At 41.9% G+C, this 72,089-nt stretch overlaps 1 protein-coding gene across 1 annotated transcript; it reads left to right on the forward strand.

Moving 5' to 3' along the window:
• The first annotated feature begins 3,029 nt into the window (after positions 1 to 3,029).
• Positions 3,030 to 42,801, forward strand: PDXK (pyridoxal kinase). Its single transcript, XM_033147114.1, has 11 exons — positions 3,030 to 3,202; positions 21,858 to 21,912; positions 26,653 to 26,757; positions 30,022 to 30,105; positions 31,248 to 31,294; positions 32,099 to 32,184; positions 33,801 to 33,846; positions 37,838 to 37,949; positions 38,511 to 38,647; positions 39,809 to 39,875; positions 41,251 to 42,801. Exons 1-11 carry the CDS (start codon positions 3,110 to 3,112, stop codon positions 41,361 to 41,363), a joined length of 945 nt encoding a protein of 314 aa, XP_033003005.1. The 5' UTR covers positions 3,030 to 3,109; the 3' UTR covers positions 41,364 to 42,801.
• Positions 42,802 to 72,089: the final 29,288 nt, after the last annotated feature.

Here is a 72,089-nt window from a genome sequence, read left to right on the forward strand (position 1 = left end):
GTACCGTACTTAGCTTCAGCTTGTTGGGGGACTCCAGTATGACAGCCACAGTGTGGTGGTAGTGGGATGCACATCAATAACAAGAAGTCTAATGACATTATCAGCAGTGAGAGAAAAAATGGGAGGTTGGATAGTTGTACCAGGCTTAATTATGTCCACTTGAAAAGTAGTGAAAACAAAATAAAAAATAAAAAAATCATTCCAGTAGCACCTTAGAGACCAACTAAGTTTGTTCTTGGTATGAGCCTTCGTGTGCATGCACACGAAAGCTCATACCAAGAACAAACTTAGTTGGTCTCTAAGGTGCTACTGGAATGATTTTTTTTCTTTTTTACTATGGCAGACCAACACGGCTACCTGCCTGTAATTGAAAAGTAGTGGAATGCTTTTAAAGCAGCAGAATGGCATCCCATCCTACTTCAAGCACTCTTTCTCTAGTTTCCCCTCTTTATATACAGTATTTTGATTTCTCTTATCATAATAATAACACTGCAGCTAGTATAATTAATCAAATGATTTCATGCAAAGTTGCACCTCTTTGTTGACTCCAGCAAACCAAACTGTACAGTTGCAAAGCTAAAAAAACATAGCTGGGTCCAGAGGCAAGTGGTGCACATTTTCCCCCAAAACTGAATCAAAGCCAAAGGCACTGAGTTTAAACATAACAAATGAGTCACAGAGAAGAAGAAACAAACAGCGGGGGGGGGGGGGGGGGGAGTTGCACAGATTTTATTTTACAGTCAAACATAAACAAAATGCTAATCTCACAAAAAATGTATTTTAGTTTCCACCCCTACCTTGTATCAACATCTTAAAGGTTTTCCATATAAATTATTGATTTTAAATCAGAAGTTAACACTTTTTCAACAGCTAGGAAATTATAATTGTACAGTGGTACCTCAGGTTACATACGCTTCAGGTTACATATGCTTCAGGTTACATACTCCGCTAACCCAGAAATAACGCTTCAGGTTAAGAACTTTGCTTCAGGATAAGAACAGAAATCGTGCTCTGGCGGTGCAGCGGCAGTAGGAAACCCCATTAGCTAAAGTGGTGCTTCAGGTTAAGAACTGTTTCAGTTCCGAGAGCACATCGTATAGCATGCGTTGAGTTGGGATTGATAAATGGAAAGGGTACTGTGGTGCATGTATAAACGTATGTGGGTGCAGGCATTTGTCATACACATATTGTGATGTCTGGAACATATATGCTGGAGGATACAGAAGCAGTTAGGCTTTTAGTGCAATTACTGGAGCTCAGACAATAATTTGTTTCGGAGTACTGCCAATTAGTAAATCTACTATCCATGAGCAGTGGTAAGTAGGCTGTGTGGGCGTATGCTCTCATAAATCAGATTTAATAAAAATATAAGATAAAGGATACAAATCAGAGAATACCATTTATATCATAGCAAATGCTCACTTGCCATTGATGAGTAAGAACTGGCCCTATATGAGCAGGAAAAGTTTATATAAATTGGATGAAAATGTGCTCATGTTCTCTCTTGACCATCATTGCTATACAGAGGATTTTTTTTATTCTGTTGTGGTCTTTTGTAGGTGTCTTTATGGTAGCTGGTTTGAGAAAAAAAGTGGGGTATAAATTCTAAAATGCATTGAGAAATCTGTAGGGAATAAAATTAGAATGACTTTGCTGGATCATACCACAGATCCATCCTGGCCAGCCCACTGTCATCTCCAAGGAATATTGCAACAGAATAAGATAGCTATTCCCCAGTGACTGGTAATGGGAAGTGTACATACCAGGGCTAACAGACATTGACAAGTAGCAACTGCAACAAAATGTTGCAGTTTTTCTCTCTCTTTTTTATTCTATTTTTTTCTGTATTCCTGCAAACATTGCCCCTCCCCGCAGCCTATTGATACCTTTGTATTTTGCATGGGTAGTGCTGTTTTGGCCACATAACAAATCCAGAACCTGAAAAATGAATTGGCTTTCTGTGTGTTTTAGTCTATAAATTTCTCCCGTGTGCACGTCCTTTTGCGGTCACAGTAACTTTGCTGTGTACCTCTTTTGATGCCCAACTGTCATGGGCAAGCATCTCATCGTTTTCACGCGTGCCTCTCCTAACTGGGATGTGCATTTAAGTGGGAAGCGGAGCCCACTGCGAGAATTATTCCTCCTGCTGGTCGTGGCTGCTTGTGTCTCGCTGTTGGCCATTTTAGGAGTCTTTATAGCGATTATGTAGAAGCTGGAGACTTGCCTCTCTTTGCTGTCGTGCCCACGGAAAGGGTCCAGTAGGGCTTGGGGCCTCTCTACTGTACTGGGAAGAGGGAACCGCTGCTCAACGACAAATCTTAAACCACAAAAGCGCCTTGAATAACTGACAGCAGCTTTCGTTGAGCCACGGCCTTTCGTATGAGGCGGGGGCTTCAGCCCACCAGAGCTTCTGGAGGCGCCAGCAATCTGTCAGTCTTTTCAAGGTGGGGCGCGCGTGCCACAAAGCTCGCTCCCCCCCCCAAACATGTTTGCTTCTGCCCTTACGGGCAGCGCGTAGGAAGGCGGGCGGGCTGGCTGGGGTTGGGAAGCCCTTCACCGGGGGCGCATCTCGCGCGCAGCGTTCCTCCTCCTCATGCCCCTCAGGGAGGCGGGCAATCGCGCGCGGGCGCAGAAAGCGTCGCACGTGGGCGGTTCGCCCGTGGTTCCTCCTTCCTTCTCCCCCCTCTTCATCCTCGCCCACCCCGCACTAGGCTCGGCCTACGGGGGCAGGTGGCTCCTTGCACGCGCCGTCCCCCCTCCCTCCCTCTGCTCGCTGGGCGGCGTGTGCGGGTGCCTTTAAATTGCTTTCGCGGGAGCTGCCGCCTGCTCAGTCTCATCTGTGATGTAAGAAGAGACTTTTAGGTGTCTGCGCCGATCGCCTGACTTTATTTTCTTTTTTTTCTCCCCCTTCCCCCCTTCCCTCCTGCCGCCGGTTCTCCTGCTCGCTCTCCGCGCTGCTGTCCTTGGCCGCCCTGCTGCTGAGGCGGATTTGCAAAGCCGCCGCCGCCGCCGCCGCCGCCGGGTCCATCCCGCCCCGAGCTGCGCTGTCCTGGGCGCAGAGGGCGCGCGACTTCCCGGTTCCTCGCTCAGCCGCCGCGGGTGCGCAGGCATGGAGGAGCAGCCGGAGTGCAGGGTGCTCTCCATCCAGAGCCATGTCGTGCGCGGCTACGTGGGCAACAAGGCGGCCACTTTCCCCCTGCAGGTAGGTGCGCATGTGTGCGTGTGCATGTGTGCGTGCGTGTCAGAGAAGAGACAGAGGGCAAGCCTGAGGGGACACAACTGAGCAGGCGGCGGCGGCGGCGGCGGCAGGTGGCTCCTCCTGCCGTCTCCAAGGCTGCCTGAGGCGCGCAGCAAAGACCAGCGAGGTTGTGGCTCCAGCGTCCACGGAGGGCGCCTAGGACACTCGTCGGGCGGCCTGGCTGTACGCAGAGACTTGCCTTTCCCAGTCCAGAGGGAGCTGTGGGGCTTAGGCGTGTAGTGATTCTTTCCCGCCCCACCTCTGTCTCTAGGCGAGGCTCTGCCAAGGAAGCCCCTCCTGACACAAGCCTCAGCCTGTGCATCAGGAGAAGATGAGGGAGAGGTCGGAGAAAGCGCCCCTTCTTCGGGGATGGGGTGTTTTTGGGGTGGAATGTACAGTGCATATATATTTTTAAAGAGCGGCTGCCTTCAGGCAAGTTCCTAACCGCAGCAGCGCCTGCCAAGTAGGGCGAGGGTCAAAGAAATATACCGAGAGAAAAACAAAACGAAGACGCACCCCGTGTCAGATTCTAAGCTCTGGGGAACGATGGGAAGTGTCAGCGATGGCGAGGTTTCTTGGCCATGACTCGCCCTTCCCGTTAAAAATAAATAAATGTTTTCATTTGGGTATCTTCAAAGGCTTTCCAGGCTCGGTCCTGCAGCTCCCCTGAACGTAATGAAGAGCCACCACTTTAAAAATACAGAACCAAGTACAGTATGTTATAATTCCGAATCTGGCTCTTTTCCTTCAGTTGTTGTTGGCTTGTCTATGTTAACAGGCCCTTTTTTGGTGTTGCTGATTTTCATGGTATATTCATAAGGTGCTGGCCAGTGTTACTACATAGCACCAACAGGAATGCAAAGTACAGTATGTAGAAACAACAACAACTGAACTGTTAACAGTGATTGTTTAGGCGATGTTTTAATGACAGTTAGACTTCATTGAGGAACACCTTGTTTCCAGGTAGAGGTCGGGATTTTTTGCGACTTACAGTGCTGTCCAGCATGTTTTAGAATGTAGCTTCAAACCATTTTTCAAATGCTGCATAATTACATTTCCTAAAATAGCTGTGATAAAATGCAGTATTTCTGCCTGTCATGTGATTCCCAAAGAATCAGAAAAGAATGGTCACTTCATAAGAAATGTTGCACACAGCTAATTGATTTTTGCACTGCATCAAGCATATTGCACAGGCAGCAACAGAAGTAAATAATGAGTAACCTCACCATGCAATACTGTAAGATGAGTAACCTGTTCCCAAAGGAATTTGTCCAGCTGAGCACAGGTCAGTAGGTTCATCACACACAGAGAGCTCAAAGCTAAAGCAGATACTAGGGTTGGATTTTTGAATTATATAGCCTGCCATTGTCCCAGACTACTTGCGCTAACAAAGGATAAACTTCTTTTTTTGTAGTATCTCCATTTCCCATTATATGAAAAAGCCATTTAAATACATTTGCAGTACAAGTCTGTACATGTTTATTCAGAAGTAAGCCATAGTGTGTTCAATGGGGTATTCTCCCAGATAAATATGGATAGGATTGTAGCCTTAAAAAACCCATCATTTGTTTACAGCTACTGCTTCAACTGTAGCAGACATACAAAAAGAAACAAGCTACCACTGCAAATTTCAGTGGGGGGGGGGAATCCTAAGAGTTATCCCAAATCATTATCTTTTATCTTGCCTTCAGCATATATACCGGTACTTGCCTTGTCTCAGTCCACCTGTTGAATTAAGCTTCTGACTATGATAGCACAAAAACACTAGATTGCCTTTGTGGTGCTTTAAGCACCTCTCATTTTATGGCTGCAAACCCATAGAGCTGTTCTTCTGGAATTCATCCTAGGCTAGGAACCTGATGAAACATCACCAGCAGAAAGTTGCCATGGTGAAGATTAAGCATTTTATTAGCCACTGTAAGCCTATGAAGGGATTATTTTAAATTTTTAAGTACCCTAGAAATGCTGTGAAATGCAATTCAGTGTGCTGGTGTCTGTCCTCCCAAGTTGTGTCTGTATTAACTGAACAAAAAAAGAGATCTAAATGTGTATCTGCCTCTTCACTTTTAACAAAGTTTTAAAATAGCTCAGGTGTGGAAGGGAAATAATTTGCTGGGCAGGGAACCATAGCTTGATGGTATAAGACAGTTACTATATGCAGAAGGTCCCAGATTGAGTCCCTGGGATTTCCACTTGAAAGGCGATTATATAAAATATGGGTTTGGGTTTGGGTTTGTTTGGGTTAAACGTGAGTCACAGGTCTGGAAAGTAGCCGTGTTGGTCTACCGTAGTCGAAACAAAATAAAAAAATATCCTTTCAGTAGCACCTTAGAGACCAACTATGTTTATTATCGGTATGAACTTTCATGTGCATGCACACTTCTTCAGATACCAGAAGTGTGCATGCACACGAAAGCTCATACCAATAACAAACTTAGTTGGTCTCTAAGGTGCTACTGGGAGGTCTGGAAAGGTTGAAGATCACTGATGTAAGGAAGAGTCATTGTCAGAGTAGAGACAACAGTGGGCTAGGTCAGGGGTCAGCAACCTAAGGCCCATGGGCTGGAAGCAGCCTGCGGAGGTTGTTTGACCAGCCCACGAGCCGCCCATGAACCGTGTTGTCCACTTGCGTGCTGCGCTAAACCGGCAGGAACTCACTTCCGCGGTGCCAAAAATCATGCAGGTGCCGGAAATTGTGGGTGCACGCGAGCGATCCGGCCCACAGAGGGATCTCTGCGGGACTGATCCAGCCCAGGCAAGATAAACCTTGCTGACCCCTGGGCTAGGTGGACAAATCATCTGACCTACTATAAGGCAGCTTTCTATGTTCCTTGTTACTGATCATTAGTAAATAATTGCTCTGGCCCTTCTTGCAAGCATAGAACATAATGTACTTGGACTTATGATGGAAGTGCAAGGTTGGAGAGAGGGATTCACATTTTTCCAGAAACAGCAAGTTGTTTTTTTGTGACTTCTGGTTTATGCACAAGCTTCACTTTTTGCCTGGTACTCAGCATTGTCAACTCTGATTAGCAGTCAAAAGCAGCACCAACCTCCTGGTCAAAATATATCCAACACCCACTTTTGCTTTTCTCTGCCAATCACTGTAGTGCTTGAGCCTTTGAAAGACCAGTGATAATATCTCTTTCCCATGCATTCTCTGGTGTCGTTTACTGTAAGGAAATTAATTTGGGGAGGTATAGAAATACAGGCCAACTGAGGCAAATTTCAAATATGCTGCATGCTTACAAGGAAGCAACTGCTATTGAATCCTGCCGAAATGACCTTTGTAACCCAGAATTTATTTATTTTTTTCAGATTATGTTTGTGGAACCTAGCAATGCTATTGCTTGTTTCATTGCCAAAGCTAAGAGCTATTTAGGGTTGATCCACACATTGTGAAGCATCTCATTGCACATCCTCCTAGGACTGTGACTTCAAATGCAGGTGGAGGATTGCATGATGAAATGCTTCCCTCAGGCTAAAACCTCATTCTGTAGACAGCTAGCATGTCAGGGAGAAGGGTTTTGATATTTTCCGATATTGTTTCTCTGCCTGTGATTTCTGAGTATTGCCATTGTTATATCACCAAATTAATATCAGCATTTCATTAAGAATTGTGCTATTATTTGTGAACTAAAGTAAACCAGGATCAGAGAGCATGTAAAGGAAGTGCTGGGACTCTTAAGAGGCCAGGGAACTAAGGGAGCAAAGTCTACTTTCTATGTGATGAATTTCTTGCATTGTCACTACAGAGAACAACGGCCGTACTTGAGCAGTTACCAGTATTTAGAGGATGTTATAAGAATTTTAAGGTTTAAGATAGAACAAATATTTATAAATGCACACATATCTAAATATATGAACCATGTGTCTGAAATAGTATGGGAGAGCAATCCTGAAGCCATTTTGACTCTCCCAATGACCTCAAATATTCCTCTGCAGTAAGAGAGGCAAATGGGGAAAGCCTTCCCATTGTCTTTTTGCTTGCAAATCGTGTCTTTAAGGGCGCATTTGTGTATGATTAGGGTGAGCCTGTGACCTGCATTCAGGAACTAAAGTATTAACCATCACAAAATAATGGCCACACTGCCCAAGTAATGCAGACTGGCCAGGTATTGCAATCAGTGACCATTATCAGGTATCCTGGCAGACAGGATTTCTGCTGTAGACCGCCTCCTTCTGTGATGTATGTATGATGCTTTTGGGGGGGGTCTTGGGCTACAGGGTGGGCAATTTCAGAAGTCTATATAAGGGCTTGCGTACCATTGTTCAGGGTTCGCCTTCCTCCTGTGTGTGGTGGGTGGGGACCCTGTTGCAACAGTTCCTTGAATAAAGATCAGGCTTAGTAGCCGCTTTGCTTTTCAGTTTACTCTGGTTGGCCTCTGTTATTTCTCCTACCAATAGAGAACCCACTTAAGGACTCTTATAAGGGCTCTGGAATACCCCATAAGGGAAAGGGAGCAGCTTTTCTTAAAACAAGGATAAATGTGAATATCTGTCACAAATCGTTGTGTTAGTAGAAGCTGTGCTGAGACACTGTGAATAGATGGAATGTACCAAAGTATTTGGAAGAAACCTGCATGAAGCTGCACATGCAGGCAGATTAACAGCAAAAGCCCTGCAGTGTGTCCCTTGGCAGGAGGGAACACAAGACAGGGCCTTTTCAGTTGTAGCAATGACCCATAGAGTGCCTTTTGCAGAGGAGTCTGCATAGCTCCTTTGCAACTTACAACTTCACAAGCAGTGAAGACTTGACTTTTTCAATAGGCATTTGGACTGAGTTAAATTAATTCTGGATTGTTTTGTGCTCTCTATATACTGGTATATTTTGCTTCCTGCAGGTTGTTGTCTGAGTTCTGTTTTGTGGGGTTGGAGGAGGTTTTGGGGGGGTGAGGGTGATGGCTGCTTTTACTTTCTGATTGTATTTATTGTTGGTGTAGTTAGCCTCCATGAGGGTCTTTTAGCTGAAAACTGGAGCAGAAATGTTTTAATAAATACATAAAGGGTGACATTTGTTGATGTGAAAAAGGCCAAAGCTTTTCAGAGCCACTGAAAAGTAACAATAATACATAAAAATGGGGCAGAAATATGAATGAAATTAAAACACTTTATAAATAAACACATCAACTTAAAAGGTGTGACGAAATTTGTCTAGCACCAAAAAGACATCATACTGGGGGCAAGGTGAACCACTCCCCTTGGAGGAGAGTGCCATAGTTTGGGGCACCAGATCTGAAAAGACCCATCTCTTGGGTCTCCCTCCCATCTGTGTTCTGAAAGTGAGCATGGTCAAATAAAGGCCTCCAAGGAACATCTTAATGGCTGGATATATTCATTTAGCTGGATAGGTTCAGGTGGTTGTTAAGGCAGCCTGGTGCTAAGTCATTTCGTACCACAACTTCTGGTTATACCATGGCATGTATCCTGTGACTGAACTCTCAAACAGTCCCAGAAAATTTGACATCAGCGTAAAAGGTAAAGGGTTCCCTGACCATTAAGTCTAGTCACAGACGATTCTGGGGTTTGCGGTGCTCATCTCGCTTTACTGGCCGAGGGAACCGGCGTACAGCTTCTGGGTCATGTCGCCAGCATGACTAAGCTGCTTCTGGCGAACCAGAGCAGTGCACAGAAATGCCGTTTACCTTTCCACCGGAGCGGTACCTATTTATCTACTTGCACTTTGACATGCTTTCGAACTGCTAGGTTGGCAGGAGCAGGGACCGAGCAATTGGGGGGGGGGGTTTACCCTGTCACGGGGATTCAAACCGCTGACCTTCTGATCGGCAAGCCCTAGGATCTGTGGTTTAGACCACAGCGCCACCCGCGTCCCAACCTCAGCATAGCTCTGTAGTATTTTTGCAGTTCACCACTATACTGGTGCAAACATACTGTATGTTACTGGTATATGGAACAGTATTTTCACATCAGGATGTAGTGCAGACCCCTTTATTCCCCTTTGATTCTCTTCTTAGGGGAGAGGCTGTAGCCTGGTGATAGAGCACACACATTTCATGCAGAGGGTCCTAGGCCAAATCTCTGACATAATCCAGTTTTAAAAAGGAGAGTCGGAATGGACAGTACTGGGATAGATGAACTAAGGTCTGATCTTGTGTAAGACAGCTTTTAACTGGGCATAAGATGATGTATAGTAGCATCATGCTACCTCATTTTAGTTTTACTTTAAGTTTGTTTAAAAAAAACTTATAAAGTGACTCTGAATGTACCTTGGGGAAAGAATGGGCATTTTTATAGGGCACATTACAGAGTGTTTCACTTGCGGTGTCTAGTTAATCCTTACAACAGATTTGTACAATAAAGCATTGTTATCCATGTATTGCAGATAGGGATATGAAACAGACATAGGTTATTTTGACTACCTAGCCAGTTTGCATGTTGATAAAGGCTTTAGTAATAGAGAGAAAGATAAATATGTTTTTCTGATGGAGGAAGTTCTATAGTATTTTGCTTTCAGCCTTGAATATCTGTGATGCTCAGGCATCTTGCCAGCCCCTGCCATCTGGACCAATTATGAATGGAATAGAGGCAGAACCAGTGTTACCTAAATATTCTGCATATTTCATTAAGAACACGTTTCATTTGCCACTTAACTGAGTTTTGAGGACCATTCTCTTTATTGATCAGAGACCACATGGCTTTAAAATCTGCTCTGGGTAAGTGTCTCCATATTAGGAGAGAGAGATTTCTTTTCCACCAGAGGATAATCATCATGCAAGTCAGTACTGGAGCAGACGTCAGAGCATGCCAGTATATGCTCTGATGCAATGTAGAAGCTGTGAAGCTAATCTGTCCTCTCTAGTGGCAGCTGTTTCTGATGGCAGTGGTCTTTCTGAGCAGTGGAACCTCTGTAGGCTAAATTGCCCTGAATCACAAATGAAAGATGTTTCAGCATTCTGAGTCATGCTGACGTTTCACTCCTATTTATAGAAGGCATGAAAGCTGTTTTAAAAATCAAAATGAACAGTAGTAAAGAGGTAAAAAAAAAAAAATGAGTGAAACCAGCAGTGGTGATGAAGGGACAGCAGCCACTACTGATGCCACAAGACTATTTGCCCATGTTTGCAAGCAAAACCACTGGTGTGTGCAAACTATGAGGTTATTTATCAAATTACCAGCATGTTTATCTTCTTTATTGCACTGTGGCAAACAAACAAATGTGTCCATTGTAGCAAGACCCAACTTTTATTTTAAGCTAAAATATAGTTATACCGGTACTTGCTTTTTACATGAGGATACCTGGCTCAGCAGTTGTCAGGGGTTGTTTTTTTCCAGCCAGCACTCACTGGAACTCAGTTCCGGCACCTCTCAAGTGGGCGCCATTGGCATTCTAAGAGAATGAGGGATGCGTTCATGGTGAGTTATGGCATCTCTTTTTAAATAGCACTGGCAGTTGGATATGGGAATCTTTGGACCGCAGGAATTCACAAGCTGTACCATGAATCAGCAAGTGTTGTGTGGCTGCAAAGAAAGGTAGTGAGAGTTTAGGCTGTATTAACAGAACCAAATTTTCCAAGTCATGAGATGTGATAGTTCCACTTCATTCCACATTGGCTGGATCTTGTGGAATATTATGCCCAGTGCTGGGTGCAGCAGTTAAGAAAGCTACAGACAAATTAGAACAGATTCAAAAAAAGATAATGAAGATGGTCAAGGGTACGCAAAACAATTCTTATGAAGATAGCTTAAAGGAACTGGGTACGTATATCTTATCCTACAGAAAAGACAGAGATAGAGTCATGTTAGCATTCTCAAAAGTGCTGAAGGGCTGTCTCATAGAAGAGAGCAAAGGCTTGTTCTCTGCTGCTCCAGAAGCAAGAGTAGATCTAATGAACTTAATAGTGATGGATTTGGGCTGAGCATTAGGAGAAGCTTCTTAATGGTAATAACAGTTGGACTTTTAGGGCTCTCACTTGCTGGGAGCAGAGGTTGAAGAGCCACCTATCAGGGATGCTCTAACTCTCTATTTCCACATTGAGTAGAATGGTGTTGGACTAAATTGCCTACAACAAGCCCACCTCCAGCTCTGTGTCTATGACTCTCCTGGGAACTACAGATTTCATTTATTATGCAGTGGACGGTGTGCATAGTTGGGATTAAACGGGTGTGCAATCCTTGTTGAAATCACCATTCAGTCATGGAACTCTTTGGCTGAACTGTTGCCTCAGCCAATTCTGTTTCACAGAGTTGATAAAAGGATAAATAAAGATTAGAAAATGAAAAGCACTTGGGACTCTTCCAGCCATCCTCTTTACTGTGCATTCAGAATGATTTGTGCTCATGATGGTATTGGGCTGGTTATACATGACCCATTTTAAATAGCTTTTGTGCCTGTAAAACCTTTGAAACAGACATACTGCTTTGTTTCCAGTTGGTGCATGTCATAGAATCATAGAATGGTGGAGTTAGAAGGGATTTCTTGCTGCAATCCTCTAACTTCATGCCACAATGTTCTTGAGGGTTGTTGCAACAGAGATCAATGGTGCCCCTCCAGGTAGCAATAATGCAGAAGCATCATAGGACAACTAATAAACTGGAATGATGTGTGGATAGTTTAGTATAAATCCACTACTAATGAATTATTATTGAGTCACTGACAGGTTGTAGAATACACCCACAAAACACACGCTCCAGTTTGGAGGGGCCCTTTGTAGAAACTAGGTCTGTGCGCTGGATTTGGTTGAGGCCTAAACCCTGAGTCAAATTGGACTCATTTGAGTTGGGTTGTAACAACATTTGATTGCTACAGGTTAGGTTGAGTGGCCTAGAACCACCTGGGACTTTCGTCCTGGAATGTCCAGCAGGAAGTAGACATGAGCAAGAAAAAGGGGAAACCACAAAAAGGAGGGACCTACCAGGTGGCTGCCTCTTCACAGGAGAAGGTTGGAGGGGGTGCCCTTCCCTCCAGGCCTCTCCTCTTCCCTGCCCGCTGAAGCAGCAGCACCACACAAGATCTGACCCTTCCACTTAGAACCTGTTAATTGGGAAGATCTGATCCTGGGCAGTGCCAGTGCTGCTTCTTGGCAAGCAGCTTTCCTTGCTCATTATATAGCAGCAGCAGCACACAGAATTAGATCTTATGCTCCATTGTGAGTGGCTTCCCTATGAGTTCCTGGTTTGTGGGTAGGTTTCCTTGCATGTAGGGAAGCAGCTCATTAAGGAGCAGAACCACAGAGGATCAGATCCTCCCACTTAAGTAGCAGGATCTGACCCTTTGCATTGCTGGTGGGTGTTAAAATAGGATTCTGAAATCCCTTAGCACTGCCAAATTGCCTCAGGGATGAATATGAGTTGGGTGGCTGCTGTGGCAGCGCAGGCCAAAGTGGAATGATCCAGGGGCACAAATGGGGGCCACGAGACAGATAGGGTGTCCGTACAGAGCGCTAGAAGAAGAAGCAAACCCAAACTGACATAACGTGCAAAGTTCTCTGTCTCTACATCAGGGGTTCAAAGCTGCCCTTTATCGTTAGGGCACCAGACTTAATTTCACCTGATTGCTTTCTCACTCAGGTGCAACAAAGTAGTAATCAAATTCTTAAAAATCCAAGTGAAAACTTTACTTGGAGTGTGACACATTTGTTTTCTCACAGTCAGAAGCCTGTAGTAACACATTTCTAATTTCAGTTGGAGGAACATCTGCTATTTTCATAACAGCACCCTTGATCCAAATGTAGGGCTAGGAACATACCCTCAGAATTCAGAAGTACATGCTGGCTTTGCTCCTTAAACTTTAGCCTCAGGTTTCACACCTGTCAGCACAGCACAACCATGCTGTGGTCTGCAATACAGAATATTGTCTTTCAAGGGTTGTGGCCTTTTCCCATGTGCCCAACTTCCAGATACACATTTCAGGATGTTTTCTGACTGTGGATGCGACTATCTTTAATGTATATGTTGTTATAAGAAAAAACTGCTCCGTTTCCCTTATGGGGTATTCCAGAGCCCGTATAGAGTACTTAAGTGGGTTCCCTATCGGTAAGAGAAAAATAACAGAGACCAACCAGAGTATGTTGAGAAGCAAAGTGGCTAGTAAGCCTGATCTTTATTAAAGAAAATAAACTGTTGCAACAGGATCTCCACTCACCACACAGAGGAGGGAGAAGAACCCTGAACAATGGTGCGCAAGCTCTTATAAAGACTCCTGAAATTTCCCACCCTGTAGCCCCCACAAAACATCATACATACATCACAGAAGGAGGTGGTCTACAGAGAAATCCTGTCTGCCAGGATACCTGATAATGGTCACTGATTGTATTACCTGGGCAGTCTGGCTGTTCTTTTGTGATGGTGAATACCCGGTACTTTAGTTCCTGAATGCAGGTCACAGGCTCACCCTATTCATGCACAAATATGCCCTTAAGACACGATTGGCAAGCAAAAAGACAATGGGAAGGCTTTCTCCATTTGCCTCTCTTACTGCAGAGGAATATTTGAGGTCCTTGGGAGAGTCAAAATGGCTTCAGGATTGCTCTCCCATACTATTTCAGACACATGGTTCATATATTTTGATATGTGTGCATTTATGAATATTTATTCTATATTTGAGACCTTAAAATTCTTATAACATGTATATGTATTTCACACACCCCCAAAAAATCAACAGAATTTGGATTGTCAACCTTCCCCCCCCCCCCGAAGAATCACTGAGAAGGGAGGGATTGAAAGTGTTGCGCCAGACTCCATTTCCGTGCCCTGAAGCAGAGTGCCAGCAGGTCCTCTTTCACACCTCTGTGGCTTAGCAGCAAGATGAGTCAGTTGGCTCTCATCAGAGGGCTTCCTGGTCCCTTTCTCATTGCATGAATTTTGAAGCCGCACGGTTTGGTCTAGGTTCAAATACTTGTTCCTGAAGGTACAAAGGCAGGTCTCTTAGACGTAGCCTACTTTGAAAAGGGGATATAAAATATAAAATCAAAAAATCATTCCAGTAGCACCTTAGAGACCAACTAAGTTTGTTCTTGGTATGAGCTTTCGTGTGCAGATACCAGATCTTAAGAAGTGTGCATGCACATGAAAGCTCATACCAAGAACAAACTTAGTTGGTCTCTAAGGTGCTACTGGAAGGATTTTTTGATTTTATATTTTGTTTTGACTATGGCAGACCAACACGGCTACCTACCTGTATTTGAAAAGGGGGTGTGGGAATTATGCATACTTTCCCCAAGTGTTTCACTAACGTTTGCTGGACTATTGCAGCTGACAGTGCAGCTGAATGATTGACGTCTTGAGCTCCAGTGCTAAGGAGCATAAGACTGAGAACTTGGGTCCTTTGTTCTTTGAACAGCAGACACACAGGCTAAGCACAGTTTGTAAAGGTCTCTTCGTTTTAAAAGCAATTTGCCATGTATCTTGTGGGGGTGGGGGAACACACTGTTAAAGAAGAACAAGTCTGAACCCTTCCTTGGGCTCATTAAATAACTGTACAGTTTGTTGGATACTGGTCATTGACTTTATTGCTCCACATTTATACAACTACAAGAGTTTATTTTCTGTTTTCATGACAAGCCATAGATTTATACACAATAGTCATCATTTGCTGGTGGTTTTATAAATTCTCAAAGCTGCATAAAGTAAAACTGTTGAGAGTTAAATGTGGACTCCTACTTTGGACAACCATGACCTCTTCAGGGTCATAATAGAATACATGAATCAGCATTGTTTCCACTCTTACACCCTGAAATAGCTAACTCAATGCCTCTTGCCAGTGTGATGCATTATTGTTGCTTTGTTTCTTATCTTTAAGTCAATTGCCTACCCACTGTATTGCATTATTGCCCCGGGAATATATCTCCAAAATCTTAATGAGATTTTGGTACCTCACTGTATTCATTTCTTTCAAATACAGCTAAACTATGTAGTCCCATTATATAAGCTTGATGTGCTGTGCTAAATAATAAGAGAACAAGAGATACAAATTGAGTAGGACCAATTTATGATTGGTTGACCTATGCTGGCCATTATGTTCTACTCTGAGATTCCGCTGCATTTTTAAAGCAGCTTTATCTGAGGGTAACTCAGTTTTACAAAACGTAACAGGAGTCATGTTGACCCATAGGAAAAATTCATAATATTAGAGTAGTAGCAAACGGCTTCTTCTTCTTCTTCTTCTTCTTCTTCTTCTTCTTCTTCTTCTTCTTCAAGAATTCAAAAGAGGAGAATAGTAGAGATTCTGAAAGCTTGCACACTATTTTGTGATATTTTGAATGGCCTAAGATAAAGGTATTTCTCTAACATACCTTTTGAGTATTGTAAGTGTATTTCTTTTTAGCAATATTTTTAATAGTAATCCCCCCCTTTTAGGGTAGAATTTCCCAGAATGAGTCATGCCCCCCACAAATATATATATATGCTAATTAGAGACCCTCATGAACTCAATCCCAACTTTTCCCAGAACATGGCATCTGTTTTAATCTACTGCAGGGCCAGCTCAATGTTCATAGAACACTAGACACCTAAATTCAGTGGTCTAAAGTGGCCACCTCAGTCTATCTTAATAGTAGATAAGCAGATACACAAAGTGTTTTACATTTACACTGCAGCATTTAAATACAGCTTGTGCATCTTCTCTGAATGAGTTTCTCTTTGATGTCACAGCAAAAGTATTTGCTAGACAAATTCCATTGATCTTGCACAACCTCCTTGAATTTGATCCAGTTGTCTTCCTTCTTGTGTTCAGTTTATAGTTTTTTTCTTGTTTGGAGTGGAGGATCTTCGTAAAACTGCTGTGAAAATCACAATACTTTCTTTTTTAAAGGTAAAGGGACCCCTGACCTTTAAAGGTAAAGGGTCCAGTCGCAGACAACTCTGGGGTTGCGGTGCTCATCTCGCTTTAGTGGCCGAGGGAGCCGGCATACAGCTTCCGGGTCATGTGGTCAGCATGACTAAGCCGCTTCTGGTGAACCAGAGCAGCGCACAGAAACGGCGTTTACCTTCCCACCGGAGCGGTACCTATTTATCTACTTGTATTTTGACGTGCTTTCGAACTGCTAGGTGGGCAGGAGCAGGGATTGAGCGACGGGAGCTCACCCCGTCGCGGGGATTCAAACCGCCGACCTTCTGATTGGCAAGTCCTAACTTCTGTTGGACGCAACACTACTTGACTTGTACCACAATCAACTTGTACTTAAGATTGTTGTAGATTTAAAGGAAGAAACAATGGCATGCGAGTGTTTAATTTGAATGCAGCAGTGATTAGACTAGTTACAACAATGACAAAAATAACAAAGTCAGCATAGAGAATGAATTATTGGTGTTTTCATTTTGTTTTGGATTTGAATTCAAAGTGACAAGTTTTATCCTTTAAAAAGCACCATGCAAGTTTGATCTAGCCAGGTATGTTCTAGGTCAGGCATACGCAAACTCGGCTCTCCAGATGTTTTGGGACTACAACTCCCATCATCCATAGCTAACAGGACCAGTGGTCAGGGATGATGGGAATTGTAGTCTCAAAACATCTGGAGGGCTAAGTTTGCCTATGCCTGTTCTAATTCAAGATTCTTCCATTATTTCTTGCCAGTCGTGGGCCTTTAGTGAAAGAAGGTATTTATGAATGGCAAACCCCTCTTGCTGCCTTTGGCAGACAGAAGGGAAAAGCTGTTCATATGTGTGCTTTGCTGTCTTAAGGGTGACACCTGTTCAGAGTGTCCTAACTGGAATTTAATGTTGCTGTTCACATTTTTAAAAAGTTGCTAGCTCTGCTTCAGTGCTGAGGAATAAAGAGTTTCAATTTTCATACTTCTAAAAATGAGTTAGTGTGCCAATGAACAATTACAATTTCCATCCCCCTCAAGGTGGCAACCAAAACTGGGGTGGGGGGAATACAGAAGAAAAAGTTCTGGCTGAAGATATGAGACTCAGTAATCTCAGAATCCATTGTTAATCCTACTTGACAGCTGCTTAATCTGAAGAAGAAAAAAGTTCACATATTGAGATGCGCAGCTTAATAAGAAAGAAAGAAATCTCCTGTATCTGAAACCATTGTTGCTTTTAAAGCACAATAACTTTCAAATGGTTTGAGTGCTTTACTATAAAATTTTTGGCTTCTAAAGTAAAACCTTGCCTACAGGACAACACTTGGAACTCTAATGATTTGTGTAAAACTGCCTTGCACAAAGCTGTCTAATTGCATTTTGCAGTTCCTGTCTAGAAATTAACAACTAAGCTGCTATCCTGATAAACTGAAGACAGGCGTATTTGTTCAAATGCACTCTCTTAAATACTGTTCCTAATTTGGTGACGTGTATTGGAACACTTTGAGAACTTTGGAATGTTCCAGTAGAGGAGCTATGCTGTGTCACGATCCTGCAATGCAGTTGACATGCAATTAAGTGCCACTCTGCCTTGCAGCTTGCCACTTCCATCAGGGGACCAAGCAACTGAGATTAAAGCATCCTGTGGAATAAAACAAACTGTGGCATTACTTTGATTTGGAAAACAGTTTTTGATGTGGCTCTATTTTGTTTTTGTTGTTTTTTTTGCTCCATAACTTTTCAGCTGATTCTACAGAATAGTAAGCAGTAAGTGCAGTCTATCAACTTGGGATTTCAGAAGGAGTATCTTCAAAAGTTAATAATAATAAAAATATTTTTAGATGTTGCTAGTGCAGCCCCGAAAGATCAGTGCATGGATAACTTACCCATCCTTCCAAAGTTTAAGATATTCCTCTTTAACTTTTTTTGGTGAAGAGATGGAAAATTGGGAGCTTGTTTTGGGCATAGAAGTGACTAGTTTCATCTCATGATGCTGTTAAAGGTTGGTGGTACTTGGCTTGTAGTGTGCATTGTTGCTTTCAGTATTTTAATGCACTGCAGACATTGTTCATCTTGGCCCTGTGTGGTCTGCAGTCATCAGACTAGGTACTCAAATTAGCAAGTTTACTCATTGCTGAGATGGATGAACGTTTAAAAATGGGTTTGTAATTTTCTGAACAATTCTGTCAAAAGATATGTAATCTAGTCATGCGAGTCCTGTTGGGAAAACTACAACCTCCAGCTATCTGAAACAGATCACAATGAACCTATGCTTGGTACCGTGTTTCCCCGAAAATAAGACACTGTCTTTTTTTTTTTTCCCTCCAGAAAACACACTATGTCTTATTTTCGGAATATATCTTATTTTCAGGGTATGGCTTATATTGCGTAAATGCATAGAAATCCTGCTACGGCTTGTTTTATGGGTATGTCTTATTTTCAGGAAAACACGGTAGTATGATAGTGTTATCCAGTTATTACACAGGGTGGATGCCAGAATAGGTGGCTTGTAACAATAATTTTGAAATGAAGAAAATAATCCCTTTGCTGAAGGCTGCCCATCAAACGCAGATCTGACTACCTTCCCAGTCTTCAAATCAGCCATTCTCTTCTACCCTCCATACAAGTTGTACTACGGAAAAGCTGTTGCTTAGTAGAATGTTACATGTTTTGCAAGCAAAAGATCCCAGGTTCAACCCCTGACATCATCTCCAGATACGGCTGGGAGAAACTCCTGTCTGAAACCTTGGAATGCTACTCACAGTAATTGTAAACAATACTGAGCTAGATGGACTAATGCTTTGACTCTGTATAAGGTAGATCGCTGAGTTCATATGTTAAGTTATTGGAATTGGGAATATGAAGGGGGACTAGGCCGAAATGTTTTATTTATTTATTAAATTTCTATACCACCCTTCATCCAAGGATTGCAGGACACTGATGGTGGCAACGCTTCTCTGCCAGTGACCAATGCAGCAGGACACATGGCATCAAAGCAAGGAGTGTAGGCAGTGGCGGCAGCAGCAGGTATGGTGGTAGTGGCGGCGGCAGGGTGGCACTTCCGGTTTTGCCTCAGGTGGCGAAATGAGATGCATTACCCCTGTACTCATGAGATGGGTAGTGGAGATGGGTAGTGGAGATGGATCCTGGCTTGTATAGACTTGAGCTTGTGTATAGGCTTTCTCTATAGTTACAAACCTTTTGGATTGCATTCAGACACTGATATACGAGGCAATTTAAACCTGCTGTTGTACAACCAGTAAACGCTGTGGCTTACTTGTTTGGCTATCTGTATCTATTAGAAATCGCAGTAATGCATTCTTCTTGTTTCTAATGACTATTTAATCAAAGCAATAATTCATTGCAAAGTAGAGTGGTTTTTTTTTCCTTTGGTGGTGGCCAGCTTGTCTTTAAGATGGAGTTGGAATTTTAAGTAGCTACTATGGAAATGTTTTATCTTTTACAGTTCTTTACCACTTTGGCTCTGCAATTATTTCCTCAGCACTTTCTTTGTCTCCACTGTTGGTAAGTTGAAAAGATAGATAGATAGATAGATAGATAGACAGACAGACACATATTAGTTGAATTTCAAATAGTCCTTGAAGAAAGCGAGCTTGCATGGACTTATATAAAACACACACATCTTCCTATACTGCATGGAGCACATTGACTTCAAAACTGCATACAGTTTTGAGTGCATGTGTATGTGACAGGTGAAATATTCAGTGCCTGGCTAAAGGGCATTCATCACATTGCAACGGTCCATGAGGCAATCAGTGGTGATTTTGAGGTGGCCTTCACTGCATTTATCAGGCAATGACTATAGCTACTGCTTGCTTTAGTGAACCGTGACAAATGGTTACCAGCTTGAATTCTTTCTTCTTCAATTAAACTGTGTGAAATGACCATATGGATCCAGTTTCATAAGTGTTTGCTTATTCCACTCAGGCTTTTTGCTGACTTACATTATTCTAATTGCTCATAATGAGATTTCACTAGTAAAGGAGCTATACGAATGTTGATCACACAAGGAGCTTAAAAAATATTAATATCAGTAACTTTTAATACTGCATTTTAATAAACAATCAATTAGGAAAGCTGTACTGACTTGGGCCCTGATCTAGGAAAAGTCCACATATGTCACAATTAATATTAAGTGTGACTAATTTTTTCCTAGATTACAGGTGCCAGCATGTTGCACTCCAGATACTTTTGGGCTATAGCTCCCCTCGTGTTTATTTGTTTATTAAAACAAATAAACTTTAAAACTAGCCAAAATAAAATAAGGTACAATAAACCACAGAGCTCAAAAACAGCCTTTCTCCAAGTGCCATTTTGTCTCAACCTACCAGTATTTTTATTAAGTGTTGGACATTAATAAATATTATCTACCTACCTACCTACCTATTTAAAGTTTGTATGGAAATAGGTGGTCCTTCAGATATCCAGGTCCCAAGCTATAACGATCTCTTAGAGGTTATCAAATCAGCACTTTAATTTGGTCACAAACAAATAGGAAGCCAGTGGAGCTATTTTAACACTGGTGAGATGTTCCCTGTGGCTAGTACCAATTAGCTGCCTTGTTCTATACCAGTGTAGTCTTCGGACGTCAAATGCATTGCAATAGTCTCATTTTGAAGACTGTTGTGATCAGTACACAAACAAATCTCTTCCAGCTCTATGGTTCTGTGTTTTACTACAGTAATAACAGTTCACATTAGTTTTCCTTTGCTGGGAAGTGTCCAGGGGGCTATATATCCTACCATAGATGCTGTCAGGATATGTGTGCATGGGTGTCTTGGGCAGCCACATTCACACAGCTGCCCTTGTGAGAGCAGCTCTAATAAACTGCTGTTCCTATATATTAAAGCTAATGCAGCTGTGGTTGCAAAGAAGCAAGAAGCCAGCTTTATCAGTGGTTGCTGCAGATTCGTCCAATCTGTACACTTCCCTAGACCACAGAAAAAAAGATCTTGCAATCTGCTGATATTTTGTGAGTGAATCTGAGTATGAGTCTTACTTTAGTATGGCATAGCCTAGTTATGTGGCTTAAATTTACGTGAAGGGGCTACCCTATCATGCCAAGGAAGACACAATATCCCCCAGTGTACTGCGTGACTAGCAAAGCTTCAATTAAACTGCCAGCAAATTGCTTGAAAATGGATCATACACAATTATTTCTGCACTATTACTATTGTCTCCCTGTGACTCACTCTGCTGTATATAGTAGCTTTTATTTTGAAGACTATTTTATTCCTACCAAGAGAGGTTTGAGAGCAAATATATTAAATGTCAGATGTTTCCATCATATTTGCAGCCTGAGACTTAAGCAGTCGATGGAAATGTAGCATGCCTTGAAATATCAGATAAATATTTTCGGGGAGGGATTTTTTTGCATGTTGCGTCATAATTCTGTGCAATATCAAATATAGTCGCTGCAAAGGAATGCTGTTTATTAGATTTTGCACCCTTACAAAATATTAATGTTTGCTGTAAACAACCTTTCCTCATCCTCCAAGAGTTTCCCCTTTTAGGCCCTTGGGGTCCTGAGAACTGCACATTCATATTTTCTACCTTTTTCTCTTCCTGTCCTTATCATTGCTGTAATATTGTCTTTACAGGTTTTCCCTGTTTACCTTCTATTTTATTTTATTCATCAGTATCTTTCAACTGTGTGTGTTGGCAGAAGAAGGGAGACTTCCAGCAGAAGCATTTTATTATTTATGGGTTTGCTTAATTACCCAGCTTTTAGAAATCAACATACTGTACTTAAATGCATAGTGGCCACAGAAATATGTTGCTACCCTAGAATAAGGAGGAATTTTGTTTATAAGTATTATTTGGTTTTTTTGCAGGTTTTGGGCTTTGAAATAGATACTGTAAACTCTGTCCAGTTTTCAAATCATACAGGTAAGTATGTACATATATCTATTCTCTTGAGATGCTTTTATTTTACGGAAAAGGGGATGGATATTCCCAGTGAAGGGATGCAGAAAGTGGAGTCTCCCAAGGATCGGTATTGGGACCTGTGCTTTTTAACTTGATTATAAATGGTTTAGAGTTGGGGGTGAGCAGTGAGGTAGCCAAGTTTGCTGATGGTACCAAATTATTCATAGTAGTTAAAACTAAAAGTGGTTACAAAGAGCTCCAAAAGGATCTCTTTGAACTGAGTCAGTGGGTGGTAAAATGGCAAATGCAATTTAGTGGTAAGCAAGTGTAAAGAGATACACATTGTGGGGGGGGATCTTAATTTCAACATATACACACATGGAATCTGAACTTGTGGTGACTCACCAGGAATAAGAACTTTGGGTCAAAGTGAATAGCTCAGTGAAGATGTTGACCAGTGTGTGACAGCTGCTAGGAATCCATGCTAAGGGATCATTAGGACACGGAATAAAAATAAGCCAACATCATAATGCCATTATACAAATCTATGGTGCGTGTGATTGCACTTGGAATACTGTCTACAGTTCTGGTTGCCTTACCTCAAAACAGCTATTGTAGAGCTGGGAATGGTGCATTAAAAGGCAACTAAAATGATTAAGGGGTTGAACTGAAGGTTACAAAATTTGGGGCTTTTTAGTTTGGGAAAAATATGAAGGGGGCATGAGAGAGTTGTATAGAATTAGACATGGTGTGGAGAAAGTAGATAGCAAAAAGCTTTTCTCCATATCTAATAATGCTAGAACTGGAAATGTTGGAAGATTCAGGGCAGACGAAAGGAATTATTATGGAATTCTCTCTCACAAGAGGTCTTGATGGCCACTAACTTGGATGACTTGTAAAGAGGGTTCGACAAATTAATGGAGGAAAGGGCTGTGCTCTGCCTCCACTCCCGGAGGCAGCATGTCTGAATACCATTGTTGGAAATTGTAGGTGGAGAAAGTGCTGTTGGTCTCAGGGCCTGCTTCCCTATAGGGAAACTTTTGACCTGCCAGATGTTGTAAACTGCAATTCCCATCATCCTTGGAACTATTGGCCATTCTCTCTGGGGTGTAATTCTGCAACATCTGGAGGACCAAAGGTTCCCCAAACCTACCATAGGTACATATGAAATCTACTGTGAGAGGATGCTGTTGGATTAGATGGGCCTCTGACCCGGTCGGGCAGGTTCCTCTGGCATTCTTATGTATAATCCTATATAAATGTTGAGAATACAAAACACTCAGGGACCATTCCTAACTCCCCAATGTTGATGACTTGAGGAGGGATTAGAATTGGTCTCTGTGCTGGTCTCTCTCTTGCTGCTGTGGAGACCTGAATGGGTGGGTGGTTACAGCTGGTGTTCATCCCATTAACAGTAGTCAGTGTCAAGCCCCCAAACAGGGGGTAGAGCCGGACTCAAACAGGAATCCACTGACTCCTATGCTGGTCCATTGTCAGATGGATCTTCTCTGTTGTGCCAGCCTGGAATTGGTGCTGCAAAACAACATTATCCACAACAAGGAAACCGCCTCTCACCTTCCACCCAGACCAGCAAGAGCCAACCAAGGCTTCGGATGTGGTGGTGGCTCTACTGCTCTGATGGTCTCCTAGGCAAGGTTAGGATTGCTTTACCTCTCTTTATTTGTTGGTATTGAGAGGAGCAAGCGTTATGCGATATCAAGGGAGCATAAAGGACAGACTCTTGCATCAGACTTTCACCTGAGTCTGATCATTCCAGCCTTGCAAAGCAGCTTGGGACTGATGTTGCTCTGGCAGTGTTGGCAGCGAAGACTCAGCTGGTGTGCGGTGGACTCCTTTCTCCCTCCGATCCCCGCCCTCCCAGTGTGTGTGCACGCGCGCCCCAGATGCCATTAAAGCACGTTCTGCCACTGCTTCACACAGTGGGCCAAATCTTTCTTCCTCCTTTTCCAGTGGCCATTAAAAAAAAACATGTTTTAAAGGGAAACTACTTTGCTTCTAAAAGTTTTGGAAACAGCAGCCCCTTATCTCTCCAGTGATGAAGGATTTGACAATCAAACTCTTAGAGTGTTTGTTTGTGTACGTATGTACTGTATTACATTTCCTCCTTGGTTCTCCTCCAAGGAGCCTGGGCTAGCATCTGTAGAGGTAGCTTCTTCTTTTTTTTTAATCCCCACAAGAATGCTAAGAGGTACTAAGGTTGATAGTAATTTGTCTGAGGCTACCCGGTGGCAAATTGACACTGTCATCTGTCACTTATAAGCACCTGCCCATACATAGACTTCATGGTTCCTTCAAAGAAATTGACTTCCTGATATTGGCGAGGGAGGAGGAGAGAGATAAGGAGCATATATTAAAACATCTTCCGGTGGACACTTGTTTTTTTCTGAATCACTCTGTTCCTTACATTAACGAAAAGGAAGATGTTGATATGCTATTTGTGATACTCAAGAATAATCCTCCTGATATAGAGAGAGCATTTTAAGATGGAGCCCCCGAGGGAGCTCTGTTGGCTAAGTTGCCTGGCGAGGAGTATTTACTGTATGATTAGAGTGAGTGACTCACCTCCAAACGACATTGTGCTTCACGCTCGAATAAAAGGAGCTTGTCACACAGCCTACGTAGATGCTCTTTTTTAAAAAGAAGAAACGGGCGGAGGGGAAGGGGGAAACAGTTTCAGTTTGTCACGCTCTCTCTCATGTGTGTGAATATAAATGTTTTGGGGGAAGGGGGAGGAAATAGACCCTGATAGGCTTCTGGCCTGCTCTTAACAATTTGGCCGGTTTGTTATTAGCATGCATATAAAGGACTCATTTGGTTTGCTTCCTATGCTTGAAAAGCAAAACAGGTGTGTGCTGCAAACTCAGATGCATTGTTTAATTTCACGTTTGGGGATGCAGTTGGACTGGGATCCAAAGAGGATTTCTCACAACAGGAATTCTCTCACTTGAATACGGCTTAAGCACATGCTTCCAGCCAAACATTTCCCACTGAGGCGTGCTGCAGAATGCTGATGCTAACTCAGACATTCTCTGTAGCATCCTCTGTGAGGAACCTTGCAACGATTCTACCCTAATACCAGGAGGCAGCAGGAGGCAGGATGGCTGTATTTATTGGTTAACAACAGATCAAGAGCTCAGCACCCAGGCACCAAGAAGACCATAGAGTAGAGAGATTTAAAGGCATGTGCAAAGCTATCCTCGATGCCTGTTGTTGCAGAACCAGTTCTGATTTGAACAAGGCTAATAAATTTGCAAAATTGTGTTGATCTAAACATGGAGAATTAAGGAAAATGCTCCCCCCCTTTTTTTGAGGAACAAGAGTGGAAATTTGAACCTTCGTTTCCAAGGATAACATATTATAATATGCTGACCCACTTACTGCTTGCCCAGGACCTCCTGCCAGTCACAATGGGATACTGTGTCCTTGAATGCTCTTTGGCTATTTCCCTCCCTCTCAGAGTTTATTCAAAAGTGTTCTTGGCACCGCTTCTGTTCATCTTTGAACTTTTGTACCATCAGATGCCAAAATGCAATTACGTTTATAAAAGGGGTCAGAGAAAGCAGGTGGGTGAACTCCCTAACCAATGCTAATGTGGGGAATTATTATAGCCAGATGATAGATTTCATGCCTCAGGTGGCCTTTTGTTCTTTCACTTGTGGAATGTGATTGGTTTTCCTCTGGTTCTATATTTGGAAAACCCCAGTTGCTTTCACAAAATAATAACAGGACTATTAAGGGTTGATTTATTTTCTTTCGAAAATGCATTTATTAGGTCAGAAAGTACTATATTAATCTTGTTTTAGTGCTCTCACTCATTCCCCTACAAAACCTGCCACAACAATTTCAGTTTTAATGAGATTATTGTGCTGGAGATGCTGTGGAGTCAATCATTCCCTCTGTTTCCAGTGTTCAGGCTGTAACTGCCATTGCTTTATTTATTATTTGCTTATTCCATTTTTAAAACTGCCCTTCATCAGTTAAGATCCCAGGGCAGGTTACAATATATGGAATTAAAACAATAACATTTAATTTTTTTAAAAAAACCCACTATAATACACACCAAACATGAATTCAAAATAAACAATAAACCAATCATCAATAGACAATATAAACATAACTGACTTGAAACACCTCAGTTTCCCCCAAAGGCCTGGATGTAAATATGTGTCATTAGATGGCGAACCTTTGTCTTGTATGTCAGATATGACCTATGACCTGATTCCATCCACCCCATAGGGCTTTCTGAACACTGCAGCCTGTTATGGGTCTTTGGGTGAGTAGAGGGACAGTTCCTAGTAGAGTGGACACCATCAGAAAGTGAAGGTAGAACTCTTCCTTCACTCATCACCAGGAATGATTGGGTTGCCAATCACCCACAGTCTATATTACATTCTATACTTAGTGTGAATATCCTCTGGCCATGAAAGATCCCTCAGGGGAGAGGTCTGGAGCAAATGACCTTTGTAGTGACTGCTTAAAGGTAGCTCTGCAGACATCAATATGTGTAGTACCAGCTGGGTGATCATGGGTATCCATTCCTCAAGCTGTCAATTTACCTGCCACCACCTGCTGCACTATTCCCCAAACCTGAGATAATTCCCCACAGAGACATGATAGCAAGGGTTAGGGCAATCTAAATGAGAAAAAGGTGCAGACCAGTTCCAGAGGGATACACCACCAGGTGTAGTCTTACTTAACCCATCCAACCTGTAACATCATTTGGTCTGTTTCTTTGCTCAGGTTATGATCACTGGAAGGGGCAGGTGTTAAATTCAGATGAACTTCATGAACTATATGAAGGACTGAAACTGAACAATGTAAATCATTATGATTATGTACTTACAGGTAAGCTTCTTAATTTTTGCGAGAGTGTTATTGTGGTCATTAAAGAACCTGAAATACGTACGCTGGGGGTAAAATGATTCCAGGTTAACACATAGCTGCTGTTAAGCAACTGGTTCCTAGGTGGCCTTCTCTGAATCTCTTAAACATGGTTAAGAGATAGCTCAGTGTTATGTCTGCATTACCTCCTACCTAGGAGAAGCATTTTTAAAAGGCAACCTCAGCAGGAAGCTTGAAATATAAAGCTTTGCATCCAGCAAAATTCCCTCGCTCACATTTCTGCAGATTATTATTAATAACATAGTTTCACCTCAATGCATACAGTGCATATGTTTAAATTTCATTTTCTGTATTCCTTACTGCAGTGAATAGGCTTTTTCTAAACTTGCTAGATGAAATTGATTGCCATATTGATTTATATAACTTCCTCAAGAAGGGAGGTGGTTTCAAAGCCGGGGATAAGGGGAAATTTAATGATACAGGTCCAGAATTATCGCCCATAAAGGCTACTCTGCCATGAAGGGTATTGCACAGCTGACAGTTTATTTCCCCCTGCTCTGGTTTCCATGGAGTTCTTGGAGGTAAAGGAGATATTTAATAACAAAGTGAATGAGATTGCACTGATGTGGCAATGAATTTTCAGCATAAACAGATTCCATTTGTTTTGAAGACCTTTTTAATTTCCCCCCTGAGGAAAATCTTAATGTGCAAAATGACAGAATAGCTTCACAGAATTGCTTTCTTTTACCAACCACAGCTGGCCAGCTAAAATATTTTTCTACCTGCACTATTGCTTATTTTTATTTTATTTCTTACCCTGCTTCTATCTGGGCTCAGGGTTGCTTTTTTTCAAAGTATAGTTTGAAATAATTGAGGTAATTTTGAGACTGGAAAATCTATATCATTTAAAGTTGATTTTTAAGATATTACTCTGTGTCCATATTCAGAGCTTTTCAGGAAAGCGTATGTTGTGGGGAGCTATATTTTCAGGGAGTTGTGTGTAAGTGGGGAAAAAGAGGCTTTGATGGAAGAGAGTATGGCACCAGTGAAACAAATAACATTTCAGACATTCATTGACTAATACATTGTGTTTGCTGGGTATAGAGGTTAAAACTCTCATTTTAATCTTTATTTTTGCTCATTGTCTTGGCCCTGTTTACTGTTTGGGAAGAGAGAACAATAAAAATTTCCTGAAAATATTGGCCCAGGACACAGCACCCTACACAGACACATACCAATTATCTAAGAGCGATACAATTTATTTATTTGTCTATTTAGATCGACAAATATCTAAACTACTTAATCATAGAATCTCTAAGCAGCATGCATAAAGCATCTGTAAACAATATACAAATAAAATAATCAAAATTTAAATGCAGTTATACGCAACTTTGTTTACATGTCCAGGCAAGCTTGCTAAATTTTTTTTTTTTGTGCTCTTTGCTTTATAATGCCTATTAAAACAGTGGCATGTGATGTGATGTTATCACACGGGCCTTCTCTTTGCCACCGTCTCACATCATTGGCTGGTAGGGGATGAGAATGGGGAGTTTCAGAGTGTGGTGACAATACATTTTGTCTCAGGTCTCCCTAGTGTCTCTTGTTATGTCTTATTTAGACCTAAGACTAAGGTCACTGCCACACCATACTTTTTCACCACTTTAACAGGCATAGCTCCCCGCAAAGAATTCTGGGAGCTCTGATATGTTAAGGGTGATGACCTCACAGAGCTACCATTCCCAGCACCCTCAACAAACTACAATTTTCAGGATTCTCCATGAAGCGGTGTAAGAGTGCTTTAAATGTATGGCGTGGAAATAACTTAAGCCATATTTCTAAACTCTGTGAGGAATGATGACTAGACGTGTAAATTATTCACTGAAGTAATCTCTCTAAACTAATGAATAACTCTTGAGTAAAATGTATAAGGGTCACTCCTATATAGGCAGGGCAAAGTTTGCTGTGAATTTCATCTGAATTACCCGCTGGATCTCAGCAGTGTTGAAGAGCAGAGGTGGGGGCTGTGGAGTTCTTGCTTCATTTGGTTTTGCAGAATAGCAAACCGTCTATTCTGTTCACGGCCATCTTATACAGTAAATTTATGTATTCAGGGTTTCTGAGGTGCCATTCACTTTGCCTCACAACAAGCCCCTTATGGGTGGGTGCTTGATCTGAGTGGCTGCAGCCTGCAGATTGGAGAACTTGGCCAAAACTAACAAAATATATTCCAGTAGGAAAAATGTAAGGTTCTGGCTGGAACGTGTGTAAAGGAGGCTGACCAAGATAATAAAGGGTCTGGAAGCCAAGCCATTTGAGGGCGTTGGACATGTTTAGCCTGGAGCAGAGAAGACTGAGGAGATATGATAGCCATCTTCAAATATCTGAAGGGCTGTCACATGGAAGACGAAGGAAGCTTGTTTTCTGCTGCTCCAGAGGGTAGAACTCATACCAATAGAGTCATATTACAAGAAAGGAGATTCAAACTAAACAATAGGAGGAACTTTATGGCAGTAAAAGCTGTTCAGCTGTGGAACAGACTATCTTGAAAGGTAGTGGACTCTCCTTCCTTGGAGGTTTTGAACAGAGCTTGAACAGCCATCTCTCAGGGATTTTTTAGCTGTGTTTCCTGCATTGCAGGGGATTGGACTAGATGATCCTTGGGGTCCATTCTAATTCTACATTTCTGTGATTACTTCCTTCAGCTCACTCTGGTTTATGGAGGGGTTGTGGGAGGGGGAGAAGTTGGGAGGGTTCCATTTGATGTGTATTTGCAAGAGTAGGGGCTCTACCCTTGATAAATAATACATTTATAACATTTACCATCCTCAGTCCTCTGCACTTGAACTGGCAAAGCTGAAAAACTAAATGAAGATCAAAATGCTACCTGTTGCACTTCAATTTGTGATGACTGAGTCACACATGGAAGAAAGTAAAAAAACACTACAGCCAATCTGCACCCTGGACAGAAAATTTGGTTGTCTTTCCTCAAGGGAAGAGAATGATTTTGTTAGCAGAAAAACTGCTTGGAAGCTTATAGTGGTTTCTGTGTTTGTGCTTTGCTTTGATCTCTTAGACCTATGAAAAAAAGATTGGCTTAAGTGTCCTTCCACATGTCCAGCCAGATAAACTCTAATATAGCAAACTCACCCCAATTTATAGAAGTGACAACTACAGGCCAATTAATAGAGCTGCTGCCACTGAACAGAAATTGTGTGTGGAAAATACTTTTCCAACATAATCTTAATTTCCCCTCTTATCCCTTCAAAGGCTACACAAGAGACAAATCATTCCTTGCAATGGTGGTTGATATTGTTCAAGAGCTAAAACAACAGAACTCCAATTTGGTATATGGTAAGTTTTGAATATACAAATTATTCACTTTACATTATGTTGTTAGGGAGATCTCCCAGACGAAAGATATTGGTGGCCCTCCTGAACATAACTAAAGGCTCAGGGAAGGCAAAGGTGGCTATGGCGTTGATAGTATATAAAAAATAGATCATGAAATTTATTGTGGGTAAATTAGTTTTGATGACACCAGCTGGGACACCAGAGAAATCTCTTAGCAGCGCTATAGTGATAATAAAAGGGCATTAGCGAGTTCACAGCTCATGGGTGTTTTGTCTGGCAACAAGAGACTGATCTCCTCTGGTGTTATAGTGGAACTTGCTTCCTTGACTTAGCTGCTCTGATTTCAAAGAGGCAACTGAGTGCTGGAGCATTCGCTAGAGAGAATTCCAATTCAAAGGTCACTGAATAACTTTTGTTACTTAGCTGTTTAAGTCTTGCCTGATATCCTGGAGCTATGATACAAGATCTTGTTTGCTGAAATCAATATAGGTTAACATCGCTTTCAAACAGTTCTAAGAGGGCCTGTTCAAGTTGCTGCTGACCATTTGGCCACTCTGGGTATGAGAAGTGTTCCCTTCAAATTACTGGACAGATTCACAGCCTATAATCCTTCTATCCAGGCGCGGATTACCCGGGGCGGCAAACCCGGAAGCCCCCAGGGGCATGGTTTCGCTCCCAGCACGTATGCGCAGTGTGCATACTGGGAGCGGCGCACCACTGGCAGGCAAGCCCCGGGCAGGGCGGCCTCGCTCTGCGGCTTGCTTGGGGTCCACCGGCGGCACGCAGCGTTCCATAGCGGCGCGCTGCTGGCGGGTGAGCCCCGAGCAAGCCCGTGCGGGCGGAGAGGAGCCAGGGAGGGTCACCCTCTCTAGGGTGGTACCCAGGGCTCCCCACCCCCTTCACCCCCCTCCCTATGCCACTGCTTCCATTCTTTTATGGATCCTCTACAAAGTTCAGTTTATGCCAGTGTGTGTGTGTGTGTGTGTGTGTGTGTGTGTGTGTTTTAACAAAGATCAATTTCCTAGCATAGGATACCGTAATAACAATTTATTGTAACTACCATAGAGGTTTCCAATGAGCCTGGCATGGTTATGATCTCTTGGCTCTTAATACTTAAACATGTTCTTAATTTTCTCTTTCAGTATGCGATCCTGTGATGGGTGACAAGTGGAGTGGGGAAGGCTATATGGTTGGTAATCATCTCACTCTTGGCCCATCTTAATGAATAACGTTCTACCAAAAAAACCTCTATTTCTTCAGGACATATATACAGACTGGACCAGTATAACAGGGAACGAAAACTCTCTGCATGTGTGGAATGTGTGGTGTGCTGGTTGCTTGAAGTACAACTGCATGGTGGCTATTCTATATGGAAATCCATTAATGGAAAGTAGCTTGTAAAAAAAAAAAGGTGATTTCCCCCCCAATGCCACAGCAGCCTTTCTTTCTGCTGCAGCAGAATAGCAGAATTTGCTGGAACTGTGTGTGTGGAATTTTGTTACTATTGACCAGGCATACGAAAACTCGGCCCTCCAAATGTTTTGGGACTACAACTCCCATCATCCCTGACCACTGGACATGTTAGCTAGGGATGATGGGAGTTGTAGTCCCAAAACATTTGGAGAGCCGAGCTTGCCTATGCCTGCTATTGACACTCATGCAAATGTTGACAATCACACACACACACACACATACACACACATTGGGGCATTCACAGTATTCCTCTGGGGATTGTCAGTATTTATATGTAGATGCCAACATGTAGCAAATTTCGAGCACTCCCTCATATGAAATCTCCGAGTTCAGTAATAGTTGTGAATCTCTTCCTACCAGTGTGCTTATCAATTTCTGGATTGAGCTGAGAAGAGGAACTGCTCATTCGTGGATTTGTTGTTGTTTTTTGGAAGATTTGAACTTTGTAGAATAAACTGTGAATAATTAAGAACCTGCTTAAGCTTTCCAAAGCCAATATCATTTTTCTTATTCTTTACAGTATGTTCCAAAGGATCTTCTTCCAGTTTATAAGGACAAGGTTGTGCCTGTAGCAGATATAATAACACCTAATCAGTTTGAGGCTGAGTAAGTATTGTTTTTCTCATATATTTTTAAAGATGTAGAGATAAATAATTGTTTTCATTCTTATTATTAACCTGATTAAAATGATAAGTTGAATTTTGTAATTAATTAAAATTAATATTAAATGCATTCTTGACATTTCTTGCCATCTATAAAATCACGTGCTTACAAATCTAAATTTTGGTAAGTTTGCTAAATTAGTTTGGCTGGGATTGTTTAAACAACATGGGCTACATACGCTGTTTGAGTCTTATCATTTTACAGGGTCTGTTAGCTGAGAGGATTAGAAGATGCCAAGGGTTGATGAGCAACATAGATTAACTTGTATTTGTTAGTGTGAAGGCAAATTTACACATTTATCACACTGAACAACACCTTAGTAAGACAACATTCCGAGCCTTTTGATTAGAAGGCCTTGGCCAAAGATAGTAAGAAGACTTTTAGAAATGTTTTATGGATTTGAATTATTAATTTATGATACCTTCTTGTCTTGAACTCTCCTTTGAGTACCACTGTGTCAGAAAAAGCAGCTAAAATACATGAAATAAATTAAATGAAATATGTTATTGTCAGGGATTTGCCTTCTCCTCGTGAGGAGAGCCCGGGGGGAGGTCCTACTCATGAGGAGTGCCCGGGCGAGAGTACTCCTCGCGGGCAGAGCAGGGAAGGTGATCCCGCTAGTGGGGAGGATCAGGGTAGGGAACCTCTTTGAGAGGAGGTCTTGTGCAGCTACAGGGAGCCCCAGCCACTGCTGTCATCTGACTCCTCTCAAAGCCCATCGCCAGAGCTCTCTCCCGCGGAAGAGGAGGAGGAGTCGAGGGTCAGGGATGCTGGGCAGAGACCCAGCAATGCCAGCCAGAGGCGATCAGAGGGGGAGTTGCAGCTTCCGGCGCCAGCGCAGCATCGGGGGGTCAGGGGACACAGAAGACATCGTTTCAGGGTGCCAAGGCTTTGGTGCTGGGCGGGAAACAGGAGAGGGGCACTTCCGGATTCTGCAACTGACTGAGCGGTTATGTTTTTAGCTAGCTCTGCACTGTAAATAGTTATTCACAATAAAGTAATCTTTAGTGTAAGAGGACTCTGTCGTTACTCATGAGCAACACCGTGGTGTACCCTGACAGTTATGATAGCAGTGCAAAAGGGAACAACTTTTCTCTATCTGTTGAACCAAGACAGCCCACAAATTCACTGAACTGTATAAAACATGACACAGAAATAGGTTAAAGAATGAGAAATAGGTTAAAGAATGAGCCTCAAACACCAGCTGATGAAGAAAGAGGCCAGAATTATACTTAGGGTTTTATTGTAGCTCAGAAGGTTGTTAGAACCTTCCTTAAAAGTTCCCTACCTGCTAGACTCTTGAGCTTCCGTAATACTATGTCGGACACAAAGGATACAACATAGGGGCTTGTTATACCATGTCTCTTGTTTTTGAGGACCAGTTTGATGGGAAGCTGTTTGAATCTTTGTGCAATATTGTGTTTATTAGTTTTATCTCATTTAAAGTTAGAGGATGATGTTCCCCAGTAAAGTGCACTATAGATGTTATTGCTAAAATCTTAATTAGCAAAAGATACTCATTTTAAAAGGACACTAAACTGTTATTTCCTGCTTTGTAGGTTACTTACTGGGAGGAAGATACACACTGAAAAAGAGGCTATAGAGGTAGGTGTTCTTGAACTCTTAGGTTTCTAACTGCCCCAGTGAAAACTTTTTAACGCCTCCATGTAATCGCTTGTGGGTTGAATATGGTGCTGTTGGTAGACTTGTAGAAATTACACAGAGATGTCAAGTGTATGGAGTTGTGCCTCCATGTGACAGCTGTTGCAGCCCTTACCATTGCTGTGTGATTGTGACTGCTCAAAAAAGGGTTGTTGTGATTGGTTGAATGATGGCGGCCCTTGTAGACATTCGTAGTGCAGTTGGTCTGCTTCCATGCATTTACCACAGGTTAGTAGCACGTAAGAACTTTTAAAACAGAAGTGGGCAACTTTTTTGTATTCAGGGGTAATTTGTGGGGTGGCTGCATGACAAGTGTAGGTGGGACCAGAGCCAAAAGTGGGCAAGACCACCTCTTTTCTCTGCCCCAATTCACAAACCATGTTAAGCAAAGCTATGGCTTAGTGCAAGAAAGCAAATTTGTGCACTCCTGGAGAACAGATTGGAGCTGCTTTGCTCCTTCCTGGTCATGATGATGATGCACTTTGCTGAGCTAAGCTGTGGTTTGTTGTCTGAATCCATGCTCGTAGTTTAGCTCTCTCCAAACAAACCACAAGTGGGTAATAACCAAAGTTGGGCCTATGGCTTGCAACTTGTGGTTTGTCCAGGAGAAATAAGCCACAAGTCCAAGTTCAGATGACACACTAAGCCAGACTATGGTTTTGCTCAGCAAAAGGCAGCTGCAAAATGGCCGAGAAAGAAGCAAACTATGGTACACTGTGCCCAAGAATTAACCTCATCACTTGGAGTTTTATTTTGTTTCCACTTGCAGATGTTTTTTGAAACTGGACCCAAGGGTTACAGGTTGCCCAAAACTATTTTAAAGTATCAGCTAGGGCTCAATCATACTTAAAGCCACAGTGTTTAGCATTAACTATGTTGTTGAAAAATGTTAATGATTCAGTGCTTTATTTTGCACATAGAGCAACTTTTTTTTTTGAGAAATGAACTCAACACTGGAGAAAACAACACTTGCAATTCAAAATCTACTTTCAGCATTGTTTTACTTTGCAGTACTGCCCCCTGGTGCTTACATGCTGGTGCTGTGACAACAACAGTAGGAAATGATCATAAGCATGTTCCACTTTACCTAGGGCTGCCATACGCCCGTAATTTCCTGGATATAGCTGGGATTTACCCGTTGAAAATGGCATCCGGACTGAATTTTCATAAATTGTCTGGATTTCCACTTTTTGAAATACAACAATTCTGACTTTACCATAAGGTTGACTAAGACACTTTACTAAGAAGATCCTTTAGTGCAATTATGTCTTTGTTCAAGTCTCCTGGTTCCATATCTTCTTAGCTCCTGACACTACTTTATTTCCAAAACAAATTCTTGGCAACCCACAAAGAAACGCCCTTTAATTTAACCATCAGCCACAAGAAAAGATGGTAAGCTGAACAGCTTCTATTGCCAGCAAACCAGTGTCTCATGTGGCATTCAGTAAGTGGTATGGAAGGAGCCCTGAGTTCTTGCTCTTGGTAGTTCCCCCCAATTGTTATTAAGAGAAGATAGTTTTGTCAGTGCACTATGGATGCATGGCAAGCTGTTCCTTTAGGCTTTGATTCATGATGACAGAAGAAAGAGCCAGGCTGGCATCCAAGCCAGGCAGATTCAGTTAACAGGCACAGAAAACTGTGATGCTAAACTAAAGTGGCAGATGTGGAGTATCTCTGCACATTTAAAAAGTGTGCTGCATAAAAAGATAAATCGGAATAATTGTGTTTTGAGATACAACTATTGTAAGCTTGTAGTAACTGTTACTGCTGTGATAATTATGTGCTAGATCAGGGGTTGCCAAACTGTGGTCTGTGGCATATGTGTGGATTTGTGGTTGAAGAAGGCAGGTGGTACATCCCACACAGTAAATATTCATATTGATTTTTAATTGTATTTTTATTGATGTTTTTATTTCTTGTATTGTATTGCAATTTGAAGTCTATGGAATTCACATAAAATGATATATATGAGAAATAAAAGGAGCAATAGAGATGTAATAAAAAATCATACAACATCTGTAGCACACCACATTACAGCTGCTACAAGAAGCAGAAAAAACAGCAACCCATAAGTGATCCTCCAAAACCCTTGGCAATTTTCAAGTGGTCTGTGGAGGGGGGAAATGTTTGGGAAAAACTGTGCTAATAGTTATGGTCATGAATGTGTTTTCATGACACAGTTCTGCACTGACATGGCTATGGAAGTCCTATAGATATAATTTACCACTGGATTGTAATCTTAAATTTCTGGTAATTACACCCTGTCTTTAAATGTGATAATTGGGTGCTGAAGCGTAGATATTCCAGCAATCTACTGAATGCTATTGATTCCTGTAAGTAAAGTCCTCTAATGTTAAGTTTCGCTAATTAGGTTTTGTCTAGACAAATATCCTGATGCCAAGAATAAACAGGCCCCTGATCTTTGCAGTTTTTCTCCCAGAAAAGCCAATTGAATGTCAGCTCACAGATTCTACTTTTCCCCTGCAGCAGGAAGCATCTCCCGACTATTACGGCTATTTTTATCTTTATTCTCCTTTTTTTAAAATGCTTCTGGAGTCACCAGGGAATACCCCTCCTGTCTTTCATTGCTAATTATAATGCTTTGTTTGCCATTTTCAGTCTCATTAATGGAAGCAAGCCCAAGTTAAGTAGTCTCTGGACTGCCTGACAAGTTAATAAGATGCTAACTTTAGGTCTATAGATTTTCTAGCCACATTCCAAAATCTTTACCAAGGAATTTTTTATCAGTCTGTCTGTTTGCTCGATCCCATTCTGAAAGGAAAAAATATCTCTTTAAACATAATAAAGTTCCAGCCAGGCATAAAACAATGTGGTTACAATGCCATCTCATTAAAACACAATCCCATCTCAATTATACTGCAACTCTCAAGTTAACACAGGTGGTTTTTTATTATCTGAACACTTGTTTTGGAACGAAGAGCTGGCTGAATCAGACATTAGAAATATTCTCATAAAGTGAGCCCCAACTACCCTCGGGGGCACATTGGCATGCAGTATATCATGTACTACCTTGGCCTTTGTTTCCACAACTGCAAAGTTATGAGCTGAGAACCAGTAAATCAAAGCCAAGTTTAGACTAGTTTAATTACAGTGGCTTCCCCCAAAATAACCCTGGGGATTTTAGTTTTGTGAAGGTTCTGATAAATATTTTGTTTAGTCCCATCTTAACATGGCAAATATGGCTCTGGGAGGCAGGAGAGCACACCTGATACATGCAGTATACCCACATGCAACAGCCCTATGTCTCTTGGCACAAACAGGATACTAAGCCCAGACCTTCTTGTTTTCCATGCACATATCCTACTTTGTTATCTTAGAAAAAGAAGACTGCTTTTCTTTCTTTTTGTTAGAAACAAAAGTGGACTATGTGAAGAAGACTTTTTTCCAAGGCAGCAATCTTATACCAACTTAACTGGGAATAAGACTTATTGAAAGCAAGGGGACTTGCTTCTAAGCCAGGGGTAGTCAACATTTTTATACCTACCACACACTAATGCATCTTTCTTGATGGTAAAATTTCCTTACCACCCACCAGTGCTCAATAGAAGGAGGATTCAACTTGTGCCTTAGAACCCCCTACCGCCCACCTAGAATCCTGAAACGCCCACTAGTGGGCGGTAGGGACCAGATTGACAACCCCTGCTCTAAGCAGACATGTATAGGATTGCACTGTAAGAGCCCAAATTGTCAAAAGCAACGTTAATGGAGCAGCTTGACTTTACGTGAGGTGGAGGGTATTAAAAATAGTGGCTCTCACTAATACAAACTTTTTAATGTTAAATATAAATATAAATACTTGTAAGTTTGTATCTTACATTAGTGCCTGCCTTTTAGAGAAGTGCTGGGACATTTAACTATTTGTCATTATCCTTCAATGAGAATTAACTGTTGTAATATTTTGGTCCATGGAAAGGTAATGGATATGCTCCACAATATGGGACCCGAGACTGTTGTAATCACCAGCTCAGACCTCCAGGCACCTTCAGGAGATGATTACCTGATAGCATTAGGAAGCCACAGGAAAAGTAAGTTGATTTATTTATTTAAGTGAGAAAGCCCTGCTTTGTCATATGCATACACATTAAAAATACACCCCACAATAAAGGTGAACGTTTATTGGAAATTAAGTTTCATACATAAATACCGATACATGTAAAAATAAATCAAAGTTGCCTTTATTTTGAGATATTACTAATACGTTTTGCAGACACTTGTTGTTGTTGGCATCCATTCATCCATCTCGAGAGAGATTGGAGTGCGCCTCCAGGGGTGAAGTCAGCTCACTGCATTAACAGCACTGAAGTGAGCTCCCCGGGGTGCAAGCCTGGGCAGTGTGTAAGGAGTACATGGGCTGTTCAGACAACAAGACCCCACTCTCAGCCTAGCTGGTGTGTTCAAAAGGAAAGGACCACAATCGGCCTTGCCTGCTCAATTTGCCAGAGCCTGCCTTCGCATGTAGGGGAAGTCACTTGTAGACACTTGTATTTGGCACATGGTTGCCATGTTGCCCACCTATGAGTTAACCTGAGATTCCTGTTTGATTACATTAAACTGGGAAGAATATAAATACGAGCCTTCCTTAACAGCTTCAGAAGATGGGACCACAGTGACACAGAGGATCCGAATGGAGTCTCCTAAAGTAGATGCTGTCTTCGTTGGTACGGGAGACCTGTTTGCTGCCATGCTCTTGGCCTGGACCCACAAGCACCCAGACAATCTAAAAGTACGGACAGACACTTTTTCCTTCTTGCCTCAATGACAGAAAAAAATATTCTCATTTCTTTACTTTAAATTCTTAGTATGTAAATATGTAAATGAAGACGACAGGACTCAGATCAGGAAATGAGGCCATATAAAACAACAGAGGATGAATACCGTTGTTCGGATGTAACAGTAAACCATAGGTTAGTGGTACGAGAATGAGCATGTGATAGTGTTGGGTTCATGCACTTCCAGTGTCAAATTATACACCTATCTACTGCATCAGTGCTGGTTATGCTGCTAGGTGCTAGTTCCTAGCTGGAGTAAGGGCTATGGAAACCTGCAAGATCAGCTTGAACAGAGGCAATGAAGTGTCAAAATAAAAGAAAAAGGTGCATACAAGTTAAAATACTCTCCACGTAGAAGGTTTTTGGGCAGTAGGGTTGGAAAATACTGGTGCTTGACACTTTTGGAGGGTTGCTACAAGTCAGAATAGGCAATACTCAGGTGGGAGTGGTTGTAGATGAACAGATAGGTTGATCTAGTACAGTGTTTTTCAACCACTGTTCCGCGGCACACTAGTGTGCCGCGAGATGTTGCCTGGTGTGCCGTGGGAAAAATTGAAAAATTACTTTATATATAGTCAAAATAGGCACAGAGTTAAAAAATTTTTAACATTTTCTAATGGTGGTGTGCCTCGTGATTTTTTTCATGAAACAAGTGTGCCTTTGCCCAAAAAAGGTTGAAAAACACTGATCTAGTATAAGGCAACATGGTATATTTGCACATACCATGAGCAACTATAGCTTTCTGAAGTATTGTCTCAAAATTTCTGAAAAAGCAAGAGAATACCATGTTAAAATATTTTATGTATTAAATGCTGAAGCCCAGAATATCTGTATTGTGTGATATACCACTCTGCCTTCAAGCTTTCATTTTGAGGAATAATAGAATGTAACGTGCCAAAGGCTTTGTTTAGAAATAAAGCCTGCTACCTACAACTCAGTTTCTCCTGCGTATTCCTAGTGAAATTGCATTTAAATTTAATGTTTCTTCCCCATGGGCACATGTTTCGAAGAGAACAGCTCCAACAATTTGTCTTAAGTGTCAGTAAAGCAGTAGTGCTACTGGCCTGAGTCAATAAAGTGCCAATGAAACTGAAATATTTTCCTTCCAATTGCAGGTGGCATGTGAAAAGACAGTGTCAGCCATGCAGCATGTTTTGCAGAGAACCATAACATGTGCAAAGGGTAACCTATTTACACCATGCTTCTGAATTCATTCATTTACCATTACTGGAAAATACATATTAGGGAGGGGGCATAGCAGAGTAGTGCAGCCCATATACAATTCAGTTGAGTTTGGCATGAGTTTGACCATCTATTACTCCTTTAATTTAATGCAGTGGCTCAATACTTACAAATTAAAGGGCAGATAAGGAGCAATACTTACAAATTCCACTCTGTAAATCTCCCAGGTGAGAGCTGGGAGGGTCCACCCCCTTTTGTGTGAGATAAGGGTTAAGATCTACCCATGACAGAGAGCTCTGTATTTTATTGTTTTTCTTTCTCCTTTTCTTTCTTGTTTCCCTTTCTTCTTTATTTTTATTTAGATTAGTTTGGTGGTGTTTATTGCATTGTACGTTGAAAAGTTTCAATAAAAAATTATATATAAAAACAAATTCCACTCTGTAAAACAATGCTACATAGATCATGCACATCAATTAATATTTGAATTGTGCTCTATTATAATCAGCTTTAATGCAGTCAAAGAAGTGGCAATTTGTGTTGAATGTAATTGTGTATGACCAAGAGGAAGGGCCTTATTTACCCTTCGGGGTTGGGAAGACTATTCTGAGGGGGGGCATGAAAGATGCTAATAAAATTATGCATGGTTTAGAGCAGCTGTGGCCAACATAATACCGTCTAGTTTGACTACAACTCCCATCACCCCCAAGAGTCAAGGATCATGGGGGTTGTACTTCTGGAAGGCACCACATTGGCTTAGAGACGGCAAATAGAAACCCTGTATTTTTCGCTCAGGGAGTCATCCAGTGAAATAGTGATGGCCACCAACTCAGATAACTTTAAAAAAGGGTTAGACAAATTAATGGAGAATAAAGCCATCAGTGGCTACTACCCATTATGGTTATGTTCTACCTCTGTTGTTGAAGGCAGCATGCGTCTAAATGCCAGTTGCTGGAAAGCCCAGCAGAGCGTATTGTTTCTGTCAAGTCCTGCTTGTGAGCTTCTGGGGAGCCACTGAGAGAACAGGATTCTAGACTAGATGTGCCAGTGGCCTGATCCAGCAGCTCTCCTGGTTCAGAGGCCATATGCTGCTGGGAAACAAAGAGTGAGGGAGTGTTGTTTTCCTGCTTGTGAGGTTCCCAAAGGCATCTGGCTGGCCAATGAGGAGAACAAAGGGCTGCATTAGATGGACCTTTGGTCTGATCCTGCAGTGCTCTTCTTGCATCCTGAATTGTAGTAGAGCTGAGATTCAAGCATATTGATTTGGGGGTGGGCGGGAAGGAGTGGGGCTGGGAGGGACAAGTTTTTCTTCTGAGCTGTTGTTGTTAAAATTAAACACCTGTGGCATTTCAGTCTCTTTGTTGCTTTTGTTTTTAAGCCCAAGCTGGAGAAGGAAACAAACCCAATTCAGCCCAGCTGGAACTGCGGATGGTCCAAAGCAAAAAGGACATAGAAAACCCAGAGATAATAATAAAAGCTACTGTGTTATAAAGGTTGTATATCTCCTAACAACGCACAATGTATTGATGTCCTCATTTTCTTTCCTGTAAATTGTAATGTTTGCCTTAGATCTGTGACAGAAACCTGACTTCCATGAAATAGTGCCCAGCATAGATGAGATCCACTACCAAGCACATGTGCTGGCCTTGCTCGAATTAAGAAGAATGAAAAAAGCTAGGTGTATATTGCAACTCTCTCCCAGGTATGAAGTTGGCTGTCAGATCAATTCAGTCTTGTTGGGAACCCTGGGTTTGGGAGCACAAGGTTTCTTGCCTTGCCAAAGACTTTCAGAATGCATTTGTTAGTGGAATGATTGTCTGGAGTGTATAAACTGTGGGAAAGCATATTGTGCCAATTGAGCAGGTTACCTCTCCCCTTAAATGCAGTGGTTTGGCAGCCTGCTTCAATGTTCAGTACCTCAAAAAGTAGAGAGAGATTCAGGCCAAGTGTGGAGAGGGGTCTGCAGATGGTTAGCTTTTAGGTTCTCTGTCTGTACAGCCCTTGGAAGTATGAGAATGTGTTATTGAGAACAGCTCCCATGTCTGGTCTGTGAAAAATTGCAAGACTCCACTATCCAGAGGTGCTAACCCTTTAATATTAAGCAACCAAAAGTCGTCAGGTTTTTTTGGTCTTCTTTTGTTTTCTTTCCCCCTTCTTTCTCTCCACAAAAAATACAGATGAGTAAAGGACAATGGTGGTTCTACCTCTGATAGAATACACTTGACACAGTTTTATCAAAAAACTCACAAGATGCAAGTTTCCTTAATAAGTACTTCTTATGAAACCTGAATATCCCATTTCATCTTGTAATGGCTAGGAGGGAAGTGAAAGTCTTTGTTGTTTGTTTAGACCAATTCACTGTTTATGACCACTGGTTTGCGTGCTCCTGCTTCTGGGATGGATGATTTAAAAAAATGCTGTATAATCAATAGGTTTCTCCAGACATACACTTCCACCAAAGGCACTACACGCCAACCAATGCCGTTGTACAACCTCCATGCCTTTCAGTGACAATTTGGCAGGAATCTCATGCAAGCCTGATAGAAATGAATATAGGTTGCACCGTAGACATTTGGGGGGCATTTTACCCATATTACTTATCAATGCAATGCCCATACCTTCAGGAATTTTACAGGAGTAATTGTCAAATTTTAACTTGAAAAAAATAAATGACGGTCTGGATGCTCTAGTGAGCATGTCTGAATACCTTGGGAATCAACACAGAATGCTAGATTCTGCTCCATGCAATAATCTCTTAAAGTTATTAAAACTATTTCAGTTCCTCTTAGTTGTTGATAACTTAATAGTGCCAGGACTAAGCATATTAATTCAACTTAGAATTTTAAACCTGTTTTCCTGTTTCTCTTCTCTCTGTCTCTCTGTTCCCCGCCCCCAAAAGAATTATGGATAAATTGACATTTGTACTCTTTGTTTTATTTCTTGTTATTTTCTTGAGATAAAACAGGGTATTGAAGCAATCCATGGCACTTTGTAAAACACTTGTTGCAGTGTTACTTCCTCTTTCCTTGCAAATGACCAGGGTACTTTCCTCCTAATTTTTATTAGAACATCCTTTTCTCTGGATCTCTCTAGAAAATAGGATTTCTGCAAAAGTGATGCCATTAACAGGTGTGCTGCTTGAGTCTTAAAGCTCCATTGTGCAAACTGTTGTTTGCTGTTGTTAAAAATCAGCTTTTAATTACTTTATTGCAATGTTTTAAATTTCTTAGATGCCTTCTACTAAAAATGGTCTTGAGGTGATCTACACTATAACATACAAACAATATAGAAATATACAAGAACTAAAAACCAATTATTCAGTACAATTCAAAAAGCAACACCAGCCTTGCCCCCACTACCATAGCATCCCCAAAGAAACATGTTCATAATTGTCACTAAGCAAACCAATTTAAACATCTAGCTGTACATAAGAATGTTACATTAACAGTCATATGCCTGGTGCCAAAACAATGTTTATGTTGGTTCAAGGTAGGCCTTGATGGGGACAACGTTCTAAAAATGAGGGGCTGCAGTTGAAACATTTCAGCTTTTTCATTCATTTAAAATACCCATTTGTGTATTCATTGTGGTTGTAGATGTAAGCTTGTTGATAACTTATTCCCACTGTGGTCCCCAGTGTCACACAAGTTCCCCACCCTTCCCTGTATCAAGGATAGGACAATGTATGGCCTGCCAAGGTTTTTCTCAATAAAAGCTTTTTCCAGCCAGCCTCAGATGAGCACGACAGCAACATGGGGGCATAGTCACAGGAAGGTGGTGAAACTCATCTGACCAGCTGAAGTATGAGTGGGGAACCTTTGGCTCTCCAGATGTTACTGAACTGCATCTCCCATCAACCCTAGCAGGCATGACCAAAGGTCAGATATAATGGGAGTTGTAGTTCAGCAACATCTCAGAGGCCAAACACATGAGCTAAAGTTTACGAAAGCTTTACATTGTATACACATTGCCTGCAGACTTCAAAGTATGAATTAAATTAGGAGTTGCTATTTTTCAGAACATATATTGATCTAGCATTCCCTACAAATTCCAGCCACAGCCTTCCATCATAGATTCATAGCACCCTAAGTATCCCTAAGAGATCTTTTGGAACTACTGCATCGCATCCTTGGAGTGCTTTCCTAATATATATTTTTTCCTGGCCTCCTCTACTAGTTTTTGAAGCTGTGTTTGCTTCTCTTACCACAAAACAGTTCTATAGGAAGCTTTGGAATGGCACCATTCATTCATTCATTCATTCATCCATCCATCCAATAACTGAGGGTGCTTCATATGTTATACAGAAGTGAGATGAGAAAGAGCATCAGTGGCTCATCTCACCTTGGAAGAGTACTCATTTCAGAAAGCATGAAAAGGCAAAACACAAGAGATTCCTATACTGTCTTCCCTCTACTTCTGCGCAACATCCAAATATGCCCTGAATGGACTGGCTGCCATGGGAAATAATACCTGGGTTTCTTTAGCAGAACCAACAATGGCAATGTGGCTTATGTATGTCTAAGCCTTACATCAAGCTGAGGTTTTGCTTTTTCACAGTTTTTACAGTTAGTTTCAGGGCTCGGTCCCCAACACTTTCCTCTACTCTGTTGTTTTTAGAAGTCCTGAGGCAAACTGCAACCTTACTTTTAGCAAATCTGAAGGGGAATTCCATGTAACTATTTACTGGATTTTACTGTTGCTCCTTTTAGTCACCACTGTGAAATTGCCTTTTATAAATTTTAAAAAGGGTAGTTTTAATTGCATGAGATTCTTGCCCTTTCTCATGCTGACCGCGCCAAAGTAGGCTCTTAGGTTAACAGCTGCAAACCAGTAATAATTTAACTATTCTTAAACAACAATATACACTGCCCTGTATTCATAACGACATTCAACACAATTTTCAGGTTGGAGGGGTATAGTTGTTGAGCAAAGCATAGCTGTGTGGAGAGACAACTTCTAAAGCACAAATACATTTTAACCATTAACCCTTTCTGATCACAGAACACTCAAAGGGTTGAAGTTTCTTTTTAAGTCCAACATTCTGTGTTAACATCTCCAGCAGCTTAAGGAAGCTTGCAAATTAACAGTCATGATCAGTCCTGGTCTTCTCTGTGCTTGGTGGGTTTGTTACTGGTAAAGTATCAATAAATTTATAGCAATAAAATATTTGGACACTTTTTTCAAACAAGACATAAAGAATCTTGAAAACTACCCATTGCTATATAGATCTGCTGTGAGCTGAGCCTTCCTGGTATGTGAGTTAATTAAGATCATACAAAATCCACATAGTACTTTGTCCCTCTTCACTGTATTGGGGCTATTAGACATTCATTAAAATTGCAGCACTTGTTTTCCATAGATAAATGGGGATAAGTAGTTTCATTAGGTATGCTTTTTAAAAATACTACTACTATTGTTGAGGTGAATTTTGATTTAATGTGGGGTTTTGATATATGAAACTTTCCCAATACTTTCCCCATAGAACACTGAACAAGCTAATATGAACTGTGACATTAGCCAAGAATCCAGAGAAAGGATAACTCTTTATCCCTCCCAATTTTCAACTTAATTTCTAGCATATGCAGGACAAATCACACATCAAAAAAGCACAAGTAAAAATACTAATTTTTAGTGAGATTTTTAGAGAAAATATTATTCATATTAGGTCTTGATTCTACCCAGATTAATTTGCAGCACTCCCTTATTTTAAGTAAGTCTTATGCTGCTAACATGTTAGAACCTGATTCCAGTATTCTAAGGCTTATCAGGAGAATCACTGAAAAAAAGCATTTTTAAAAATCCCAATAGGCTATTGCAGGCTATTTTTAATTGCTGCAGTTTTTGGAGACATTTCTCTTTAATATGGTTTGGGCAGCACTTATTTCTTGTCATGTCATCATTTCCCAGCCCCTGAAAAAATGTAAGCAATACTCTGCATAAACCTAGCAAAAACCATGTCGGATCAGTTTTCTTATATTTTTCTTTTCGTTCGGCTGTAACAGACACCCAAGGTTTCCAATGATTTTTTGGAATTAGATGCAGATGGAACAGCTATTAAATATTCTACTTCACCCTTTTATACTTCGGCACATTTATTTAAAGGAGTGAGCATCTCATAAGGGTCGTGTCCTATTTACAGATCCGCCCATAGGGAGCCTTTGCCTCCAAAAAGAACTGCAGTGAATGAACCTATCAGCTGGAGCCGTTACTGATGCCACATGAGCATTTCCCTCAATAGGGTGCCAGCCAATACAATCCCTGCAGATGTGAGACCCCATCCTCTGCACCAGTGTATCAGCTTCTGCAGCGGATAAGTTATGGAGAGAGGGGGGGGGGAATCTGATAAAGTCAGATCAGATCCCTTTGGCCATTGTTTTTCTCTAGAGCAATGAGATAGATCTGGAGAGAGGTGAAGTCTTTCTATAGCCATAGGTCAGAGGTGGCCAACATGGTACCATCCAGATGTTGAACCATAATGCCCATTACCCTGATCATTGGCCATGCTGGCTGGAGTGGATGGGAGCAGAATTGCAGAACATCTGGCGAGCGCCAAGTTCACTACCCCTGCCTAGTGAAACTCTAATGAACCTAATTCTCTCCGCCATAACCACTTAAGCTGTCTTTTTTTGAAAGGATCTGGAATTCTTCCTTCCACCAACCCCCATATATAGGGTAGACCGGGACTAGCTCACCCAGAGAATCAGACTGAAAGTAAAGAAGATGAGCATGTGTCTCTAATAGTCCCAGAGGCACAATTTAAGTAAATACTGCAGCTGTTTTTATTATCGTCTTCAACTGGAAAGCTGGTGTTATCATCTACTGTTGCTAATTTGTGTTTAATTCCATTTTTTGTAAAGATTTCTCAATGTTCCCGTGCAGCTATTTTTCTTATTATTGTGGTTTCAATTCTTTGTGAAGCATAGGGGCTAACAAGATCTTACGTGCAAGTACATGTGATAGAGCTCTAAAGCTTTTTTTCCAAAAAAAGACAAATGGCTTTGTGAGGCAGTGGTTTTGAGCATAAAAAATGATGAGTAGGGGAAGGGGTTAAGCACTCCCTCCACTACTTCACTTAAAGCCTCCCCCTTCCAAATCTGTTCTTTAAAATGTACGGCATCAGGAATCTGTTGCATGCATTTGCACATAACCTTTAATTAGTCCCTTAGCAGGACCAAAACTCATGTAAAATGAAGTATCTCACAAGCTTAAATCTAGCTTTTATGTACCCATAATACTTTGACTTCCTTGCACCTAACGACATTTAGAAAAGTAAATAGAAACTGTCATTTGTGAAATCTTACTTTTAAATGTGCTTTTAAGAAGCATATGTATTAAAATTTGCTATGTTTTAGATGTTTATTTGCCAAATTGCATTCAATATGCAAGAGATCTGTGATCAGCGCAATATTTTAAAAAAGAATTAAGAGGACCAAGATTTCTAGCTAAAGATACTGCCTTGTTAAGAGTAACCTTATACGCATCTTGATTGGATGGTGTTAATTCATTGTCTGTCCGGTACTGTTGCAGTGATTGTACTAGTCTCAATTTACAATATGTGGCAAGAAAGATTGTAATAAAGCTATGTATGTTTAATAACACTGTGCATAACTATTGTTAGATTCTGTTTTGGATATGTTTAGCCATTTCATAATTAATCAGAACATGAATAGTTTGATAGTGTTGCTGAATCGGGTGGCCTTTTATTAAGTTTCCATCCCATATTTTAAAATGTGAACCCTTGTTGGTTCAGGGGCAGGACCCACAGACAGGACATCCAAGGGGGAAGCAAGGTAAAGCCACTGGAAGCACAGAATGAGAGGGTCCGTGCAGATGGCCAAAGTACCCTTTAATGAGCACTTTTGCTTCAACGTAGTGTGGTCATCCGTATCATGCAGTCAGGCGATGAGGAGGATCTTAATGCACATCTACAGGTAAAATGTCTGGTAGACTATGCAGTGAAATGATCACCTGTATGCATGCCAGAAAGAAACACTGAGAAGTCTTGCTGGAAAAACTAGATGTTATCTCTTACTGTCAAATGTGAGATGGGACTTCATTGTTTGCCATACCCCTTAGGTAACAGGAATCGACTCTTCCTCTGCTTGTGAGAGTTACTAATTTGTTGACTGAAAAAAAGATGTCAGGTCCCTTCATCCTAACAGGAGTCCAGGGCTTATAGCTTGTCATGCCTGGATAGGTGACTAATCTGATCTTGATACTAGATCAAATGCCCTTTTTTGTATTCTGTGCCAGAATAGTTGGGGAGGAAGTGTATTGATGGTGCTGGACTTAAAGGATTGGGTTGTGTAAATGGATTATTTATTCCTCCTTCAGGCTGATTGTAGAGATATCTCTGCTTGGGAGAGCTAGGACCCTCCAGTGAAGAGAGAATATTAGAGACAACAACAACAACCAATTCAGAGAATCCTGACAGCCTCCCCATTTTTTCAGTAGTCCCCTGCCCTTTGGGTCTTGGACCTTAAATATGGTAGGGCATGCATATTCTGCTGGCTGTGTATATGGATATATTTTTTCCCTCTCCAAAGAGACCCTAATTACATACTATCCCCTGATCCAGTCTCTCTTTGAACCATACAGTTCTTCATAAGGCAGCCTGACTTTGAATGTTGAAGAAGCACATTGCTAAACTAGGTTCTGCACTGCCCCAATAAACAGATTGTGCAGCTGATAGAGCAGCTGTATGGCATGAGCAGCAGAATTCCAGCCTAATTGGAGCGCTGATGAAGTTCCTCTCTTAAGGATTCTACTTATGCAAGTGCATTTGTGCCTTGGTAACTTCTCAGACATTTAGGAGGCAAAATTAAGCGATCTTGTGAAAACATAAGAACAGGGTCTTCAAAAATCATGCCTATTGAGGAACTGGTAAAATGCAGAACAGAAGAAACAAATTGTTCACTTGTTTCCTTTGAATTAAAAAGAATCTGCCCAGAAGGGTAGAAAATGTTGGCTTTTTAGTCATCCCACTCCATCCATGCAGTTTTCCAAAATTCCACTTCCCGAGCCATACAAAACAGCTGCTATCCATGCAACTGAAATCTAGTATTCCAAGCTTGCTGGTCTCGGGCATGTACTTTTCTGAGCAAGGATGCATTCTTGAACTGGAGTCTTCTGTTAAAAACAATAGTTTGGGTGCAGAAAAATATAATAAAGGAAGCACACTGAAAGCATTTCTAACCTTAAACAGACTGTGCCATATAATAATAAGTGGAAATGACATGCATTTTTTACATACTGCCTTTTCATTGCATTGCTACTTAGAATAATAATTGTGTCTAGGAGAATGTGGCATGTGTGCTCTGTATCTGTATGTATTGAAGTTCTAGCTACAGCGGGGTAGAAGTAGAATATGAGGGCTGGCAGTGCAGGCCTTCAGAAAGGGAAATAAAAAATATATATATTTTTATAGACTGTAATATGATTTCAAGTCTCAGCTGCGCCACATCAGCCTCTTCCAGGAATGTAAATCTGCAAGATTGGCTAGAAGAGGGTGGCTGTAGAAACGAGAAAGGTAACTCAGTCAATCCCAACAGCCCAAGATGGATTTAATTAATATATAAAGATGCCTTTGAAATATATTTTTAGCTCTAAAATATTAAATGGATAAATATTTACAAGCAAACTTTATATGTATTTGACATTTGTGTAGTGCTTTGTATTGAAGAAACTGATCTGTTATATGTTTATACCTCTTATTAATTGTTCTTGAGTTGTAGGGATAAAGAGTAGATAACTTGTTTATATGCCAGAAAAATAATGATAATAATAATACGTGATGTGTAACTGTGTCTAATGTCAGTGGCCACAATCCCAATGAAAATGTTGTTTGTATACTTTCTGGTTTGCCACATGTGACTTTTATCCATTTTGTAGTAACGTTTACATGCTAAAATATGTAGGAAGATGATAATAAAGTCAATGAACTACCTATGTGAAGGCCAAGGATTAATTCCTGTTGAGCTAAGAATTATGATTTGTGGATTTATTATTCAAAAAAAGTATATCATCCCAGAGCCTGTGTATCACTCTAAAGTAAGGAATTGGGAGGTGCATTCTCTGCAGTGTTCTTTGTCAGTTTGTTCAGATTTATGAAGATTGGCAGAGTGGGACATGGAGTCCACTCATGCAACGTTAGATATCACCCCTTGGCAACAATTCAGACACTTGATAAGAATAATAGAGAAATGGCACAGCTGAAGCTAAACTTAAAGGTTTACCACCCTTGTAAACTAAGTGGAGTCAAGCCAAGTCAGCATGTGAACTAAATAAAATAAGATGGTAGGAACTGTTCCACCATTTCTTGGATAGAAGTGTTCAATTTGTAGTAGGGGGAAAGTGGGTGTGGCTAAATGGCTATTGCAAAAAAAACCAAAAATAAAATCATAGTGGTTTCCCTGGCCACCAACGGCATCTGTAGCCCAGCATCCTGTTCTCACAATGGCCAACCAGATGCCTGTGGAATCCCTGCAAGGAGAACCTGATTGCAACTGCACTGTCTCCATTTGGGATTCTCAGCAACTGGTATTCAGTCATGCTATGTCGTCCACTTCATATACGGTAATTAAGCAAAGGCGTGACTGTTGCTGTGTTTCTTTGTAGCTATACGTAGGTTATTACTGTGGAGCAGCTCTGCATTTTTTTAAAAAATAAAATAAAGCAGCATTCCAGTGCATATTTTTTTATTTAAATGTTCATAAGTCACACTTTGATAAGAAATATAACAAGGGGGTATACAACATAGAAACAATTCTACAATCACATTCTAAAAACATCAACAGTATGTCAATAAACTGGTTGCTAATAATTCTAAAGGCCTTTCTGAACTAAAGGAATGACTCTTCAGACTTCCTTTGGCAAGGATTCCACAGGGCATGGCTTGCAACATTAAAAGCTCCGTCTCTGGTGAAGGCTGGTGGAAGCACAGGGGCACCAACAGCGCCCCATCAGAAGATCACAAGCAGAGCCCAAGGAGTGAGGTACTTTGGGTCCAAGACTCCAAGTTGTTGGGGGATCTGTGAATTAAAGCAAGAACGCTGCCTATTTTACTGGGCCAGTTTCAGCCAGTGTAGTTCTCTCAGCAAAGGAGTTGCATGTTGCCAGTAACTTGCTCTGGACACTGCGCTATTTGTATCTTCCAGGACAGATACAAGGGCAGCGCCACTTGAGGATACTGATGCATGAACTAGAATGGTTGCAGCTGACATACCAGCTGAACCTGGTAAAAGGTAGTCCAAGCCACAGAAGTCACTACGTAGAGCCTCTAGTGACAAAAAAACTTGGATCTTTGATGGAATGAGGCAATTTTGTTTCCTCCCAAACCTTTAAATGGTTGGCAATATAAGACAGCTTTGGGCTAATGCACAAGATCAGTTCACACAATAGGGCTGGAATGATTCATCAGCCTTTACATCTCTTGCCTTCTTGCTGCTCGAGAAATGTGTGAGTTTGCCAAATGGAGAATCTCTCTCATATGAGATCGGGTGAGTTATGAACTATCTAACTGGAAACTGACTCTCAGCCTCTCCTAAACTAGCAAATAACAACCAGTAGAAAGGGCCCAGCATTGCTTGGGAATCCCAAGGCACAAAAGATCAGTGCTATTTTGAAAGATTCAGTCTTATTATCTTGATTCAAAATGGTTTCCATCTGTATCCAATTAGACCAAAATAAGATTCCTCCTTGATCTCCAGAGCCATCATGAAAAATTTGGTTATATCTTGACTTCAAGATGTGTCCAAATACACACAGAATGAAGAAACTAACAACTTTCAAAACTATGTAGTAGATAATTGTAAGCATCAGTGAAGCCCAAGAGAGGCTTTGATTAACAGTTTACTGAGATACAGAAATGGTCAAATCTGCTGCAAGTTTATTTTTTGCTAAGTTTATTTATGCCACCAGAGGGCACTCTGCCAGGACCATATCCAGCACAAAGTCCACTGGCATTAACATGTTCCATTTGTTTCAATTGGTTTTCTGTGGAGAAGATTCTGTGGGCAGTGCTCAGAATCTACTAATGATGCCATACACTAATAAATGCAACCCCCCAAAAAACACAAAAAACAGGGTATGCTTTTTTGTGGAAGTCTTTGCCATTTCTTATTTGGAATATTTTAATCCTGTAAAATTAAATTCCACACCCCACCACAATAAAATTTATTTCTTTTCCAAGCCTTAGAACTTTGTCTTCCATTCTTAACCAATAATCAAATTGTCAATTAATCTTTGTATGGTTTATCTAAGGGACTATATCTTAAGTGCACAGTTTAGGCTCAGAATAGCTAAATATATCCATGGGCATAAAATTACGAAAAGAGGCAGCAAACATTGCTGTGTAAACCCTGACTTTTGACATATGAGAGATGTATTTTTAGGACCCACCCTGTTCTGATTAAAAATTGCTTAAACTTACTTCAATTTTGCATTTTTATATTGTTATCTTCCCTAGGGTGGGTAACAAGGATGGGTAAGAAATGCAAAAAAAAAGCACTGGCTGGAGATTGACTAAAACACATCAAAACAAACAGATGAGATGCTAAAACCACAGATATTGTTGTCACCCATTTTCCAGCAAAACTACATGAAACAGTCAGCAGATGATCATTGTAATGTATACATTCAAGTATAACTGTGCCTGAATGATACTCAAGCATGAAATTCATGCATCTCCATAAATTGAGTTTGACACCTCTGCTGCAGGCACACCATGAGATTTCCAAAGCTAAAATTGCAAAGGTAAAGGAGTTGGGAGGTATTTTAAGTGGCAGTCTATTAGGATTTTAACCGAGTATAATAAAAGAGATTGTTCCCTTTATACTTGCTAATATAGAGGTTCACTCTATAAAATTAATGAGCAGAGGCTTCTAAAATGGATATGGGGAAAACACTTTACACAGTTCAGGCAACCTGAGAATTAATTTACCGAAGGAGTGTTCTGAATCAAGAAGCTGTGAATGGGTTTTTAAGTGCACAGGACAGTTACGAGATCACGGAGGACCATCTTCGGTGATGTAATCTACAAGAAGAGCAATTGAACCTATTTACAGAAACAAAACTGTTTACTACCTCTTTATTCACAGAGTAATGGGGAGCAGGGTTAGAAAGGAGAAGAGTTCACAGGTACAGCGCAGGGAGAAGGGGAAGCAGCAGAAATTGATGAAACAAATCCCAAGTAGCTGCTTAACTTGCACCCTTTCCCACCTCCTCTCACACATACTAGATTCGGATGATGCCGTTTCCTCCAAGCAACTTTATTTAATTACAATATTTCTTAACCACCCCTCTGCAAAAAAAAAAAAAAAATCATGACAAAGTACAAAACTGAATAAAATCCATGCACAACGCATAAATAGAATTTGAAACAAAGAATGACAAAATACAACCCCCAAAACTAAAAACAATTCTTTTTAAAAAGCTACTGCTGGTGCAAAGTTTACACACAGAAGGCTTCAATCTCTCCAATCTTCTAAAAAGGGTTAAATAATTGGTGGTGTGAAAGATCTCTGCCTGAGACCCTATAAAGTTGCAGCCAGTCAGAGAAAACAGTACTAGGCTAGATGAACAAATTGTTTGAGCTGCTTCAGGAAAGCTCCAGATGGAACACAAAGAAGTTCAGTCCTAAGTACATAAAAGGAGTCCCCACTGGATCAGACCAAAGGCCCATCTGGTTCAGCATCCTGTTCTTACAGCAGCCAACCAGATGCCTAAGGAAGTCTGCAAGCAGGACCTAAGGGAAACAGCACTCTCCCCAAACATGCACCTCAGCAACTGATATTCACATCATGACTAACAGTCATTGATAGCCTTATCCCCATGAATTCGTCTAATCCAAGTTGGTGGGCATCACTACCGCTTATGGAAGTGAATCCCATAGTTCACGTATGTGCTGTGTGAAGACATACTTCCTTTTGTCTGTCGTGAATTTTCCAACATTCAACTTCATTGGATGACCTCAAGTTCTAATACTATATTCCAAGCTCCAGTATTCATGATTCTTTCACCTCAATATCTGTTTCGGTTTCCCTGACAAAAGCTTCAATATAGGTGCTCAAATGCCTGATAACAGAGTGAGCAAAGCAGAGAAATGGCACCAGATCCGCTGTTGTTTTTTTTGAGCTTGTTTTTCTGTGGTGGAAATGCCATCTTACTATGAGAGTTTGTCTTTAGGCAAGAATGATCACAGCAAAATAGAATGAGCCATGCTTTTATATAACCAGGCAGAATTAGTATTTCTGAGACAATGGGAAACCCTACTGCAACAAATTTAATTTCTTTTCAGCTCAGTGGAGTTTAATACAGTGATTGGGTTGCCTCATCTAGGATATGGGAGGTTGCTGCCCTGAGATTTCAGAACTCATGGGATTTTGTGAGGGAGGAAATGGGTGCCCATTACTACTTATGAAGCTGTGATGCTCTGGAAAATGAGGTAACTTTCAGAAAGGAAAGGTGAAGTCATGAGGAAAAAACTTTGTGGTAGTAAGACGACGGAGATAGTATGTGAGACAGAGGAGCCAGGGGAAAGCTCAGGGGGATATAAATAGGTGTTATGCCTCTGAGGTGATCCAATTTCTCAAGTCTCTCTTGTAATGGCAGCTGTCTGACAGGAGTTTATGGGAAGGAGTACAGGTGTTTGAGAGAAGTCTGTCACAGCAGACAGGATGGAGGAACAGCCTGGCCTAGTCAGAGAGAAGAGCTCGAAAGTGCTGTGGAACAGACAGTTGCACCGACACCCTGGCTGAGGCAACACGTGCTGAGTGGGTGGCTCCATCTTGCTTCTAGTGCAAGTGGGTGGCTAAACCAGTGGCCCTCCAGATGTTGCTGGACTACCACTCCCATAATCCCTGACCATTTGCCATGCTTGCTGGAGCTGATGGGAGTTGGAGTTCAGCACTATCTGGAGCGTCACAGGTTCCCCAGTCCTGATGTAGTGCACCTGTAAGTCAGTGCGTGCACATGAACATTAAGGCATCATGCAGTGCACAGAACGCCATTTCACACATTGCACCTCCTGAGCTACATTTTCAACCCATGCCGCCATCTTGTGGCAATTAGAATGCAGCAAGCATATCCACACCTCATCTATGAAATGTTAGGAAGTGTAGCGTAAAACAAAACTCTCTTGAAGGAATTACTACTTTTGAACCACGAGGTGCCTATTTTTACTGAGCTGAAGTTGTTTCCCACACCCATACCATACATTTAAATCACATTTGACTTAGATTTAAAGCACACAGCTTCCCCACAAGGAATGCCAGGAGCTTTGGTTTGTTGTGAGTGCTGGGAATTGTAGCTCTGAGGGTGTAAACTAGAGCTCCCAGGATTCTTTGGGAGAAGCCATGTTCTTTAATTGTGCATTGAATGTGCTTAAAACATATAATGTGGATGTGACTACATGGACAATCAGCTGTTAAGAGGAAGGAAAGGAGCACCCTCTGGTGGCAAACAGATAATTTTTCCACACCTAGTAGTCTGTGTAATAGGAAGCTGTTAAAAAAATCGTGCATTATTCCACAGAGAAATTGTTTTTCCTTTTCCATCCTGAATCATTCAAAGCCCATCCCTTAAACACACACACACACCCTGGTCACACTCTCCATGATTCTTTATGAAGTTGTCCTGCACAGATTCACGTTCTTAAAAAATGTGCCTCATTTTCTATTTTTGAAGGGGGGAAGTGGAGAATAAAGGATAATAACCACCTGTTTGAAGCACTTGGAGGCTTTGCCACACAGTATAAACAGCAAGCAACATGCAACCAGGCAGGATTCTGTTCTTCTGTAAGTGTGGAAGGGAATTTTACCACACATCCGTACCTTGCTGGACACTGGAGAGCCAGGGAAGCAACCAATTTATTATGCTGTTACACAGACACCTTGATAAGCACCATTTCGTCAGCGCTTGCTTATATTGCTTCCCGAAAGCACCCTTCTTCTTTCTGTCACTATTAGAATGTCTTAACACATATACATGTATAGAAACAGAAAGAAAGACATTAAACTCAATTTATCTTTACCACAGAAAAGAAAGCTGCGTTCTCTGGGGATTAAGAAAAAAATGTTCAAGTGAAATGTGATGTGTCGTCGTCATCCATGCAAGGGAAAATTAAAAATATATAGATTTAAGCTTCTCTTGTAAATGCAACCTACAACTGCCCCCAGATGAACACAGCAAATGAACATCTGTTCTGACTGGAACAATGTTTAATGAGGACAGAGATGATGATGTACTACTTGCCCTATTAGGGCCTATCGGCTGGAGACAGCCATGCACTCACTTATACAAGCAAACACGCTGATAATAAATCGTAAGACAAGCCTCCACTCGTGCTTTCAGAACCCTAACCTCACGACTCTCCCTACAGATAGAAAAGTCAGTTTCTTCTCATTTAGTCAGATGGCCTCACAGGAGATGTACTGTTTGAACAAGGCAGACTTTTCAACTCTGTTATTGAACGTATAACAGGAATGAATAACCTTTTTTGTAGTTCAAGGGCCACATTCCCTACCAGACAATGTCCAGGGGCCACATAGCAGTCCTGGGGGTGGGGCCAAAGGCAAAAGATGGACAGAGCATTTAAGGTGAATTTTGCATGTGTAGTGTACAGTAGGCTGGTTTCTACACACATCCCTCTACGCCATGTCCAGGCAAGCAGGAGTCACTATCAGAGCTCAAGGGCACATTCCAGCCAGGCACAAACACTCCAGGAGGGTGCAGAGCAAGGCTGGTGAAAGGTGTGACCTGGGGAATCCCAGTGAGATATCTTGTGGGCTGCATTTGGTTCCAGGGCTTGAAGTTCCCAACCCCCTGATTTATATCAATACCAAATATATGCATTTTTTCCAATTCAATCTTTATTATTTTAAAAAATATACATTGATACAACGTTTATACAACACTCTCTGTTTTTGTTTGTAACAAAAAAGAAGATGGAAACTGAAGCAAATATACTGGTACTTTGTATACCTCACACACAATACACATGACACTATAATTTATGAGAAAGAAAGAAAGAAAGAAAGAAAGAAAGAAAGAAAGAAAGAAAACAAAGAAGAAGAAAAAGTAGTTGGGGTTAAAAAAAAAGACTTCCAAACATTCTCATTGTACGTTATCTGTTAAATACACTTTTACCGAACAGTTACCTTTTTCTTCTATTTTTTTATCGTATTACTATGTAGATTGTCAATTACCTTTATGTACTACAAGGCTCAGTCTAGGTATGCATTTTTGTTGCCAGGATGTCAAAGGGAACCAGTCATACCCCTCCCCAACAACTACCTCCCCTCTCTGATTGTACCATGCAGGAGCCTCCAGGTCTTGGCCTTTGTATTCAAAGGCAAGATTCAAGGTCTGAGGACTGTGGTGTTGGGTTTGGAAAGCACGTGGGCAATGTGAAGGGGAGGGCCAATAGCTCAGATGAAGTGTGTGTGATTTGTGCACAGAAGGTCGACCTCTTGAAGAGCAGAGGATTTCCAACAGGAAAATATCTCCCTCAAGGCTACTGGCAGTCCATGTAAATAGTACAGAGGATTAGCTAGACTAATGATCTGATTCAGAGCCAGTTCATGTCAACACCTGGGTTACACGTAATATCCACATAGTGGGAGACACACCATCCTTTCCCACCTTGTATACAACCTGCAATTCAAACCAGGTTCTATACCATACCCTCTAACATTTCTCCATTGAAAATAGGGATGTCCCATCCCATAATGATAATTTGACTATTTATACCCCACACATCTTACTGGGTTGCCCCAACCACTCTGGGCAGCTTCCATCATATATAATAACATAATAAAACATTAAACATTTAAAAAAAAAAAAACCTTTCCTATACAGAATTGCCTTCAGATGGCTCAGGGGTCAGATAACTCCATACCCTCCAACATTTCTCCAATGAAAATAGGGACATCCTAAAGAAAAGCAGGACATTCCAGGATCAAAACAGAAACCGGGACGGCTTCTCTAAATCAGAGACATCCCTGGAGAATAGGGACACTTGGTAGGTCTGCTATACACATAAGTAGTCCGAGTCTGTCCAAAGCCCTGCTTGTAACCTACATGTCTGGCCCTTGGTATATATAAAAAAATAGATCTTCATATCCTAAAGCCTGATGAAATCTCAAAAGCCAGAGGTTGGGCAATATTTCAGGCATGGGGTTTCAATGCCCTGCATTGCTCTTCATCAGACTTAGCAGAACCAAAATAAACCACGCAAATATGCATCATTTACATCATACATATAATTCACAGCAGGTAATTTATCTTGGCATAGAATCTAGGTCACCTTGGAGCAGTATCCTGATTGGTTGATCAATTGCCAGAGTATATACAGCCCTTGCTGTATCTGTAGTAAGAGCCTTCAGCTGAGTCACGGCCTGGGATCCTAAGCTTGTACTGCAAATTCACAAGACAGATGAACATCTTGTATATTTTGCTCACAGCATGCAGCTACTGATGCTAAATACATGTTCGTAAGAGTGATTTTAGCAGTCACCATTCCTGCTTTCTTTCACTTGCCTACCCAGCCATAGCCATACCCTTTGTATGGTATTGTAAATCTGATTCCAGGTAGCAGCATTTGAGAAGAACATAGGAAGGTTCCTTATAATGAGACCGCTGCTCTGTCTAGCTCAGGATTGTCTACAATGACTGGCAACAGCAATACCATGGTTTCAGGCAGGTTCCTCTCCCAGCCCTACCTGAAGATGATGGGGATTGAACCTGGGACCTTCTGCATGCAAGGCAGGTGCTCTACCCCTGAGCCATGGCCTAAGGTCTGAGCCATAACAACAATTTTGTAGTGCTGCCATAGTGGATGATGCTACCTGCTCAGGCTGTTGGTTATCTGGTTGAAGGAAGTGGGCGTCATAGGGAGAAAAGAAGCAAGGCTTGTTGGAGAAAGAGGTTTGGAAGAGAGATTCCTACTCTCTACTGCCAGAGTTGAGCACAGTGGTGATTTCTCCAAGCACACCTACCCTCACCCACCTTTAAACAAAGGTTCCCCACAAAAATACTTAGGCTAGAATAAATCACAGGCACTGAGCTTTCAAAATAAGTGAATATTTTACTCACAAAGTTTTCAGAAGTTACATTAAACAAGTCTCCATCTGCTGGCAATAAAATGAAGATGGAAAAGTTTCCAAATGAAAAAGAACTTGGTTTCCTTACCAAAAGGATTGTGCAGTCTTCAGGTTAGCAAAGAGGCGGGCTTTCAAATCTCTGTTTTGGAGAGATGCAGGTCACTTGGTTTTACTTGCAGCTGAAAGCTATTGGCTCCTTGCTTCCAGGAAGCACAAAGAGAAAAGTCTGAGAAGGAGAAGGCTGCTGAATACCTGCTAAGACACATCCACCTGCAACCTGAGCTCTGTTTAACCTTTTTAATGCATGCAAATGTGAGTCAGTAAATTACAAAAGGCTTTCTTTGTGAAGTTTGTCACTTATCACAGCTTGCTCTATATTATAACTTTTTCAGAGTTTTTTGTTGGGCAGTAAACCACTAAGAAGAAACAGCCATGAAACATCTTCTTGAGAGATGCTTTGTGTGTACTGGCCTTTTGTAATGCAAGAGAAGGAATTACTCAAGTTTATCCTAGTAATAATTCAATACGTTGTCCAGTCAAAGCTCAATATTTACACAAATCAACAAAGTAGACAAAACATGCTGGAAGCTCTGTTGATCCTTTAATTAAAATCCAAGCAGTGGCATAATACCTTACAAGGAAGCTGTAAAGTAATGAGCTAGCTATTGAGTTTCAAGGAACTTTCCCTCAGGCTGGATGTTACACAAAAACATGGGAGTGAAAAGAAGGCAGGGGAATGTTGCTGATACAGGACATAATGGAAGCCCATCTGCAAAATACAGCAACTTTGTGCCCCCTCCAGACTGCTATTTTATTGCGGCTGTATTTTGTGACATGTTCATGACACAGTAGCAGTGCATTAATGATGGATTTATTCTGCTTCAGTTTGTTCTGCAATGCTTCCCCATTGCTACCGCATTATTGCTGCACGGAGGGGCTATAGCACAACAAAAGTGGAATGAAAAGGAAACCAGAACCTTTGTGACATAAAAAGGTAACAGGATTTCAGCAGGAAGTTATAGGTGATGTCATGTACCAATTGGCAATGAAGCGGTGTGACTCCCCCAAAACCTTTGCAGGCACAACCTGTATTGAAAGCAGGATGGTTTGTGACTTTCCCATTAACATAATGAGCACAAATAATCATGAATGCTGAATAAAAAGGATGCCTAGGCAGAGCAGCCTTTCTCAACCTTGGGTGCCCAGATGTTTTTGGCCTACAACTCCCATCATCCCTAGGTAGCAGGACCAGTGGTCAGGGATGATGGCCTGGGAGTTGTAGGCCAAAAACATCTGGGGACCCAAGGTTGAGAAAGGCTGGCCTAGAGGGTCCATTTAAGATGGCAGTTCAGGAAGTTATTCACAAACTAATAAGGTTCGCTGATTTATTGTTAATCTTTTGTTGGAAGCCGCTCAGAGTGGCTGGGGAAACCCAGCCAGATGGGTGGGGTATAAATAATAAATTATTATTATATTATTACCATTGTGCCAAGTACAAGAAGTCTTGTTTTGCAGCCAGGGGCGTCGCTAGGGGGGTGCGGTGGGTGCGGTACGCCCCCGGGCGACAGGGGCGAGAAGCGGCGGGTGGGGGCGACAAGCGGCGGGTGGGGGCGACAAGCGGCGCCCCTCCCGCCACTCCCTAGGCAACGCCGGTCACCCCGGGAGCAGCAGCGCTGCACGGACGGGGTGCTCCCTCGGCCGTGCGCTGTTGCTCCCGGGGCGACCGGAGCGAGCGGCGGCGCATGGGGGTGACAAGCGGCAGCCCCTCCCGCCATTCCCAAGCGCTGCCGCTCCCTCCGTCACCCCAGGAGCAACAGCGCACGGCCGAGGGAGCACCCCGTCCGTGCAGCGCTGCTGCTCCCGGGGTGACCGGCAGCGTGGGGAGTGGTAGGAGGGGCCGGCGCTTGTCAGCCCCACGCGCTGCCGCTGGCTCCGTCCCCCCGGGAGCAGCAGCGCACGGTGTGTGCGGTGCTGCTGCTCCTGGGACAACGGAGCGAACGGCGGCATGTGGGGGTGACAAGAGGCAGCCCCTCCCACCATTCCCACGCGCTGCCGCTCCCTCCGTCACCCTGGGAGCGGCAGCGCACGGCCCGACGACGGATCGCCGCTTCCAGAGCCTCCTTTTGAGCCGGAGAGCTTAAAAGCGAGCTCTTCGGCTTAAAAGAGGGCTGCAGAAGCGGCGCCGGCACCCCCGGAAACGCCCTGGGGGCGGAGCGTCATGATGTCACAATGTGATGTCACGACGCCCCGCCCCCGAGGCGTTTCCTTTGCCGCCCCGGGTACCACGGAGCCTTACTCCGCCACTGTTTGCAGCAAACTACATTGGGACAAATAAACAATGGCCACTCTCCTTCTGGAAAAATATGTATTGAGCCATCCTTGATTTTGATATGATTCTTATTGGAACATTAAGCTCCTGTGTAAGGCAGAAAGCAGGGATTTAAAAAACCCACCTGGTAGTCTTTAAAGTATCAAATCTGGATATTGATTTAAGATGATGCACTAGATACAGACTCAATAGAAATCAAGTTGGGTACAGTACTATTATCTAGCAGATGGAGGGGGTGTTATTTTCTTCCCTTGACAATGTAACCCTTTGGTGGTGCAACTGTGGCCTTTTTTGCTTGGCACAAACCAAACTAATTAGGCGGCAAAGAGGTTCCTGGGTTAACGCTATACGCAGAGACGGTCCTTCCTGTTTTGCCACCTGAGACGAAATGGGAATGTGCTGTTCCCTGCCCCGACATTGCCATGCCCCGCCCCCAATTCTACCACCGCTGGAATGCTCACCCCCTCTCACCAAACTTGATGAGATCTGGGGTGTTCTGCAAGGCATTGCCACTCCTCTTCTCTGCCCCAGGGGCAAGGAAGATAAGCAGTGATACTGTGCGCCAACGCTTTGTGCCAGGCGGCTGTCCTAGACTTTTTTCCAAAGATGGTTGAACCTTTTACTTATGTTAAAACCTATGTTTTTCACACATATGTTTACAATGCCAGTGTTTCATCCCGTGAACCCAGTTTTTCCTCCTATAATGAGAGAAAACAAAGTTAATTGGTCTCTGTCCACTCCCAGTTCACACATTCAGTTCCCAAAGGAATTCCTAGGAGTCAATTCATATATGTTTTTTTCTTTTTCTTTTTTGAACAGAGGCAATCTTTGGGTGGAAAAAGGGTGCATGCTAGAGAGAGAGAGAGAAGGGCATGGGTGTGTGTCGCCCTACCCACATTTGGGTCTAGCTTCAAACCTGGGCAGTGTGTCAGCACGCAGCCCCAAATAGATTGCATCTGAGGTAATACGGCCCTCAACGGAAAAGGGGATTCCCTGGTCCTACTTTGTAGCCATGGTTCCCAACCCATAGCTGTCAACTTTTCCCTTTTCTTGTGAGGAATCCTATTTGGAATAAGGGAATTTCCCTTTAAAAAGGGGGAAAGTTGACAGCTATGTACCCTGTTAAGAACATCAGCCTCTTAACCATGAGGCTTGGGATGATAAAGGAGGGAAAGCAGCAGTGTCTAATAATACAGCTTGAAGTACCCTCAGATTTTAAAAAGACCTATCTCCTTACATATTGCCTTACATTTTCTGCAATTCAAAGCTGCACTGGAATAAAAATAGCTTTCCGACGCTTAATAGTCTACAGATGCAATGATAAAAAAGCACTGCTTTCTCCATGGAAAGTGGCATGTGCTTTTATATGGACCATAAAGGAAAGTCAGTCAACTGATAAACGTTCTTGTACATTCACAGACCACAGAGGGCTGGAGGTCACTATACACAAAGCCATGCAAGCACTTTCCTCATAGCCCTGGCGGTCATGTGTACACACAGAGAGAAATATCTGAGGATGGTACGCTGATGCCTCGCCTTGAGAAATCAACCAGCCCAACTCAGTTCCCCTCCATTATGTAAACACCCCCATGAGGTTTTTGTTAATTGATTTCTTCATTTGTATACTTCCTTTATTCTTTCTTTCTCCAAGGATCTCAGGGCAGCAAATATAGTTCTTCACCTGCTCAGATTATCTTTACAACAATCTTGTGGGGTAGGTTAGGATGAGAGACAGCAGTCACCCATGATCATTCCAGGAGCTTTGTGGAGATTTGAACTCTTATCTCCATGGTTCTAGTTGAACACAGTAGCTACCAAGCCACACTGGTTATTTTGCATACCATGTTGTTCTTTTTCATCCTTAGCATGTGGTATTTATCTTTATTCAGAGTCCTTTTCTCTTCGTTTGCTGGCCTCAAGCCCTGGGGTTTGCTTTCAGAGTCCTGATAGAAAGTTTCCAGCGGAAACATTTTTGTTCACCTGCCAGGAACCACAAATCACTGCCAAGCTGCTTACAATGGGCTTTATAGAATGTGCTTTCAGCTGCATCTAGATCACCCTTAGAGTCATGTGCCTCTCTAGGCAATTGTGATAGGACTCACTGGTTGCCATTGACCACCTTGTGTTAAACAATAGATCAGATACCTTTTATGACTGATGTGTCCTAATCATACCCAGTGCAGCTGACACACAAACACCTTTGTGGCCATGACTGCTATGGGGATCATGGTCATGATTATGTGTACATTGTGCTATAAATAAAACCCCACAACCTTCCCTGCATTAAAAGTATGTGCATTTTTGGTAGACTGGGCAGTGCTGTCAAGTATCCCGTTTTCCCCGGGAATCTCCCTTATTTCAAGCAGTTTCCCGCTGCCATCCCTTATTTTTTATATCCCTTTAATTTCCCGTTTTTCAAAGGAAGCAGCTCCTCTCCCTCCCCGTGCTGGCCAGGGACTGGGAAGACCTCGCCTCCTTGCAGCCTCAAAGCAAGCGGGAGCCATTTTCCGCACTTCCAGGGGGGCGTATTTGGCCCCCTGCATCAGCCCCTATCAGCTGCCGCCGAGCCCCTCAGCTAGACAATAGGGTTAGCTGGGGGCGGAGCCTGGCTGCCTTTGAAGATGGGCGGCTGATGCTTTGAAACGTTGCAATACGACGGAGCGGCGCGCGCTTTGTAACTTTTTATCCGGCTTCTGGCAGCCTCAGCCTTATCCCAAACTTTTATTTTCACCAAAACTTCCCCGTTTCCACGGGCTTCGGCGCTCGCAGCCCTGCCGGGGATCCGGCTGCAGCAGCCGCGGTGCTCCTTCCAGCTCTCCCTCCCCCGCGCTGGCTTAGCAACCTCGTCGCAACCTCTCGGGTCGTTGGAGTGTGTCAACTCCGGTTTCGAAGGCTGCGCAGGTCACAACATGCCCGGGAAAGAAGCTCTTTGGTTGGCGGCGAGTGACGCAATGGCCGCGTGTGCGTCAATAGAGCAACCCTCGCAGCAGCATGTGCATGACCTTTATAATTAAATTCCCCGTTTCACAATAAGCGCAATAAAGGCACTCGGAGCGGTGCATTTGCAAAAAGTAATTATGCTGGGACCAGGCACCAGAGCTCGCTGAGCAGCCGAGGCGTCGTAGCCCATGGGCGCTTCCAAAATACAGTAAGCCTACTGCGCGCGTTCACACCAGTGCCGCCCACTTTTGCTTCTGGCTCCGCCCACCACTGCCATGTGACTGTCCCCGGGATAGGTGAGGCTGCTGATCCCTTATTTTCAAATCCGAAACTTGACAGCTATGAGACTGGGAGATCTGCAAGTTGAAACAGGCCAAGATAAAACAGGGGAATCTATTCAAAGAGGCCTGGGCTTAGGATGCAGATAAGTAAAGTCGGTGATTGGGGGCCATTTCACACATCCTTTTATGCTGTGCCTGTTACATATAGCAGTGCCATATACACTTGGAATCTCATCTAGCTAGCCAGAGTCAGTGAGGGCAGGGCCATCTTTACCCGGGGGTGCAAGGGGTTCGGTGCACCCAGACGCCGAATTCTGGGGGGCGCCCACCGCTGAAGCCGCCTAAGCTCTTAACCGCGATCCCCGGGTGATTGCGGTCGATGGGTCATTTCCGTTCTCTTTTGTGGAAGAATCAACGTATCCAGCGGTACCCCCTAGTGGTGTCTTCCATTTTTGCATGATCACAAAAATGGAAAGATGAAGTTATCGCAGCAGCTCTTTATTTTTTCATGTTAGCGGTTTTCGCTGTTCCCCTCCTTAAAAGCTCAACAACTTTGAGCTGCCTCCCAAAAAAGCTCAGCAACTTTGACCTGCCCCCCCCAAAATGGGGGGGGGCACTAGGAGGATCTTTGCACCCAAGCGCCGCATATGCTAAACACGACCCTGAGTGAGGGCCAAGTGGGAAGTTGGTAACACAACAACAACAACAACAACAACAACAACAACAACAACAACAACAACAACAACAACTTATTATTTCTACCCCACCCATCTGGCTGGGTTTCCCCAGCCACTCTATGGACACAAGCACAGAGTTTGGGTGAAAAGAACACACCACAGTGCTTTTGACAAGTTGATAAATCAACACTAACCAAGTGTTAGTGGGGAGGCAGAATACATTCCTTGCTTGAGACAGGTTGGTACTGACATGTCAGCACCAAACAGGAAGAAGATATAATATAGGTCAAGACACGGTTGTATGTGCTTAACAAAGGTCTGTCTGCTCTATTACACAGGTAGATGAGAGAACAGAGAGTTAGCTGAAGAACTGAGAGAATGCGAACTATAGGAGTCAAAAGCACTCCATGCATGAGTGCATTTGAATTATGAAAAAAAGTCCCAGGTGGAAGTATCCTTGCTATCTAGCTTGGATCTAGTTTGGTGGGGGGAATGTCTCTGGTTTCAGTGGGCTGGAACCACACCTATGGGAATGCATTTAGTTGAAAGTGGCATGTAGATGCTTTAAGGCAGGGGTGTAGAAATTGCGGACCTTCAAATGTTGCTGGGCTATGACTCCCACAATCTCTGTCTGTTGACTATAATAGCTGCAGCAGATGGGAGTTGAAGTCCAAACACATCTGGAGGGCCACACGTTCCCCACCCTAGTTTTAAAGAAATAACTGGTGTTGGGAAAATGAACACCATTTACCATCATTATGAATAGCAATTCTGTCATCCAGAGGTGTTGCTGCAGCATAAACGACACAGGAGACCAGTGGCACACACATGAAAGTAGTGGTGTTATTCATAATCTAGCAGTGCTGGAAGTACAGTAGAAAGAAACAGTGTTGTTTCAAAGTCTCCCACTTCAGAGACAATGAATTAGCTGCAGGTGTGCATGTTGGAATTATTCGGCAATGGCAGAATGTTCTTTTGCCGTCCTATATGATCCTCACAAAATAGCCTGGTGGTTTCCAGAGCTTTGGCCTTGCTGGCAAATGGCTGCATATCTGATTCTGTCGTTTCTTTCTAAAAAAATAATCTCGTTTTAATGGATCTGAAGCAAATATTTCAATGGCCCTCTGTGTAACATACCTCATTTCCCCCCCTTTTATTATACACTGCATGTTATACAAGTACCAGAGCCAATGAGAAGCTGCAAATGGAACCTTATTGATGCTTTCCCATTTCAGTAAGGAGAAATGTGTTAAATAGAACCCCTGCATGTTGAAAGAGAATGACACACCATGAATTTCCTAGGGAAATGCACTTTAAATATTGTGTAAAGCCTTTCAGTGAACCTATCTGAACTTGCTGTTTATTCTTCAGGAAATGCATCCCGCTGTAGTTACTGGAGCCTCTACCAAGGGTATTACTAAGAGCAGATTCAGGCCTTTACTGAGAACCCTCTAAACAAAAGACCTCTCAAAACTGTATTCTGATTGCATAGTATATTTTGCTTCTTTTGGATATGTGAATGAATCCTAACATTTACTCAGAACTAAGCCCTGTTTGATTTCAGTGACAGACAGTTTTGCAGTGGCACTTTGGAAAAAAACATTCACATGTATTGAGACAGGATCTTTCATTGGCACAAACTTTCATTTTCTAAGCATTTATTTTAAGGCGCTTTTCTATTTTTGTTACAACATAGCCTTCTCTGGGATGGATTGCAATGGGACTGATGTCCAAATAAAGCCCTGTTCATGCATTGCTCTTGAAAACTGAAGTAGAATTATTTTTCTGGATCTATGTCTTTGACATTGCATCCACAGACAATTCCTACTCATTGAGCATGGATGTCTGAAAAGGACCTATCAATATATCCTTCTGGCAATCCCAAAGCTACTATTATTGCTCTTTCCTTTTTTGTCTGTGTGATTGGATCATTATGGAACCTAGTATAGTGCACGGTATTCTTAAGCGGTCGATACGCTTCTGTGAAGTAATCATTTTCATTCAAAATAACTACGTTGTCAGCTGGCTTGGATATGATGTCTTTGTAGTTCTTAAGATTGAACAATGCAGCGCTTGCCTCTCTAGTCAAGTTGTGCCATGTATGCCCATCAGTTTTTTCTATATTTTGCACTTCACTAATATCTAGACGCTCAAAAACCTGAATTCTGGGGGTGTTTTTTAGAAGATAGATTAAATGTGGAATTAAGTCTAACTAACACAGATCTGCCCTGGAGATGTAGATCCCGCTCCCTCCACTTTTTTAAAAAAAGAAATTCTGCAGTTTATGTTCCGTATAGGTAATATCTGTCAAAAGAACATGATAAAATTGGTCTCAAAACAAATATATGGAGAAAAACTATAATGGCACCCGTCCATCCCACACACCTTTGACACATCTTCAGCACTAGCAGCTGGGGGGGGGGAGGAAGAGGACGTGCCATCTTTGCCCTATCAACACTTCCTTCTTCTTGCTGATGCCAGCCTCCTCTGAAGGAGAGATTCAGGGAACCAGCTATGAACTATCTAGCTTGGTGAGGAGACCCTATCCACTTTGGGTTATTTATGGAGCATTCACACAATGTTCTAATCCAGGCATAGGCAAACGTGGCTCTCCAGATGTTTTGAGCCTACAATTCCCATCATCCCTAACCACTGGTCCTGTTAGCTAGGGATGATGGGATTTGTAGTCCCAAAACATCTGAAGGGCCGAGTTTGCCTATGCCTGTTCTAATCCTTTGGCAATCATCCCATGCCTTTTCAAGCTTTTGTCCATTTTTGGCCTGACAGACTGGATCCTCATCTATCCTCATTCCTGTGGCCCAACTTACACAGATGGGTTTGAAAACCCACCTATCACTTCTGATTCCGCCTGCCTTAATGGAGGCAGCCCCCACGACAGCGAAGATCTGCGACATGTTTTTACTGGTGAGACAGAATGGTTTCTAGCAGACTGTCACCTGTTCTGAGACATCAAAGCAAAGGATGGAGAGATAAGAAACTTCTGAGAAACTTCAAGATTCAGTTCCACCCCAAGTCACAATGGGAGAGAACAACACATGGGAAGTGAAAGAGACAACACCATAGATGGACAGAAGGAATCTCCATGGACATAACCGTTTTCACACGCAGGGCAGAATAAAGATAATAGTTTGAGTTCCTCACTTGAAGCTTTATAAATTAATATATTATAACATCACAATATTTGGCTCAGATAATGTGTATTGGGGTAGCTGGTGGAAATAAAATTGAGATTTGAGGATTAATGGTCTTAAATGGTTTATTCGGCCTAATATGTCCCTTGGGGATATTAAACCAAAATATTATTAAACACCTGAATAGAATGTTGACTTTGTTGCTAACATTAAGATTATCACCATTTGTACCAAACGGAGTATCAATAAATTGAAATTATTTGATTTTGAAGCATTTCTCTCACACATCAGGAGGAAACAGGTTTTTCATAATTCTTAGGGGAGGAAATCTTGTTTTGAAGGCAAAATTATTCTCACCAAGCACAGTGAGAAACTTTTGGGGGTTTCCACAATTTAACACAGAAAACATTTTTTTTTTTTTACCGAAAGGACAGAGCACTGTAAACTTAGCATTGTTTGCTGCTGTAGAAGTGGCACTTTCCCACCTTACACACTTTGTAGTCGCAAGGAATTCAACTTGACAAGGGAGCATGTGGGGTCTGGAGATGCCACTTGTGTTAAACATGATCCCCGTATAACCAAATTCTATCCATTATTGTTTGCTACCAAACTTCAAAGGGCTTTCTTGCCTGACAGGATGACAAATTGACAAGCCTTCAAGCTCTCTTGCTTTAGGATTGTTTCATGAAAAAGGAAAAGAAAATATTACCTACTTTAGTTTCCCCCTCTAATGGCTGGCTCAGAAAACATAAAAATACTTCTGCTCCAGTAGTTATTTCTGATGGGTAGTCCTTTGTGAGAATTCAGCACGTGTTTTGTTTTAAAACTTGAGTCGTTTGTTTCTCAGTATGTAGAAGATTCAACGTTATGAATAACTTCTGTTGAGCTGCTCAACAGTAGAATGGACTAGCTAGGAAAGGGGTAGACTCTCCTTCATTCGAGATGTTGTTAGCACAGAGCCTGATGGGAAGCCTGAGGTACTTGTCACCCACTTATCCCCTTAAACCTCTGAAGAGAAGGGCAGACCTTTTGCTAGAGAGAAACAGGCACAGTTTTTGAACGTGAATAGTGTGGATATAACCCAAGAATGCAGGTCCAAAGCAGGCTAAGGCAAATCTCAAAGAGAAAGATAGAGATACAAAATTATTGGGAGATGGGGTGGTGGTACCATTAAATATTAATATTCTACCTACTACATTACTCTAATCAGACAGATGAAAGGTACCTGCTGCTCTGAGAAATATCAAGGGTGGATCTACACACAGGAAAAATTGCTATAAATAAGTCAGAAATTAAATCGTTATAACAAAGGGGGGGACGCTATGTTAAAATTGCATAGACTTTTTGTTGCTGTCCGGCAACATCTGGTGTTGCATGTTTCTAACGCATTCAAAATGGTGGTGGTGGTGTTTAGCTAATGAAGCTGAGTCCCAGGTTTCAGAAATCACTCTGTCATACAACTATGCTGTTGTAAAAAGTAGACATGGATGACTCCGACCTGATTATTGCTTAACTTTCAAAATAAACTTACACTAACAACAACACAAATCTGAGCAAGTAGGAACTGTTTTGCATTCTTTCAGTATCTTTCATTACCTGATAAAATCTGAACCATTTTTTCTGGCCCAAAGAATTTGGTGAAGAGAAGATTTATCCCCTATATTGATTTTCCAATATTTTTCAAAGAATAGGTATGTTTGTCTTACATAGTTTGAAAGGACTGGAAACACATAGCTGAGCAAACCAGGCTTTTTCATGATGTCTGGAGGTAAACCATGCAATTGTGTTTCTGTGGTTTTTTTTTTTTTTAATATTCATTTCAAAGTTTACATTTTCTTATAGAAAAACAACACTTTTATAAAGAGTACTTTTTTATTACTATACAGCCAGCCTCTGGACTCCACAAACACTAATATTTCCAGGACTTTAAAATTCGGTGCACACTAAAGCAGCAGTGCATATTTACTTTGAAGTAAGTCCCATTAAATTGAGGATTGTTTTGCATAAAAGAATGTGTGAGATCAAACAGTATTGTTTGGGCACAAATCCTACATATGCGAACATAAGAAGAGTCTGCTGGATCATGCCAATGCCCTATCTAATCCAGCATTCTGTTCTCATCCAGCAGCCACCCAGATACCTGGTGGTACCTTGGCTCCTGAACAAATCGGCTCCCAAACGCCACAAAGCCGGAAGTAAGTGTTCAGGTTTGCAAATGTTTTTTGGAAGCCGAACGTCTGACGTGGCTTCTGATTGAGTGCAGGAAACTCCTACCGCCAATCGGAAGCCTTGGCTTTCAAACAGTTCCGGGAGTCGAACAGACTCCCGGAACGGATTAGGTTCGACAACCAAGGTACCACTGTATTCAAAATGCAGTCGCAACATAGATTTGTATAATGGCAATAGTACTAGCAAGTTGTCCTGGACCTGCCCCCATTAAAAAGGCATGGTTGGAAATAGGATCAAAGTGTGTGGCGCAGAGGGTGGAGGCTGGGAGTGGGTGGAAGGCAGGCCTTAGGGAGGCAGGAGAACCCACAGTTTCCTCATATACTTCTGTATCAAAGGAATTAAAAACAGAGCCATTTCTCCCTGAGTCTTTCTTTAGCAAAGTCAATGCAAGCGTAGAAATCAATGGGGCCTAATTTGTGATGAATATGACAGGGCAAAAACACAGCATATAACAAACGGTGCTGAATGAAGAAAGCAAACAGTTCTGGAAAAATAGGACCAAACCGTTATTCATGCATCACCGATTGCTAAATGAGATTTTGTTGATGGATTTGTTTTCATTTGTTTACTTGAGTGGTGTGTGCTCTGTAGGGTGTTTAAGATTGCAATCCTATGCACTTCTTCATAGTAAACCCCACTGAACAAAGCGAGATTTGCTAGTTTTTAGTAAATGTGCATATAGGCTTATGTTTCAAACTTTGATTCATTCATATAGGTTTATTGGTTTAAAAAGAAAAACAAATTAAATCTTCCATTTCAGAGTAAATCAAGCAGGCTTTTAGAAATCAAGCATTAATTACTGCATTTAAAAAAAGTTTCTACCCTGAATGTGACAGATTGGATGCTAGGAAAACTCATGTAATAGTCCCCATTGCAATCTGGCTTTCAACTAATTAAGAAAAACACACTTTCCCTAAATAACACAAGGAGTCCCTCTTTTTAAAAAAAGTTTCATAATAGCTGAAGACTACTTGTAAATGACAAGTAGAGATCTACAAGACACTGAAGTGAGGAAAGAGCAGAAGAGGGGGCTTCCTCCTTCTGTCCATCTCTGTTATCTTGTAGCCTGGTTGGCACATAATGTTAAGGCATGGTTTATTAACCAGCTGCCCAACAGCTTAACTGTGATTTGTTTATTGCAAGCAAACAACAAATTGAATCCATGGTTTACTGTTGACTTATGAACTTAGATTTCTTTCAACTATGACTTATGATCCCAGCACTCTTCCTTAACCATGGTTTGTTTGCCACCCCTCTCCAGGCGCTAACCAAGCCACAAAGTCACAAGGCAAGAGCAGCTGTAAAACAAAACAAACTTTGGAAAAGCAAGCCATGGTTTGTTTGATCGCTTGCACAACTCACCATGTCTCATCTGGAAGCTACCTAAGGCATCTGGATTATTTTTTAAGCTATACGAATAAATGCAAACATTGAAATATTCAATTTTTGGGTTTCATTATGAGTAAAATATCATACGCACGCTGAGATTAACATTCACATGGAACACCA

The sequence above is a fragment of the Lacerta agilis genome, chromosome 4 (assembly GCF_009819535.1).
Source record: "Lacerta agilis isolate rLacAgi1 chromosome 4, rLacAgi1.pri, whole genome shotgun sequence".
NCBI classification, from domain to species: Eukaryota; Metazoa; Chordata; class Lepidosauria; order Squamata; family Lacertidae; genus Lacerta; species Lacerta agilis.

Bases quoted from the DNA above. Each gene is read 5' to 3' on its own strand.
- PDXK (XM_033147114.1), top strand. From the start codon at position 3,110: ATGGAGGAGCAGCCGGAGTGCAGGGTGCTCTCCATCCAGAGCCATGTC. The intron at 3,203-21,857 runs GTAGGTGCGCAT...GTTTTTTTGCAG, and splicing joins CGGCCACTTTCCCCCTGCAG to GTTTTGGGCTTTGAAATAGA. The intron at 21,913-26,652 runs GTAAGTATGTAC...TTCTTTGCTCAG, and splicing joins CCAGTTTTCAAATCATACAG to GTTATGATCACTGGAAGGGG.